General features: G+C 33.4%; 1 protein-coding gene across 2 annotated transcripts; it reads right to left on the reverse strand.

The window, feature by feature from the left end:
• Positions 1 to 2,039: 2,039 nt before the first annotated feature.
• Positions 2,040 to 60,413, reverse strand: LOC127721867 (uncharacterized). 2 transcript variants are annotated; one of them, XM_052228675.1, is made up of 7 exons: positions 60,132 to 60,413; positions 55,203 to 55,402; positions 41,551 to 41,701; positions 38,960 to 39,104; positions 35,881 to 36,450; positions 25,468 to 25,637; positions 2,040 to 16,562 (listed from the first exon to the last, which is right to left on the reverse strand). In XM_052228675.1, the coding sequence occupies exons 2-7, from the start codon at positions 55,379 to 55,381 to the stop codon at positions 4,032 to 4,034; spliced, it is 13,746 nt and encodes a 4,581-aa protein (XP_052084635.1). In that variant the 5' UTR covers positions 55,382 to 55,402; positions 60,132 to 60,413; the 3' UTR covers positions 2,040 to 4,031. The 2 variants fall into 2 exon arrangements, with proteins under 2 accessions (XP_052084635.1, XP_052084636.1); XM_052228676.1 differs by lacking the exon at positions 60,132 to 60,413 and adding an exon at positions 59,962 to 60,016.
• Positions 60,414 to 65,341: the final 4,928 nt, after the last annotated feature.

Consider the following 65,341-nt stretch of genomic DNA (forward strand, 5'->3'; position numbering starts at 1 on the left):
TTTAGATTCAGCATATCAAAGAACCCCAAGAATTCAATTTTTGCTAAAATCAAACTAAGTTTAATTTTGGACCCTTTGGACCTTAATGTAGACCAATTTAAAAAACAGGACTTAAAATTAAAAATCTAAATACACGGTTAGATTTGGATTATCAAAGAACCCCAATAATTCAATTTTTGATGAAATCAAACAAAGTTTAATTTTGGACCCTTTTGACCTCAATATGAACCAATTTGATAGCGGGGCCCACAAATAAAAAATCTAAATTCATGGTTAAGATTCAGCATATCAAAGAACCCCATATATTCAATTTTTGATGAAATCAAAAAAAGTTTAATTTTGGACCCCAACTCAGACCAACTTGAAAACTGGGCCCATAATCAAAAATCTAAACACATGTTTAGATTCAGCATATCAAAGAACCCCAAGAATTCAATTTTTGTTAAAATCAAACTAAATTTAATTTTGGACCCTTTGGACCTCAATGAAGACCAATTTAAAAAACGGGACCCAAATTAAAAATCTAAAAACACGGTTAAATTTGGCATATTAAAGAACCCCAATAATTCAATTTTTGATGAAATCAAACAAAGTGTAATTTTGGACCCTTTTGACCTCAATATGAACCAATTTGATAGCCGGGCCCACAAATAAAAAATCTAAATACATGGTTAGATTCAGCATATCAAAGAACCTCATATATTCAATTTTTGTTGAAATCAAACAAAGTTTAATTTTGGACCCCAATTTGGACCAACTTGAAAACTGGGCCCATAATCAAAAATCTAAATACATGTTTAGATTCAGCATATCAAAGAACCCCATATATTCAATTTTTGTTGAAATCAAACAAAGTTTAATTTTGGACCCCAACTTGGACAAACTTGAAAACTGGGCCCATAATCAAAAATCTAAACACATGTTTAGATTCAGCATATCAAAGAACCCCAAACATTCAATTTTTGTTAAAATCAAACTAAGTTTAATTTTGGACCCTTTGGACCTCAATGTAGACCAATTTAAAAAACAGGACCCAAAATAAAAAATCTAAATACACGGTTAGATTTGGAATATCAAAGAACCCCAATAATTCAATTTTTGATGAAATCAAACAAAGTTTAATTTTGGACCCTTTTGACCTCAATATGAACCAATTTGATAACGGGGTCCACAAATAAAAAATCTAAATACATGGTTAGATTCAGCATATCAAAGAACCCCATATATTCAATTTTTGTTGAAATCAAACAAAGTTTAATTTTGGACCCCAATTTGGACCAACTTGAAAACTGGGCCAAAAATCAAAAATCTAAATACATGTTTAGATTCAGCATATCAAAGAACCTCATATATTCAATTTTTGCTAAAATCAAACAAAGTTTAATTTTGGACCCTTTGGACCTTAATGTAGACCAATTTGAAAACTGGACCCAAAATTAAAAATCTAAATACACTGTTAGATTCGGCATAACAAATAAATAAATGTGATCAAAGATTTTACAAATCTAATGCGCCATACTGTGCAATTAAAGATTACTTCTTGAAATTTTTCAATATTTGAAATTTGAAAAAAAAATAATATTTGAAGAATAATTCTTTTTAATTTCTGAAATCTGAAATGAGAAAAAATTGACCCCCCACAATTTCTTTTTATCCCCCCCTTTTTTCCCTCAAGATATGGTCATAATCTCAATTCAAATTTCCAATGGAGTTGGCAACCATAATTACCCATTTAAATTTACCATAGTGCTAACTTAATCTATTTTATAATAGAATTAAAAATATAGTGTCAAATCTTTCATATGGATTTTTTTGTAAAAAAAAAAGATGCAACATTTGCAGATATTTTTACTGGTCTTCCTTTATAAATATGCATTTCTTTAAACATAATTTAAAAGCAGTGTAAGGGAAGTAACCAAAACGTTGTATTTGGATTACCTCCCTTACACTGTTTTAAATTATCTTTATTGTTCATTAACCATTACTTTATACATAATTTAAAAGCAGTGTAAGGGAGATAATTTCAATGATGTATTTGATTTATCTCCCTTACACTGCTTTAAATTATGTTTTGTACTAAAGTATTTGTCCATTAACCAGGACAACCTTGTTTTTCCCCCTTTTTTGCACCTAATTCCTAGACGGTTTGAGCCATAACCCCCAAAGCAAATCCTAACCATCCCTTTGTGGTATGGAAACTTGTAGTATAATTTCAGAGAGATCCATACACCGTTCCACAGTTATTGACTGGAAACTAGAAAATGCTTATTTTTGGCCCCTAATTCCTTAACTGTTGGTACCATAACCCCCAAAATCAATCCCAACCTTCCTTTTGTGGTATTTAACCTTATGGTCAAATTTCAAAAAGATCCATTCACTTAAACTAAAGTTAGAGTGCGAAAACCAATGTGTCTTCGGACGACGACGCCGGACGACGACGACGCCAACGTCATACCAATATACGACCACAAAATTTTTTTGCGGTCGTATAACAAAGGATACGGGTATCAATCCATGACACAAAATCAGTACATGCACAGCAAAAAAAAACACACAAAAAGCAAAGGAATGCGCTTTTATTGCTGTTCTTCATCTCAAAGTCACAGTGAGGCCTTCAACACAGAGCAAAAAAACTCTTGATTCTTTTAATACACACTTTCAACAAGTTGTTTCCCTTTGTCAACTGAAGATTGGTTCTAAACCAAACAAAATAGACTGCTGTCCATGAAAAGCATGATAAGTTAAAATTAATGTAATGGTGTTTTAATCAATTTATAATGAAAAATATCTATTGAATCAAATATTTTTAGTTTAACAAAAGATTAAATGCAATTAAAAGATTTGAAAAAACTTAAACATAAAAGACACATTACATACAGATAAATTTGCTGTGTCGCCACCTCTGCATTGTCAGTGAAAATTAATGTCCCTTCTAACAGCTAAGGGAAACAACTCGTACAAATGGATTTCTATTTAAAAGGTCAAGTACAGAATTGGCAAATAGACTATTAGTGATGTAAAGTTAAAAGCAAATGACTTGAAATATACCCATTTTAGTTTACAACAGTTTATGACAGACCAATTAACAACAACCATAAAAAGTATACATATGATACTGATTGGCAATCTTAACAATGAACAATATTCTTATCTTAATTTCTTTCAAAGTATTGTTGATTTACCTCCCTTTGACTTATTATCTCCCTTGTATACAAGGATAGCTTAAGGATGTTTGCTCCTCTTTTACAAAATAACAAGATTTTTAAAAGACTGTTGATAGTATAAAAAATAACAAGAATTTTAATAAGATTTTCAAAATTTGCTTTTTAAACTATATATAATTAAAATATGAATAAAAGTAGGGTTTGCGGGCAAATTTTTTATTGGCACTACATGGATAAAACTAGAGGATTCAGCAAATAAGACAAAAAATCAAAAACAAGAGTAGTGAACATCCTTAAAATCAAATTAATTCTATAATGGCCTTTACAATACTGTCTATTAATTTATGTCACAACAGCAACATGATCATGATACTTTAATTTCAGTATTTAATGCAATGATTTTGTGGTAGAATGAACTTTGTAACTTTCATTTAAAATTTAGAAAGTGAAATAATATTTTATTCAACTTTTATAGGAATTCCATTAACAAACGTTGCCTTAGGTACCCACCATTCATCTTTTGTAGGCGGTCATGGTTTTTTTTTAATAAATTGTTTGATTCTAAATTTCTTTAAAAAAAAAGTTAATTTGTTTCAGAAGAGAAGTGACAAAAATAATTTATTTTCTTAAAAAAGTTCTTGTTCCTGTATGTTTTTGAAAAAAATAGTTTCGGTTTGATTTAAGTCAAAAAGAAATTGTTCGTCTTGAGGAAAAACCCATCCTGCACAGAACATGAAAGTTCAGTGCCTTTAATTGTCACAATTTGTCAAAGATTGGGATTAATAAATTTACACATGATTAATACTGAATTTAAGGCCCTTCTAAGTTACTACCGTATGATTCAATTAAACAAAATAATAACAGTTTTCATTGATCTTGTACAATTATCTCAGCATATCCAATATCTCCTTCTTCAACAATAGCATTACTAGAAGTCAGAAAATCAACATTATATTCACCACAATTGTCAGGTAAAGCCACAATTATCTCCCCTTCATTATTTCCTTCCTGTAGAATGATTTGGTCCTGACTTGATACATCCTGAACATAGACCTGTCCATGACTGGCTGGATCTTCTGACTGTATATATATTGTTTGATAGGATACATCACCAGATTGTTCCTGAATAATAATTTGCTGCCCGTCTACAGTGGTCAACTGCTTTTGTATCATCCCACTTGCAAGGTGTGGTTGATCCGAAATTATCTGCTCATGAATTTGTAATTCATTATGACCTACATCTTGAAATGTTTCAAATACATCCATTTCAACAACATGTGGTTCGTGTGAATCAACAAAACCTGACGAATTACTAGTATCATTTCTCTTCCTATATAAATTTCCCAACTCTGTTCCTGGAGAACACACCGCTACATGCTCCCTCAAACTTTTCCTGTATTTGAACTCTTTTTTACACTTATGGCAAGGATAAAACTTTGGACCCGGAACCATTTCAGGGTGAGTTTCATCCATGTGTAAACGGAGACCAGCCAAGTGTTTAAATCGTTTATCACAACAGTGACATGCATGTTTCAAATCTGGGTCAATATATCCATGGTCTGATTTCATATGTGCCTTACATTGACTTATTAGCCAGAATGATGATGTGCAAAATTTACATTTGTGTGGCTTAAATCCTTTATGTGTGGCATAATGAGTATTTAATGCTGTTTTATAACCAAAACTTCGATCACACACTTCACATACATAAGGTCGCTCTCCTGTATGCACGACCATATGTGTTTTCAGTAGTCCTGGTCTTTTAAAGACTTTTCCACAAACATCACAAACTTTTTTCTTCCTCTCATCGAAAGTTTTAACTTTATTATGCATTTCCTCGATATGAGCGTTCATGTAACTCTGGTTAACGAGTCGACCACAATGTGGACATGCTGCCTTTTCTTTTTCACCATGTACTTTTGTCATGTGATTTTTCAAACTATATTTATTTAGCATTTTTCCACAAATTTCACATTTTTTACTTAAATTGTGAGTAACAACATGATGACGTAATGCATGCTGGTCCAAACAAACTTTTCCACAATGTTCACATACTAGTGACAGTCCATGGCTTGCTATATGTTGTTTATATGCTTTTTTATTCTTACATGTAATATTGCATTTTGCACATTTCATTGGACCAAGAAAATCATAAAAATGATTCAACATGTGAGATTCATAAGCCTTCATATTGGTGAACATTTTATCATCACAGATTTTACATGACCTTGTGCCCTCTAATTTCCAATGCACTGTCCTTTTATGAAATCTCAAACTAGAAGGCGCAGTATACGTCATTTCACACAGATTACAATTATAACCCTCTTTCTCATGTGTTGGCAAATGCTCTTTTAGTTCAGAACGACTTTCCATAATCACATCACATACAAAACAACGAAAGATTTGCTCCGACAAATCAACAACAAAATCAATATCGTGAATATCTGCAAAATGCTTCTGAAGGTCAGTCTTACAAGAAAAATTCTTATTGCAATTTAAACACTTCCTTTTATAAATTTTGTGCTTATCTTTCAAATGAGTGAATAAAGAAAGTCTTGTTTCAAAATTTTTTCCGCAAACAAAACATGTTCTTGTTTCTGTTGTTTCAACATCATCAGAATCAAGTTCCTGATCCTCATTATCTTCACCAGATTGTATATTGATAATGGCAGAATTTGATGAGTCAGATTCATTACCTGCTTGGTCCATGATCTGTTCCTCAGTCTCAGCCTCTTCCTCAATTACTTGTTCATGTTCGAGAACAAACTGGAAATAAGTTGCTTGTGTCTGATTATGTTTTACTTCTAAGTGCTGGAGAAGGAAAAATAACTTTGGAAAATTTTTACTACAAAGTCTGCAACTAAATCTGACCTGAATCTTGTGGGTTAGATTATGCTTGTCCAGTGCCATCCTGTCTTCGAAGGAAAGGTTACACTTGTGACAACGATGCAATGATACAATGTCTGATCTGCCAGAATTATCAGACGTCCTGGTCTCTTCGGACACATTTCTTCTACTGTCACTAGATGTGTTAGGATCTTTGTCTTCACTAGAATCGCTATCGTCTTGCGACATTTTTCCGCCCGTGGATCCATGTTTCTGACTTCCTCTATCCCACTGAAAATCTTCTTGAAATGATATTTTGTAGACGTCATAATTATGAGCAACATCTCCCAACATCTCTTGTTCCGAAGGTTCCAAATTAATCATTCCATTTTCAAAAAGAATTCTTTTTAATTGCCTTGCTACAGCCACATCTGAATCCTTGAAATCTCTTATATTATTACTCATGCAATTTTGAAAAAGTTCATCAAAAAAGTCCTTCTGGACCAGTAAGGCCGATTTACTGCCAACAACATACATATGTAAATCCATAAAAATGTCACATGCAACTATTATCTTTATTGTGTCCATTTTATCCTGAACACACATTGTACGATGAACTTCCGCAATGTAGCCATGATTGCGACGTACATGTCTTGTTGTTTCGTTCACATCTACATAAGATCGCCCACAAACAATACAGAATTGATATGCCTTGACATCAACATGAGGACCTGTACAAATTTCCATGCTCGGAATACGTGTTACTTGTTGTGAGTTATGGAAGTAGAACCTGGCCCAGTTACCTCTGATATCATGTTCTTTCTGTACATGTTGTAAACAGCATTTCCTTAATCTATACCAGTTTGGACATAATTTACAGTACCATTTTACTGATAATATCTGTCTCAATTCTTCAGGTTCGTCCATAGGTGCTCGAAATATATCATAAGGAATAGAATTTGTCTTAGAAGATATGATTAATATTTCCGATGTTTCTTTAACTTTTGCTTTCTTCTTTTCCTCCTTCTTTCTCCTAATAACTTTCCTTGGAGCTGTAAAAGATGAATTATTTCCTAGACTAGATTTCTCTGAAGTTCCTGTGGCAGACTGATTACTTTGATCAGTTTGACGGCTTGCAGGCTCAAATTCGTAAGGAGTGCTTTCACTAGTGGTCTGTTTATGTTTCATTCTAACATGTTGAATTACATCGATTTTTGTTAGAAATCTCATCGGACATATTAGACACTTCCAGCGAGGATCAATACTGACATTGGTGACAATTTTTGATTGCTTCTTTTCTATTGTTCCAACACTTTTGTTTACTGAATCCTCTTCTTGATCCACAATTGTAATAATCTTGTCTCTGTGACCGAGAGCAATTTGACTATAGGGCACAGTTTGACCATGACCTTTTTTATTGCTCACATCAGCATATGTTACAGACATAGCTGTATTTTGTCCTGTTTTTAGTATATCATCTGAAAGTATATGAGAATTATTAGACATTGGTTTACCCTCCATGTTGCAAATATAGTTTCTTAGTCGAGAATCAAACTGTGAAATTTCATGGACTATAGAAATGTGGCGAATAAGTTCTTTTTTAAGACGGTATTGTTCATTACAAAGAGCACAATGCCATGGTTTCAAGCTTGGCAAATCATCATCCTCCTCAAATTCTTCAATATAAGAATCTGTTTCTGTTTCCATCGTTTCCAAACCAGTCACACGAGTTTGCTTTTGAATGTCACTATGTGTAAGTTTTTGAAGGGAGACAACTAACTTTTTGTTCTCATTCAGAATTAAATTATCCAGTATATTGGTTGGCTTGGATGTTATATCAGATTGGCTCTCAGCATTCTTTATACCTTTTCCAGAATTATTCATATTCATCTGATTTCCAATTGCCTTGGTCGAAATATAAGCTTTTTGAGACAAATCTAAATTGGAAGCAAGTGTTCCTTGAGATGGCCCACTAGATGTTGCATTATTGGACATGTAAAGAGACCCTAACTTTCCCCTTCTCTGTATTTTTTCATGATCAGTTTCGTGTGACGGCTGAGTATTGGTCTCAATCTCCTCTAACAATCTATCAGCATGAGAATTGTCCAAGTTTAAAAAGTCAATCACATGATCATCACCATTTTTAGAAGCAAAACTTTTCACTTCATATAATTTTGTTGAAACATTATGACTTCCTGGTATATGGGTTTGGTTGACCAAATTTGGCATTACATCTGTTTCATTTTGAACCGAACATACTTTTGATGGGTCATCCCTTTCATGCATAATTCCACCTATTTGTGTGACAGAAATAGATGTATGTATATTTGCAGCAGAATATAATTTTGACATATCTTTATAGACAATATTTCCTTGTGTTTGTATACTGTGCATGGATGGTACATTGTTCACACCTGTCATATTTTGTGGTATATTTTCAGATGTTGCTGTAACGGAAGCCAGATCTATTCCAGTCAATGCTTTTGACTTGTTATCAATGACCAAACCAGTAGATTCTTGATAAAAATTATCTTGTGTAATTATATTGACATCGAAGATATTAGTAAAATCAAACAAATTATTGGAGCTGGATCCCTGTTCAGGTTTCACACTGCTCATTACACTAATGTCATTACTGTGCAAATTTCCAATCGTTGGTAACAGGTTTTCTATATCTTTACATGTTCCAAAAAGGTTACTGTTATCTCTATCAGATGATTGGCTAATACTTTTTCCTTTATTATACTGACTAGATGAATGGATATTTTTTCCTCCATAGCTATGATTTACTGGTTGATTATCATTACCTATGTTTTTTACCCCAAAGTTGTTGAAATTTTCTTGAGGTAACTGTTCTCTGTGAATTACTATATTTTCTCTATTTAATGGCTTCCCATCGATGCCTATCATTTTGCCTCTACTAAAACCCATCTTTCGCTGATTTGTAGGTAGACTAACATTTGCATCATGTTTACCTCTGGTTTTTTGCTGTTGACTTTTGTTTCCAATATTTTGAGCTCCACAATCGTTAACATGCTCTTTATTTGAAACCTCGCTAAAAACACCTTCATTGTTTGAACCTTTGGCATCACTTTTTTCTTGACTGCTACTTCTAAAATGTTTAGCTCCAATTGAATGAGTGGTTTCCCTACTAGATATCCCGCCACTAGATTCTGTGTTTTTCATGATATCAAACCTTTCAAGCTTTATTGTCTTAGATGGAGTTGGACCACCAACTTGCCGACAAATATTTTCATTTTGAGTCCTGTTAATTTGTGGTGTCATCTTTCTTTTCTTAGAAGGAAAAAAGAAAGGCACATTTTGTTTTTTCGGTTGGTTTTGTGGTAATTTTTCCTCCTCCTTTCTTTTCCTTTCTAGTTCCCTAGCTTTTTTACTTGTTAAATTGACAAATACTACATTTCGCCTTTTAGGAGGAGACACTGCATGAGACCCAAATACAGTTTCTAAAATACTACAAGATGGCTGTTTTTCAATTGGCGGAACTGAACAAATAATTTTTCCTTCATCACTGTCATTTTCATCAGAACAGGGATTACTTTTTTTACCTGAAACAGGTGCTGGTCTCTTAAAGGCAAAATCAGTACGTTTGTTTTCCATGTGTTTATCTTTCCGTATGTAAGTGCCATTAGGTGATAAATTTCCTTTATGTCCATAATTGCCTGACCCCACATTAGACTGATCATGGGGAGATGTGACATCATTTTCTGATTCAATATTAGACTGATCATGGGGAGTTCTTACTTTATTTTCTGATTCAACAACAACTACATCATCAGCAATGGTATGACTCCTATGTGTTTTATTTTCCCTGCTAGTGACAGCATACTGTGACAAGCTATTAACAAGTTTACAAGAATCTTCATGCATAGTCTTATGTGAGGTGGCACAAACATTCGGGTATGGCAAATCTTTTGTGGCTACATTATCAACAATACTTATAGGCTGTACATAATTGACTGTAGTCGTTTGAGGTGTTGCTAAGGAAACACCACAATCAATGCTTATCGGAAAACTATAAGGTTCAATGTCAGATTCTATTTCTAATGGCATTTGAATTTCTGTTAAAGATTCTATTATTTCCTCAGTCTCAATACTGCTTACTGGACCGCGTTTATATTGGATATTGCTACCTACCAGAGTCTGGTATCCACTGGAAACATTTACATTATTAGTATTGCTTTTATCTATCAGAGTCAGGTTTCCACTTAAGACAAGGTCATCATTAGTATTGCTTTCATTATTAGGTGACTTTTTGAATTCTAGACCTTTGCCTGTGATTGCTTTGATGTTGTCATCATGTAAGACCATACTTTCCTCTACTGTTTTCACATATTCATCGTTTAAATTAGATTTATCGTGATCTTTAACACTTTCCGGGCTTTTGGCAGTTGCTATAGAATCAAAATTTTCAAATATGTTACCATGATCTTTCCTTTGTTTTGAAATAGCTCCTGACTTTTTCTGTTTACCTTTTCCTGTTTTAGGTTTCTTCAAGACTTCATTTTTACCTGATTTCTGATCAAAATCAACAAATTTTTCATGTTTTGAATCGATTGTTTCACTTGCTATCTTTTTTGCCATTGTACTCTCTTGTTCATTTGATTTACTGATATTTTCTGCCTGAGTTGAAACTTTGCTCATTTCTGCTGATTCTGTGCCAGTTTTACCAACTTCATTTATCTGATTCAGATCGCTATCACTACTTGTAAAGGTTTTTCCATGGTTGGAAGACTTTTGAATATTTTCATGCAGATGACTTAAGTTTGTCCTTCTGCCTGCTTTTGTAGGACATTTTTTATTAGATACAGAAGATTCACTGCCTGTATCAGAAGACTGAGGGGCTTTGCTAATAGTATGACATGGACCACTTCCAGGGTTTGTTTTCCAAAAACTTCCAATGTCTTCACAAGATTCTTCAGATGAGCTGACACATGGATCATTTTTAAGATTTCCTTTCCTCATCACTTTCCCGATCATGGATTTCCTCACAGACTTTGCTTGATATTCAATGCCGTTAAAACTTGTTTTCTTCTCCAAATGTTCTGTCTTTCTTTTAGAAGAGGCCTTGCTACATTCTGATTCCTGGCCTATTTCACTGTTTGTTTGTGGGCTTGTCACTGAAGGGTAGGCAGCTGGACTATTTCCAAACCAAACATCTTCATTAGGAGATACCATTTCCTCGGGTAAATCACTGCTATCTGATAATGTGTGTAATGAACTCTTCCATTGTTTCTTAGAGCAATACCCTTTCCTACTGTCTTTTGTAAGGTGAATTTTTAAACTATCTGAGCTTAATGTTGAATCATCCTTAGTTGGTGACTTTGTTGAATGTACTTTGCGCTTCTTTCTCTTTTTCCTAGGTCGGCCACGTTTGCGAGGGACATTAACAGGTACTTCTTGTGCCTCACTATTGATGCTTTCATTTGTTTTGTCAGTTGTTTCTCCAATTGGAGACTCATGGAGAGAATTTCTGTTCATTCGTCCTGACCGAGCTGATCTTTCAACTATTTCTCGTTGTACTTCTCTAACTTTATCAATAACTCCATATCCTATGATTAGATCAGTTTGATTAAAATTTCCTTTTTGAAAGCTTTTATGTACTGGATTTATTTTACTTAATGTTTCTATTATATCAGATTCTCCACTTGAAGAAATTTTACCATCAGTGTTCATATGCTGATCAAGCCATTGGCTACTTTTTAAAATTCTATATTTTTTTGGCATGGCAAATTCCCTTTTTTCCAAATTTCCATTTTCATCACTTTCAGAGTTCTCGTTTGTTTCTAAGTCTTCAATTTGCTTTCTTCTTCCACATGTTCCAGTTCGTTCAAATATTTTTCTCCTCCAGTTCACATTACTTTTTATCTCCCTTTGATTATTATTTTTTCTCTTCTCCCTTCTTTTATCGTGTCCATTTGCAGTAATTTGTAAATTAGAAAGTTTGTCCTTTTTAAAAATTTTCATTTCTTCTAATGTTATATTTGTTTCAGTCTTTTTTGAATGGGCATGTTTTTTTGCATATCCTTTCTTTCCATGATTCGCTTTGCCTGTATCAATGGTAGCCATATTTGTATCCATGGTGACTGACTTATTCCTAGTTCCTTTATTACTGGTAATTTCCTTTTCAGAAGATATCTGATGTTTATTCATACTATGAAAATGATATGCAAATTCATCTCCAAATTTTTTTCCACATACTGCACATGTAAATATGTCAGTATCTTTTGAATCCATTTCAACTATTACACTTGAAGTATCAGTTGTCTTTATGCTTTCAACTGCTGTGTTATTGGGGATTTCTATACGGTTTAAATTTTCTGATATCCCACTGCTAAAATCTGACGTTTTATCAGTGCATGATTTTTTAGTAAATGGTGGATCATTATTTGTACTGTTAATATCTTCACTAAATCTTTCCAAATTTGGCTCTGTGGTTTGTACATTTTCAGTCATTGATATTACAGTATTGGAATCTGAATTTTCATTGTTTTTACATTTTTCTGAAACATCTGTATCATCACTTAAATCATTATCAGCAATTTCCGGTCTTTTAGTGTATATTTTGACAATTGTTCCATCTTCAGCAAATGAAATATTGTCACTAGATTCATTTTGTGTATGATCAAGTTCTTCTGTGTTTATATCACTTTCGGTATTGACATCTGAGCATTCACAGTTTCTAAGTTTGTCCGTTACTGCTAAGCTAGTCTCAGATTCATTTATAGTTACATTCTGTCCTGTGCTTTCCATTTCAATATTCACTTCATTTTCCCGACTGTCTTCAATCTGAACACTACTTTCATTTTCAGTAAATGAGGTTCTGTTCTCATTAGGCTCAATCTCATTGATGACAGGGTTGAGTTCATTTGCCTCTACCTCAGTAGCTGATACTACTTGTTCATCTAAATGTCCTAAGGATGTCAACTTTTTAAAAGCAACTGTGCTATTTTCTACTAATGCTTTTCCACTGCTATTTTCCTTTAATATTTCTATTTCGCCATTTTCATGTTCCTCACAAACTTCAATTTGAAAATTTGTTTCATTTTGGATACCTGTCAACTCTGTAACTTTATCTGAATTTTCTATGAATTCTTTTTCGCTTTGAGGCTGTTGTACATTAACATGTCCTGTAGATGATGTTGTAGGCTGACTGTCAATGTCTTTCAAGTTAATGTTGTCATTGTTGACAGTTGTGTTACTGCATTCCCCTACACCACTTTCTGAATAGCCTACTATATCCTGGTCATTTTCATATTCATCTAGTGATTTTTGTGCATCCTTTTCTACAATGGATGTTTTAGTATTGATGTCCTCTCCTAAACCTGACAGTGGAAAACTTTGTGTATTTCCTTCAATATACTGTAATGATTCATTATTTGCATTACCATGTTTACCCTCCACAGATGTGTCAACATTACTGGACTTCTTACCATGGTGTAAAAAGAGGTCAGATTCCATAGTTTCAGAGATGCATTTTAATGGATCACTGTCTTTTTCTTTTTCTTTTTCATCCATCAGCAATCCTTCACTAGATGGATCTTTATCAGATAAATAGATTGCATCATCAGATGTATTCATTACAATTATAGAACCCAATTGCCTTGTAGTATCTTCAGCTGTGATTGGTTCTCCATTAGTACCCATTTGATATCCAGTGGCATCTGCAAAAGTCTTATTGCTGCTATTAGTTATTATTTCAGTTTCCTCATTTTCGTCAGGAAACTCAGTATCAGTCGCGTCATCATCATTATTGAAACGATTTTCATTTGATAAATAATTGGTGCTCTCAACTTGTGTGACACTCTGTGCAGTTTGCAATATATCATTACCACTTGTAGTTTTTTCAAGTTTCTTTTGTTTAACTAATTTACTAGAATCATATCTTTGTGTAGGAACTTCCTTTCCATCTTTGGATACTGTAGCACTATTCGATTGGATTGATTCATCTGACAACTTCTTTGTTCCGATTAATTGTGCAGGATTTATATCATTCAAGTTACTTTCATCATAAGACTTGTGAATTTTTGTTGATTTTTCAGTTTTTTTACTACACGCCTTACCTTTTCCATTTCTAAATGGAGATTTTTCTATGTCGCATGTTTTAGCTACCTTGTCATCTTTATCTTTTACATTTCTTGTCGGAGATTTCTCAATGTCACATGTTTTAGCTACCTTGTCTCCTTTTTTTGTCATATTTGCCCTATAATGTGACCCAGTTTTGGGTACTTTAGGATCTTTAGCCGTTTTGCTCAAAGAAAGTTTACCGTTTACCATTTTATCCTTTGTAGAAGTCTTACTTTTCTTTAATTTCTTTAAATCATTTACAGACAAATCGTCACTTTCATATTTTTTATCACTACTTTCCCATCCAATTGAAGAACCTCTTTCGGAACCTGAATTGTCGTCTATTTGATCTTCAGTATCCACTGAATTTGATGAAGACCTTGAGTAGTATTCATTCAGTAGATTTTCACTTAATCGCTCTAAATAAACAACTGGTTGTAAATGCTGTAAAATATCCGTAGTCAAAACGCTCAACTCATTCATGTCCAATTCAACTTCTTGCTCCATATCTAAGTATGGAGGATCATTATTTTGCGATTCTTGTAATTCGTTTTGTCTGTCAACATTCTGAGGTGAAAGCACAGGTTTCTCTTCATCAAAATCAAAATCAGTTGAACTTACATCAAGTAGGTCGTTAGTAGTTTTTGTCGAATCTGCAGATTGTCTTTTATCTTTGGCAGATTTGTCTTTCTTTTTAATGCTCACTTTCATATTCCACGAAGACTTTCGATTTTGGACTTTAGGTGTTTTCTTCGACTTCTTTTTTTTCTTTGTTTTGCTGATATAGCTTGATATGTCAATGTCCTCTTGGACAGATTTGAAGTATTCACTCTCCTCCTCTGATTTTACTTCAGCTTCTGGTAATAAATTTGTGGCTGCAGATATATTTTTCGCATTTTCAGAAGGAATATTATTACCATTAGAAGTTTCAACATTTGTAACGGCCATTGAATCTGTGGAACGTTCTGTAGATGATACACTGGTACTCGCAGCATAAATATCATCAGGTCCCAGTAGTTTACCTAAATCAGCAAACAGGCACTTTTTGACACCAGTTGGGCTCTTTATTTTGCTTTTTCTGCTATCTATTTCTTCATCACCTTTTTTAGTTGTTTCAGTGTTTTTCACATTGACATCACTGGTTTTTTTCTTAGATGTTTTGGCAACATTCTTCTTACTACTTTTTTCTGTGTTTTTAGATTTCTTTTTTTTACTTTTTTCATTAGAACTTGTAATATTTAGATAATCATCAGATATTGTCCTAAAAGATTGAGATTTTGGCGTACTTTCACGTTCCGCTTTAGATTTACAATAATTTCTAGCCCGAACATTTTCCATAATTCTACCAATCCTGGCCAATTTTTCTGAACTATTGACGGATTTAGTTCTTCCTTCTGTAGGACTACCAAACACATTAGACAGCTCAAAAGCATTATTTGCAATATACTCATCTAATACTGGACTTTCAAACACATTCATTTTGTCTGATATATGTGTTTCTCTACTTTTTTCTGGAAGAGATTTCTGTGAATTTTCCCCATTTTGTTTTTCTTTCATCTTATTTATTATTTTCATATAACTTTCAACAGCACATTTAGATTTTTTCAAATTTTCCTGTTCTTTTTCTGGACTCATTATTAATTCACTATCTGAATTTACATTTTTTCTTCTGCTTATTTTTTCAATATCAATTCCTGGGTCACTTTTAGATTCTACCATTTGCTGCTGCAATGTCTCAATGTCGACAGAATCTGCCATTTCATTTTTACTGCTAACTTCAATATCAACTATGTCTGTTTCAGTATTACCTCTGCATAATCCATATTTTGGTATAGAAGGTAGAGTATCAACTTGATTCTGAACATTTTCTTCTACAGTGTTATTGAGGTCATCAGAATTTGTCCTTTCATCCTGATCAGTGCTTCCTTTTCTACCTCCATCTTGGTCAGTTTTCCTCTCTGCTATAACATCACTTTCTGGTTGGTCAGTTTTCCTCTCTGCCATTTCTTCAATTTCTGATTGGTCAGTATCCCTTTCTCCTGTAACATCACTTTTTGATTGGTCAGTATACCTTTCTCCTGTGACATCACTTTCTAATTGGTCAGTCTTCCTCTCTGCCATAACATCTATTTCCAATTGGTCAGTATTCCTCTCTACTGTAACATTACTTTCTGATTGGTCGATATTCCTCACACCTGTAATATCACTTTCCAATTGATCAGTTTTCCCTTCTGCTGTAACATCACTTTTTGATTGATCAGTATTATTTACTGTCGTAACATCTCGTTCTGAGTCACCTATAATACTACCTTCTCTGTCATTGGATTGTATGGTGGAATTTTCAGTTTCTACGGACTCCAAATCCTGCGCAAAAGATTTTTCAACTGAATCTGTAGGATTTGATAACCAACTGTCTTCTGTTGATTGTAAATCACCTGTTCTAGGTTCAATCCTAATCCAATTTTTATCTTGGGAACCAGATACAATCTGCAAAATAAAGTAATCTAAAAGTTAGTACTCTGTTTTCAATTTCATTGACATATTCATGTTGATTCCTTATTATTTGTCATGTTTGTTGGCTACCAATTTTTTTTAATTTTTGTTATAAGATAATCAGGAATTTAAATATTTAACAAAGTACAAATTTTTCTATCTGATTATATGCAGATTTTGGCAAAACATCCAAATATCCACGAAAATATTATTTATAGGTAAATGGAGAATATGTCCATGGGGCACAGACATAACTAGAGAACTGTAAAAGTGACGCCACCCAAATTGAACTTGATCTGTGTTTTCTGGTAATACGCATTGTGTATTAGTTTAATAACATTTGGTTGAGGTAAACTAAAGTTGAAGAACAGAAACAAAAAATTCAGCATAAGTGAAACCACCAAAATTCCAACTTGATCTGAGTTTTGTGGTAATAAGCGTGTGTATAAGTTTCATAATATTTGAATGAGGCAAACTAAAGTTAGAGAACAGAAACCAATTTCGGGACATACGGACATACAGACATATAGGATTCCTGTAGTTGTCTACATTCCTTTCCTTGTCTTTTGCGGAAAAAAGTTCGAACCACTTCCCCTTACTTTTCTATTATTAAGTCTTTGAGCCAGTCTTTACTCTTATCCCTAAATGCTATGTACATAGAAGAAGTAGCAAACTATAACCAATATTTATTGATTGATTGGTGTTTATGCCACTTTCATCACTATTGTGTTATTTCATGGCAACCTTTGGTATGCAAACTGACAATCCTAGTTAATTAAGATTAGAGTAAAGTGCACCCGCACGAGCAGGGTTCGAAACTCACAACCTTGGTGTTGACTGATTAGTGATTACAGTAGTTGAACTACTTAGACCACTCGGCCACCGAGGCCCCCTACCAATATTTAAGTCTTGGGTTTAATCTGGTGAGGGATCAAACACATAAGCTCCCAACACTAGATGCACAATGTTATACCCGAGATTACAAAGGCAGTTGTAGTTTAGAATGCCAAAGATGAATCAAACATCAAAAGCTTTAAAGTCAAATATGATCTACTCTTAATAAATTTTTATATATTTTTTAACTCACAACTTTATACATTTTTTATTGGTAGCTGATCTTATTCATTTTGTTTCCTGCATATAACTATCGAAACCATTTGTCAATTTCATTTAAGATTGAGTAAATTTATATTGAAATGAAAATCTACAACTCAAACAATAATGTGTCCATAATACACGGATGCCCCACTCGCACTATCATTTTCTATGTTCAGTGGACCGTGAAATTAGGGTCAAAACTCTAATTTGGCATTAAAATTAGAAAGATCATATCATAGGGAACATGTGTACTAAGTTTCAAGTTGATTGGACTTCAACTTCATCAAAGACTACCTTGACCAAAAACTTAAACCTGAAGAGGGACAGACAGACGAACGAACGGACGCACAGACCGAAAAACATAATGCCCCTATACTATCATAGGTGGGGCATAATAAAATTTATGAAAACATGAAAAAAATCTTGTCCTCTCCTTTTTTGTTTTATTTATTATTGCAAAAATTGTGATGAGAAAAATTCTGTAAAAATAAAAATTTTGATAGAATTTAGGTATACATCACACATTTTTGTCGATTGTCCAAAAATTTATTGTAAAAAATAACTGCACACAAACATTTCTGAATTTTCAGTTTATAGATTAGCAATATAATCATGATTCTTGTAATCTGGTAATTATAAAAAGTTAAATAAGATAAAATTGGCCCTTTAAAAAAGTGAAAGCAGGCTCTGAAAACGGAGGACAGTATATCATATTTTAATGTTTGCATTCATGATATTATTACGTATGTGTATATAAATAAGAAGATGTGGTATGAGTGCCTATGAGACAACTCTCCATCCAAGTCGCAATGTATAAAAAGTTAACAATTATAGGTCAAAGTACGGCCTTCAACACAGAGCCTTGACTCACACCGAACAGCAAGCTATAAAGGGCCTCAAAATGACTAGTGTAAAACAATTCAAACAGGAAAACCAACGGTCTAATCTATATAATAAAAGAGAAACGAGAAACATAATGTTCAATAATCAAACAAAAAATCTGTGTCCATAGAGCACTGGCTTGAACTATATTCCTCTGTTCAATGAACTGTGAAATTGGGTCAAAACCTTTATTTGGCATATAATTTTGATTGTTCAAACCATGATGAACATGTGTACCAAATTGCAAGTTGATGTGACCATTGCAAAACTACATTAACCAAGAACTTTAACCTGAGAATGTTCTAATTTTACACTATCACATTTCTATGTTTATTGACCATGAAATCAGGGCAGAAATTGTAATTTGGAACTGTAAATTCAGAAATTATTGCGAGGTTTTTATTAATGGGAATAATGTGACTGGTTGGGTATCACAATAATAAGAACTCGAATTCTGTTATCTGATACAAATACTGTAAATTCAGAAATTATTGCGTGCATTTATTATTGCGATTACACAAACATCTGCATATAGATCTATGTTTCAGTTATCAAAATGCGAGTTCTTATCATTGCGATACTCACCTGGTCGCATTATTCGCATTAATAAAAACCTCGCAATAATTTCTGCATTTACAGTACCTGAATGAATATTTCCTAAAATTGCAAAAATTAACCTTGCATTTTAGCCATTCTTTAAAAATCGAAATTATAAATGCATGCATTAAACTCATTTAAATAACTATTTTGAGGTATTAAGTTCATATAATAAAGGATTTAATTCATCAGGTCAACCCCTCCCATGGGAGATATCCCCCATAAATCTGGATAGTTTGTAGGTCTGAAAATGAATGATGAATGCGTGGACCAGAAAATAATACCCCCACTCAGTAGGCAGAGCATAATTGTATAACACTTGTAATTTGTATGTTTTAAAGAAGACCAACCAATCTGATTAGCATAAAGGCAATCATGTGACTAAAAAAATAAATTCTTCATATAACACTTCTGGATCACCTGAGTTCACTCCCAGTTTCTGGTGGTGTAGGCTGCTAAATCTTTATAAAAATAAGGAGATGTGGCCACAGACCACAATTAAATTCCCCTATTAGTTCTTTATAACGCTTTGTTTCATTAAAAAAATTGCACCTTGCATTTTTGTCAAATCTTTTGTGTGTATAATGTATAGTACTAGTCCAAAAATATATCCAAAATTCAGAAAGATTGAACCAATGACTCTTACAAATTTAGCCAATACACATCCATACCCCTATGGACAAGTCAAGAGATGTTCCGAAAACTGTAAATATCACCTTTTTGCACCTGGCCTAATCACTCTTTCCATATCAAAATCAGTTAAAATACAACATCCAAAAGATTATTTCACCTTTCTTCATTTATTTCCACCCAAAAAAAAACTAAGAAATGAGTGAGGAAGGGAAAGAAAAAAAAATAAGAAAAAATACACTCTAATTAAAAGGAACTATATTCGTGGACAACGAAAAGTGGGATCATTAATTGTGGTCTTGGGCCTATTAGGGGTCTAAAACTTGACCAATTCTAATAAAACTTGGCATGATTTAAGCTTAGTGTATTATAAAACAGTTTACAAAGTTTCAAAGCCATATGATACCAATTATAAAAAATGTGGCATTTTTTATATCTGAACTTTGGGTGCTGAATTGTGGCGTTGAATTAGAACAATTTCAACTATCAAATTTGGGCTTCTAAAAACCAAAATATATCAAAACTTACATTTTTTAATGTTTCTATGTATAAGTTATCACCTATTAAAAGCAACAGATAGCATACTTCATGTTTCAGACTTATAAAAAATGGCCAGAAGTAAATTTTATATGAGCCTGTGCCAAAAAATAGAGGTTTTCAAATGAATCTAGGCCTTATATGAAATGTAATATTTTTCACTTACCACAATTTTCTGAAGTTGTTAAGTTATAAAAACACCTTTTACATGTTATAAATGTACTTTTAATGGAAATATAAGTTTCAAATAGCATAACACATGTGAATAAAATGGTCTTCAGCAATGTCAAGCTTAAAAAAACAGGTTGTCAATTTAGGTCGTTCCCCACATTTGCATATTAAAAAGCATATAAATGATATGGTAGATAGAGATATGCTTCTTTTTGGTCAAATCTTTGTTTAGATATGATAAAACATGGAGCCTGGATGTAACATGACTGTCACTTTCAATTATATATGTAGACAGTATGATTTGATGCAAAGTTATTTACTTTACTTTTTAAAACCGGCATGAAATTTCAGCCTCAAAAGGCCAATATTTTAACCACTAGCTATCAAACAAAAGAAAATAAAGGTAGTCTGTGAAACAGACAAGGTCAAACAACCAGTAATAAGTGCTTTTGATACAGATTCAGTGAAATCTGCTAAAAGGAATTCAACTTGTATGTGCATAGAACCTCATTTTTCACTTGCTTCATACTGACCGTTAGACTAAGACCATTAAAGCAGCACATTTTGCACTCTTATTCTGTTTTTATCTACTTTTTTTTGTGTTCAGTGTTCAAAAATGAGTTAAACATCTACATTAGATACCACAAACACAAATAGAAAACCAGAAAAATCTGTCAGAGAGAAAGTAAGCATGCTACTTTTGTAAAAATATTGAAACAACTGAAAAAGTTCAATTTTGGGCATGTAGGCTGAAATGTCACTTTTTTACAAAATTTCTATCAAATAAAAGTGGAAATCATTTATTCTCATGTAGTTTGACAAATTAATACCAATAGATCATTCAGGGAAGTTGTCAAAGTACAAATTCAATATTTCCTGAATTCACCTCTTAGGCCACAGACCACAATTAAATTCCCCTATTAGTTCTTTATAACGCTTTGTTTCATTAAAAAAATTGCACCTTGCATTTTTGTCAAATCTTTTGTGTGTATAATGTATAGTACTAGTCCAAAAATATATCCAAAATTCAGAAAGATTGAACCAATGACTCTTACAAATTTAGCCAACACACATCCATACCCCTATGGACAAGTCAAGAGATGTTCCGAAAACTGTAAATATCACCTTTTTGCACCTGGCCTAATCACTCTTTCCATATCAAAATCAGTTAAAATACAACATCCAAAAGATTATTTCACCTTTCTTCTTTTATTTCCACCCAAAAAAAACTAAGAAATGAGTGAGGAAGGGAAAGAAAAAAAATTAAGAAAAAAAACACTCTAATTAAAAGGAACTATATTTCGTGGACAACGAAAAGCGGGATCATTAATTGTGGTCTTGGGCCATGTGGTATGATTGCCAATGAGACAACTATGAGGGTAGGAATGCCCTTTACGGTCAGCATCAAACAGTCATTTTTGGCTACCATTAGCGTCAAATTGGTTAAAGTTTTTTCGTGATTCGTCAAAATATCCTTATTGGAATTAGCCAGGGGTCTCAAATAATTATCCGTGAACTTTATTTTTGGAAAACATTTAACGTGATTCGTCAAAATCAATTGATTTTTTTTATCATTTTAAAGAACGTATACATTTTATTGTTATGCACCAAAAATTACCGTTAACGTCATTTGGCAAGATTTTTTACCGTTACCCGTCATGAAGGTACCCCCATTAGGACCCTCAACAATCCACCAAAGTTCAAATAAAGTGGAAGTAAGCAATTATAGGCAACCAAAGACCATCAACAATGAGAAAAACTCAAACTGTATTTAGCTTTCTGCATAGTGTTTTGTTCATGTTGTTTGTCTTTTTGTTGTTTTTGCTATTGGCCATGGTGTTTATAGATATAAGAAGATGTGGTATGAGTGCCAATGAGACAACTCTCCATCCAAGTCAAAATTTATAAAAGTAAACCATTATAGGTCACAGTACGGTCTTCAACACGGAGCCTTGGCTCACACCAAACAGTAAGCTATAAAGGGCCCCAAAAATTACTAGTGTAAAACCATTCAAACTAAAAACGAACGGTCTAATCTATATAAAAAACGAGAAAAGAGAAACACTTATGAACCACATCAACAAACGACAACTACTGAACCAGGGGTTAAAAAATCCACTAGCCCGACGCCCGGGACTAGAGAATTACGCCTCAGGCAATCAAAATTTGTAACCCAATATGCCCGACGGACTAGCAACAAAAAATTATTGACGTTTCCAAAATAGAAAGTGGAAAATCCCTTCATCACTATTCTATCTTAGCCAATCAGATTCAATTACGTCATCCGGGATTCCAAGAATTTGAACTGGTTTGTACAGGTCCTGTTGTACATATTATAAAAACAGAACAAATAACTCTGGGTGGCCCGGTATCATGTATTGATCTTAATTCTCATACTTTAAATATCGATTTCTCATACCATGGCCTGGGGTATTGTACATTGCTTATGCCGAGATTTTCAATTAACGGTACTGGAGGGGGGTATGATATATTGATAGGTATTGACCTGTTTTTTTGCGGACAGCTGTTGAGCACGAAAGCATGCAACAAAATATTTCTAAATATTTTAGTACTGGCACCCCAGGAACTTCGTCAGTTTCAAAACGAAAAACGGTAGATGAAGGGGGTAACGAAGCTAAAAATTCTTCCCCTAAAAATGACAAATACGACCAGGAAAAGCGGGGGAAAAAATTAAAAGTGTCCAGGACAGAATGATTCCCCTGGGCAAGGTCGGCTGTTGCTGATGAAAAACAGAGACGATGCTCTGTGAATATTGCCGTTATGATTATTTCTCCAAGCATGCCAATAAAAAGTCTGCTTTGTATGTGGGAACAACTATGTTAGGTTTAGCACCAACAGAATAAATAGCAGATCAACAAAAATTATTAAATACAGTGTATAATGCCGCCTTCAAAACAAGGGACACCCACTTTGTATTATGCAGCAAACTCTGATTTTAAGGCATACTCGGGCTAGCAGGTCAGTTTTGATGGACTAGCAGTTCTTCCAACAGGGCTAGTAAAATCCTGCTGCCAATAAGTCCTGAGCTAGTTAGCTGTAACAAAATTGTTTAACCCCTGCTGAACATCAGATTCCAGACTTAGGACAGGTGCAAACAAATACAGCGGGTTTAAACGTTTTAATGGTACCAAACCTTCACCCTTTTTCTGTTTGTTTTTATTGGACTTGTGATTTCTGATTGCCCCTTGGTATATATATCTTCTCACATTCTTTTGGAAAAGGAGAAGGTTCGCTAAGGGCTTATTGTGGCCTAAATTTGGAAGTACATCTGATGGAAGATTTTTGACATTTTTTAAACACTACAGTGTCTTCTTCAGTTGATTCAGTTAGTTTATGTAAAAGATTTGAACTGATTTGGTCACTAAAGATGCCTAAATTCAAACTTTAATATGAAAAATCTATCAAATATGCCACAAAACGTCACTTTTCAGATGGTTTTTGCCTAAATTTGAAGTGGCCACATTCGTGTTCAGTCTCAACCTTATATATGTTATGTATCATTATTAAATACAACATATATTTAATATCAAGACTGAACACAACTGCGGCTACTTCCATTTTAGACAAAAACAGCCTAAAAATTAGCACAAATTATAAAATTGTAAAGATTTCAATAATTTTGCATGAATTAATGATGCTAGTACCTTATGCATGTGCAGTGTAATGTCAAAAACAGCCAATACTTATGTAACTTAAGTATTCTTTTTTCAGTTAATAGCTAAAAGTTACATTTTAAACAAATTTTTGAAATGCTATATTTTGGGGCCAAAAAGGGGTCTTACCAGGCCTACTCCTTTGTGACATCTATAAAATGCACTAAGGTTAACACACCCATATGCAACTTTTAAACAGAAGCATTCATATAAAGAAAATGAACCAAGGACAGTTATTTGTTTCAGATTGTTATAGACAATTCTTTAAATTATTATCATTTTTGTTTTATAATTTGTACTCATTTCTGCTAGTTTTAGTATTTACAAATTATTTCTTTTTAATTAATCAAAAACATGATATTTTTGTTATGTATTTTTCTCCTTTGCAGATATTGACTTGCGTCCCTTTGAACGCTTTTCACAAAAACTGATATGTACTTCAATAAATTTGAATTTTCATAGAAAAATATCAATTGGCCATAAAAAATACTTCAATATGAAACTTCCACCAAATGTACTGAATCTTTTCAACAAGCATGTATACACCACTCGCGTGGTACGTACGATCATACAAAAGCTGGGGTAAATTCAAATCAATAAATGGAGAATGTCTCCCCATGGACACAGATGATGCCTCCGTTTGCATACAACATTATACAGGGACATAACTCAAGAACGATAAAAGTGAAGCTACCCAAATTTGTACTTGATCTGAGTTTTAAGGTAATAAGTATTGTGTATAGGTTTAACTTAAGTTAGAGAAAGGAAACTAAAAATTTTGCATTTTTTTCCATTTATAAAGGGGCATAACTCAAGAATAGTTAAAGTGACCCCACCTAAATTCAAACTTGATCTTTATTTTGTGGAAATAAGCATTGTGTATATGTTTCATAAAATTTGGTTGAGGCAAACTTAAGTTAGAGGAAGGAAACTAAAAATTTTGCAATTTTTCCACTTATAAAGGGGCATAACTCTAGAACGGTTAGAGTGAAGACACCAAAATTCAAACTTGATCTGTGTTTTGTGGTAATAAGCATTTTGTATAAGTTTCATAACATTTTAAATTTACGCTACGCTATGGCGGAGGCATAAAAATAAATATATTATCCCACTAATCGTGCAGGATACCTGATCAGCAAATTGTTTATTTCTCCCATCCTTTAATGCTTTTATGGCAAAGTCAATTCCATTTTCAGATAAAACTGGCCTGTAATTATCTATTACATGTTCATTTTCACAAACTACGTTTTTGTTTTCACTAACTACAGAGTATAACACTGTGAAGTATATTGCTGTGAATCAATGCTTACTGTTTTTTTAGGATTATTTTCTTTCTTTTGAGAAGTTCCCCTCTTAGAACTTTTCTCTTCTGCTTGCTTATGTCCCTTTGCTGACTTCTTTTCATATGAAGGTGATAAATCTGTATCTGATTCTTCTGTAGATACAGGTTCTGCTTCATACTGTGGTGAATCCTCATAGTCTAAAAATAAAACAACAAATACATGTATAAGTAACATCAACTGATGATAATCCCGCTATAAATATTTGGTAAACAGGAAGTTGATGAGCAATTGATGTGAAAATTTCATTACACAGTAAACCTTCAGCTATATACATGTATATACTAAATTTCAGGAAGCTCTGAAGTGTAGTTCCCAAGAAATGTGATGCAAATTTTATGGGAGAGACAGACGGACTTTGCAATTCTATTGTGAAAGTTGACAACTATATTAATTCCTTTGAAGAATCTGTACATTTTGTAATCAAGTAAATTTTGTCAAGCTGTTTTCAATAAAAAATCAAAAGGGTATGCCCTACAACCTGTACCCCCTCCCCCACCTTTAATCAGCCACTGACTATAATGACTAATCATTTCCTTCCTTCTTGTTAATTAAAATTCTCTTTATCTAATGATTTCCTAATTTAAATAATTATTTAAGAGGAATTATGGAAAAAGTCAGTACATGTATTATGAAACTGAATTGTTTGTGTAATTTTGCAAAGAGTTTTTTGGAAATTCTGATTAAGTTTGAAGCTGTTAAAAACTTTCTATTAAAAAGGGGAACAAAAAATTATATAGGGGAAATTCGCCTAATTGCAGACACTTTTTCAAATCCGGAAGTTTGGATACCGTCGAGGCCAATTGCGGACATACTGGTGGTTGCATTTGACAGGAGAGGATAGAGGGGTATCAAATGGACTATTTCCCGCGTTTTTATGTCTCCTCTCTTGATTGGTAGATTGGAAAATCTCAAAACCCGCGGAACTGCTGAGTCATGTCAATGCAGACAGGGGGAGTTAAAATACGGACACCTTGTCGTCAAATTGCAGACACTTATTTTCAAACAGTTTTTGCTATTCAAAACGCATGAATACTCTTTCGGTGCATGAGAATGGTTTTCTCACATGAACTGGTAATACATGTGGAAAGATGAGAAAAAAATAAGATTAAAAAAGTTCAGTAAATATCTTCGGCCATGCCAATTATTAAATGATATAAGATGCAGAAACTTTTTTGTACTAACAACTTCCATCATGACATTCTCTTCCAAGATACATGCATACATATATACGTGATATAGTTGTGATACCTTTCAATTTCAAATCGTATGGCATTCATTGCAATGTGTTTTAATGTCCTAATCACAAAAAAATCCATAGTCCTAGAGCATAAGACACCTCGAGGCGAGATTTTTAAATTTTGCATTTCTGATATGGAATGAGTCAAAAGGCTTTATTTTAAGAGTTGGGAAATCAAAGATTGGAAAACGCAAGGTGTGAGGGAACATGCAAAACTTTGTAAATTGGAATGTCTGAAAAAAAATATGAGAATAGGTAAAAAATGGAGACTAAAAATTTCAGGGAATTATGGAAAAAGTCAGTACATGTATTATGAATACTGACCCGTGTCACTCCTCAATGAAGGGTCCTGCTGGCCTAAGTCCAATATCTCACAGATGAAAAGTAAAAAAAAATGAAAGGGAGCTTCCCCTAATGGTACTTAATGTTGTGCAAAAATTTCTTTTAAAATCTGACAGAGCAAACTTGAGTTATCCTACGACATAGAAAGTGTAGATGGACGGATGAATAGACAGACAGAGTGATCACTATAAAAGTGCATCCGCCGAAAGTCAGCAGGCCATAATAAAGACGTAGTGGTGGAGATTGTGGTCACTCATGATGATACGCTATTGGTGTTCATTACATTTCATCAAATATATACTTTTTCTATATAATAGCCATTCTCTGACCAATAATGGCATTGGATTTTATCCTACTGGCGACACTGAGGATACCAACGTATGCAGAACATGCATACCTAGTTCTGTGCCTTAGATGAAATGTCTAAAACACAACAGGTTAACGATAGATGCAAAGGATGATTACTTACTAACATTCATTCGTCCATGCAGGTAAAAAAAACGTGAGGCATATGTCATTCACATGAGAAAATTACCGAACCAAATATGGAAGATGCAGGTGATACTGATTCACCCGAGGAGATGGATGATGACGAGGAAGAAATTACTCAAAAAATCATAGAAGAAGTAAACGAGCAACATTTGCCAGAGAAGACCCAGATTTTGAAGCTTTTTTTGTTATTTAATATTTTACATTTAAATTGTTATATGATGACTACCAAGCTTCAAGTTTATGATTATTTTATCACTAAAGAAAATTAGTTTTTGATAACCAAAGCAAATATTTAATGATTATGTGATTATATTGGCAAAAATTTGGTGATTATGCGATAAATGGTACCTCCCCATGAGGGCCCTCATTTGTTTTTTGATTTGAAACAGACGGACGGACTGACAGACAGACAACTGGATGCACAAATTAATTACTGTTGGATGCTCCCAGAAAGTCTAAAGAGGTCTTTAAAACCGATGTATTGGTTACTTTATTTCTATCATGTTTTGAAAATTTTTATTAAACTTTTCTTTTAAAAGAACATCCGTGATATCAATAAGTGCATCTGCCTCTTCCCCAGTAAGATACTAAGAATTTCCAACTCTTTACCTCTTCTACCTGATTTTCATGATTTTCTAGCAATAAACACAATGCTGCTGAATTCATTTTCCTTATCACTTTCAATAATTTCGCATAGTAGTGTTGATACATATTCATATTTTGATAAACATATCAATTTCATAAATAAATAGCCAATAACATCGTTGTCAAATAGCAACTCGTCTATGAGACATTGTTGCAATTTCATTCGGGTGATCGTTTTCAGTACATTTTATTTCATTCCATTTGCTCTTGCAAAAAGTCCTAAACATGTAGACATTCTGTAAAGAAAGAGAAATAAATTGACTTGACATCCCGGGGTTGACGTTTTCAGTTTTTGACCTAAAGAAGATGTGTGCAAGTTGCCTACTGGAGTGAAAATCAGACTTGTAAACGCATTATGCTCGTAATATGCAAAATGAAAGCAAAACAACATTATAAACCCAAATCAACATTTTATTGATATAAATGTATCGTACTAGATTCTAAGAGAGTTTTGCTTTTCCCACATCATGGTGTTGACATATGTACCTCTGCACGTGTTAGTTGTTCAAAATATCTTGTGTCCCCATTTCGGCTATCATATTATTTTCCGTGGTGAAAATGTGGAGACTTGCATTTTCCTATTTTGAAATCAAAATTTAGATAAATCAGTAAACATAATTAAAAGAAATGTTGCCTTGCATAACATACGCAATGCCTATTGCTTTTCAACACATAAATTACCATTCTAACATGAATAACTGTGTATTGAATGTGACACGCTGATTTTGGACCTTTTCGAAATTTCCCAGTTTTCAAACTTGTTGACATAATCTATTTATAGCATGCACTTTCAATCACATATGATATGAAAGTAAATCGTAAGTAATAAACATGATATCCTTATTGCAAAAAAATAGAGTTTCAATAGTAAACAAAACACCTTATATTTTATATCTATTTTATTTCAATTTTTATAATTTTATTGAAAATTGAGATATTCTTTTTCCGTCCGCATATCAGCGCTGTCCGCAATTAGACGATTTTCCCCTAGGCCTTTTCTGATATCTGCAAAATGCAATTGCTCATATTTTTTTGATAGTTTTTGATCTCTAATGTTACTGTATAGACTTTATTTATTTGTAATGCAATGTACCATATTAGTCATTAAAAAAAAGACTTACTTGAGAGTTTATAAGAAATACACCACTGCTTATTCTTTTGTTTGAAAACATATTTTAATTTCCCTGAAAATGATCTCCAATCCATATCTTAGTTTCAGTGTTCAATTTCCCTCCATAAACATATACATCAGATATGTCCAATGACAAAAAAAAAACTTAAAATTAAAATTATCACACAAAGCCACAGAACTGAAGTTTAAGACAAATGCTTAGGTTGTCACAGATGACTTCAATTTATTGATTTGATAAAAAAATAAATTTTTCAAGGATGGTTATCATTTATAAACTGTACCACTGTTCTATGCTGACATCTTTAATCCCTAATTTGAATAAATTAAGTAACAGATACTAAATATTGAATAAACACACATATGTTCAAGTTCACTTAAATTTATCTTAAATGTTTATATTGAAAGAAAAAGTATAATCAAAAGTATGTTAATTAATTAAAAATTCGTAAAGGGTTCTGCAGATTTCTGTGTCTCGCCTGTGATTGCTGCTGTCAGAAAAGTGTAATGTTGACAGTAAAAAGTAAGTACATTTATCAGTAAAATACAGAAGTAAAAAAAAATGCAAACTTTTTCTATAGATGCTATTTCTTAATCTTGAATATTCACTTCTGTACAAGTATCATAACAATACATGAAGGTTTATAAATGTTAACTGTAAAAAACTAAGTTTATGAAAAATACTGAAAATGAAAAAAAAAGTTTTTCAAAAGATTGCTTCAGTATTCATCTTCTAATCATAAAAAAGCTTCTAACAAAGATTCATAAAATTCTATGAGGATTTGACAAAGTAATTGAAATGTAGCAATCATTAAAGGGCAATAACTCCTTAAGGGGTCAATTGACAATTTGGTCATTAAAACTTATTCGTAGATCATACTTTGCTTAACATTTTTGCTGTTTACAGTTTAATCTTTATCCATAATAATATTCAAGATAATAACCAAAAACTGCAAAATTTCCTTAAAATTACCAATTTAGTGGCAGCAACCCAACAATGAAAATTTCAGGGCTGATAGAACTTGACCTAATGAACATTTGTGACCATGTCAGATTTGCTCTAAATGCTTTAGTTTTTGAGATATAAGCCAAAAACTGCATTTTACCCCTATGTTCTATTTTTAGCCATGGTGGCCATGTTTTTTGACGAAACAAATAATTAAAACACTAACTTTATTCTAGATACCCTAATGATCATTCAGCTTAAGTTTGGTTGGAATTGGTTTAGTAGTTTCTTCAGAGAAAATGTTTGAAAAAGTTTACACCAGACGACAACAACGGACGTCGACGGACGCCAAGTGATGGCAAAAGCTCACATTTCCTTTAGAAAGGTAAGCTAAAAAGTGCTTCTGTCCAAATTTCATAAAAATCCATTTATCAGTAAAATTATGAAAAATGAAAATTTTGCTCTAGATACTGTTGTTTGGTCATAAACAAGCTATTGTCCAAATTTCATATAATTCCATGAAAGTTTGACAAAACTATTGATGTCTAAAAAAAAACTTGAACCAGACTAAACCTAAAAGTTGATGATGCTGACAACAAAATCTATGATTGCTATGTCTCTCTTTCGTGACAAAAATGTTGCAGGGTCAACAAAAATTGCTATTCTAACTCCATCAGAGTATCATTTGCTTTCTTAGTTGAATACAGTGTTATACATACTGTTATCTGCAGAAAGAAAAAAAACTCTATAGAGCAGGACAATTTTGAATTTTAAATACATTGAAAACTTGTTTATCAATTGAGCTGTGTCGGATAGAAATCGACCTTATTCAAGTCCACGTATACACATACATGTTTAAGACTTTGATTGATTTTGGACCATTCAAATACGAAATAAAAGATAAATTTTGGTCTGTTTTGTAGGGTTCTTACAATATCTCAATTTTCTTACAGTTACAGACTTTCCGTTTTCAAACCAATATAGGGTAACAAATATATTGATATTCATTTGCATAAGGTCGATTTCTATCAATTTATGAAGACTGTTACTATGTTACACAAACATTATATAGTCAATAAATTGAGTGTAAAGTATCATTGTGAGGTTTTATTGTCGAAATTTTTTTTAACATTTACAACAACCTTTCATAATCATATAATGGTTGAAACAAAACGGACCAATACACATAGTAAATGCATCAGTCAGTGATATCATGTTTATTTGTTTTTATTTAAATGTCTTTTGTTGGTGACAGTGGTTCATAGGTTTTTCTCTTTTCTCCTTTTTTATATAGATTAGACCGTTGGTTTTCCTGTTTGAATGGTTTACACTAGTCATTTTGGGGCCCTTTATAGCTTGCAGTTCGGTGTGAGCCAAGGCTCCGTGTTGAAGACCGTACTTTGACCTATCATTATTCTCTACTCTTTATATTTTTGGTCCATTTTTCTCTACTCTTTATATTTTTGGTCCATTTTTCTTTGTTCTTTATATTTTAGCACCCTGTTATTCCCTATTCTTTATTTTGTTATCCATTTTTCTTTGTTCTTTATATTTTTTGCCCATTATTCTCTATTCTGTTAACCCACATCCAGACCCTCTTATAAAGACCAACAACAGGAATCACATGAATATTGTAATACATTACATTTGGTGTAGCATTCTTCTTTTTTCATTGGCTATTATTTTTTAAGCATATTGACGCTTTGTTTCTATTTAAGGGGGCTCGCGGGTATAAAACTTTATTTTTTTTTAAAATAGGATTTCGCTATATTTTCCTATAAATGAACTTTATCATATACTTAATAGAAAAATAAAATAAAAAAATGGGGTCACCGTTTATTTAAGCTCACAATCTGTCTTTGAAAGAAGCATACATTTTTGTACAGGTACTTTTTTCTGTTAAACTAATAGGAGAAATAGAGGTAATATCGAAATAAAAAAAGAACTTAATTACAGAAATCGCTTCAATTTTACAATAGTTTAGTTTGAGTACAGCTTATTTGAAAAAAATAATAAAAAAATATAGGTCACCGATGAGTTAAATAAGATATTTCAATTTTAATGCAAAAAAATGGCATTTTTGCACCAAAGGGAGATAATTTGGAGCTTTTTCAATGACATATACATTTTAAAAGTCATCTTGGGCCAAAAAAAATTGATTTTTTTGGTTGATTTTTGTACCATATGATAGAGTAACAACTAATAAAGTAATAATTAAAATTTGTAATGAAAAAAAAAATGTTTAAATTTTTGCTGAAATTTTTGTACCCTCGAGCCTCCTTAAATATATATTGACGGTCAATATTAAATATCTTGAAAAATGCTATATTTCTATTAATATATATATATTGACGGTCAATATTTAAATCTTGAAAAAATGCTATGTTTCTATTTACATATATATATTGATGGCCAATATTAAAAATCTTGAAAAATATAATGTAAAATACATGGAAAATAAAAGAAGAATGAGTCTGAGGACCCAAATGCCCCTGCTGAAGCTTGCTTATAATATATGAAAATACTTTTGGGACGGACGGAAGGACGGATGGAAAGACAGAAGGAAGGACACAGGGTTCGACATTAACTTATAGTGCCCTATTACTTTTACTTGTCCGAAAGTGATATCTACATGCCCAAACTTTTACATGCCAGGGTTGATTGTTGTGCCATGATGGCAGCAACTAGACTTGACCACTGAGATACTATGAGGCATATATGAGCCAAGGAGGGAGGGAAAAGATCAAGGAATATACGGGAATTGGATCATTTACATAGAGATACTTATTTCATAATAATTTATCTAAGAAATGCCATTTCAAAAAACCCTTCTTAATAAACTGACAACAACTGACAAATTTGTTAAAGTTTAATTTCATTTTCTCTTTCAAGCTTTTATGTTTTCCATCTTCATGATCTTAGGGAAATACACATCCGATGTCAAATTCTAAAGTTAGAACAACGAAAAATAGACCTCCCCTTTCCATTGATTGGTGGGAATAACACGTGCGTCGGAAACGCCAGAGTGGTGTCCCGATTGATAACAATAATGACGAAGCAAAGCCGCGGCCCCTTGATTGGCCAATATTTTTAAACATGATCTATTTTTGGTAAAATGGGGAATTCAGTGCGAATAAATGACGAAATATACGCATTGAAGGGGGGTTAAGACCACTTTACTCGACCGTGCGGTGTTATCATTGAGTAATCTATGGACAAAACAACAGACACTACTGATTTTGTGAAATTTTAATCATATAACAGTTTTTTTTTCACTTGCCCGATCTGACAACCAAGATGATGTTTTTACTTGTCCGAATAAGGCATTAACTTGCCCCAGGCAATCGGACAACCGTAAGTGTCGGACCCTGGGACAGATTAAAGGACAGATGGTCAAGGGTAACACTTAATGCCCCCTTTGCCTAGCGGCAGGCAAAAAAACATTACAGTCTGTTTACATATGTAATATATTAATTAAGGACTTTCACTCAGTCAATACATTATATATGGATCAGTTAGATTATAATTGAACCTTGGACTTTGTCCTCAGTCAATATAATCTAAACAGGTCCATATATAGCGTATTGACCTCATAAAAAGTCCATAATTGATAAATATTCAATCGTTAAACATAAGCAAGGAAGATATTAATCTGAGAAACAAATTTGACAATAAATAAGAAGTATAGCATTATTAATTGATATTTAATAAATATTCATTAGAAAATGTGATGAACAATATACCAATAAAAAGAATACAGAAGAAAAAGGTATCTTACTAAAATTATCATGATTTTGAGACAAAAATGTTTAGAAGTAAATAATTTACAGAACTTCATGTTGCCGTTTATGATTAGCTCCTAAGATTTAGCTTAAAGCTTTAAATTATATTTCATATTTAAAGCTCATTCAGACTTAAAATTCAATATAGGAACAAACTTCTTTTTAAACAATATTTGATGTAATGTTCATAGTTAACAATGACATTAAACCTTCATAAGCCTGGTAATGTCATGGTGGGTCACATTAATCTACCAGGTTACTGTTTTTTTTCCAATAGGCAATGAACAATGTTTATAGCTTTGTTTGGATATACTTCATAAATTTGTAGAAAGTCTTATAAACTTCAATATAAAATTTATTGAACCATACCATTATATTTTATTCAGCTGATGTAGGTGTAATAACACCAAATCTTAGTACATCAATCCGGTTTCAAAAGAAAAAGGGTCGAACAAATATTCTCTTGAATTTGACAGTTGTAAGAAATTAACCCTGCATTTTATTGCAGAAAAAAAATTCTGAGTCATAAACATATAACTTGGCTGTTTAAAAGCACACTTTTTTTATTTGGTGTTTCTATAAAAGATTTTTAAAAATTGAGATGACATGGTTACTAAAGCTTGTTAACAGGAAAATAACGTGTGAAAAGTTGATTGGTTCACTTTCTGGTGATGGTTATTATCTTATATGCAATGAAATGTTATATGAAATTTTCACCACAGTACTGGACAGGATAAAACTTTACTCATGCCAAGTGTTTCTTTAAATTCAGCACAATTTTTTGGAAATTGCAATTTAACAAAGACTAAAAGGGGAAAAACAATGGTGGTATTACTCCTGTAGTGTTAATTATTGTTTATTTCAGGGACTAAACTTAACTGTTTTCCTCCAGGGGCCAGCTGGGCCCCTAAAATATTTTTCTCAGGGGCCCAGTTGAAATTTTTGGGCCCAACTTTGTAATATTTAAATTATTGCCACCAGAAATATATCATAAGATTTGACAATACTGATTTTAGTAAATTTCCTACCAAAATTGTCTCCCTTCAATTTCAACTTCGTTTTGACCTGTTGACATTTTGACAATATGGCTATTTCTATGAATCTTAAATGCTACTCCAAATCCAAGCCATCCTCTAATAGTGTTGATCAAAAATATTATTCAATTACTTTTTTATTTGAAGATTGGATATCAAACTAGATATTTTGATATTTATTTACAAGATTTTGCATTTTGTTTTTTCATTGAAGATTTTGTAAATAGCGATTTGTGGACAAGTTATCTTCTAATACGGGCTTGTAATGACTCCCTGGACAACTGGAATGCATCCCTTTAGCGATGCAGATTGAACAGTTTAGAAGAAAACACTAAACAATAATGAAATAATTGTAGAAGATTTAAAAGAGGGATAAGAACATGTGCTTAGAGAAGGGGGTATATGTCAAATCGTGACTTGGCATTGAAAACATACTTGTCCGACTGGATTTGGGTTATTAAAATGAACTTACTGGTTATGGGAAATTCTCTCTTTAATTTTCCCGCTTTGATTAAACAAGAAGTTTTCCGTTTAGGAATAGTTTTTGTTTATATTGCGGTGGAAATGGAAGAAATGGGATTCACTGCAAAATATTTTACAGTCGAAAACAAGGATATGCTCCTTTCATCTTTTTCTGTTTTTTAAGTTCCTTCACTTATAAACTATCACTTTATAATAATCTTTTAAAAAGCTTGGTATTTTGAAACTGAGCAGCCAACATCCTTAAATCTCTTTCCAACCTACAAATTATTTTTAACTATAATAGCTCTTACCAAGTTCTTCACTAGATACATCTGACAGTTGATCAGGAAGGATGTTCGTCATTTTCTTCCTTAAATCGGATTTCCCATCAACATCTTTGAGAAAATTTTCTTGGTCATTTTCATCTACATGTATTTCTAGATAACACTCCGCATCCATATCAAATCCATCTTGGTCCTGTGCTGGCTTGTCTTTGGAATCTTGGTCCAGAGTCACATGGTTTACATTTAGATCGCCTGGAGTGTCAATCATCTGAAGTACTGAGTCTGCATCTTTTTCACTGGCACTATCATTCAATCCTGTTTTAATCTCAGTATTGTCACATCTATCTATTTCATCTTCTTTTTCTGATTCATGACATTTTTCAACATTTTCATCTGTTTCCTCATCACGTTGGCCTTGAGACTGGTTCCCTTCACTATTCTGAATAGAGTTGTCAACAGAGGATTTAGTGCTGGTAACAGATGCATTGTCTAGGCTGGTTCCTTGTATATTTTTCTTACTTGATCTGGAACCAGACATATCTAAACTCAGAGAAGTGGTTTCTTTCATTTCACTTTCTGTGCTTGTAGCTGCTTTATCTGAAACAAATAATTGTATACTTAGATATACATATCAGATTCATTGGTCAATACATATATCATAAGATTTCTCATAGACACCATGTAGATAAAGTAACGGTCATCATAGTCTAAATAGACCTTATCCCTATTTAAAAATCTGTGATACTTGACCTGAGAATATGCGTCCCTTGTATTATTGACATCATACAACTATCACTCTTTTGTGGTGACAAACATTTTCTCTTGTGAAGTAAACATTTTATGGGAACATCTGTGAGGTCCAGTGATGGTGGACAAATAGCTATAGTTGTAAGTCCTAATTTCCAGAGGGCTATAGTAGTTCAAATTCACCAACTTCAGATCGCTGTTTTTACTGAGGAAATAATCAATATAAGGCCTGAATAAAATTTAAGTTTTCATGCTTCCCTACCTATCATAAATTTTTTTCATTCTTACGGTAACACTTTTATGGACATTTTTGTTAGCACTGTCAAGGTGCAGACATTTTAGTTTAAGCACTGTTGAGTCTTTAAAATTTGCATATAAATGTAGTCTATGTAAATTTTCTGAAAAAGATGAAATTATTTTACCTACCTTCCTATATAAAATAAAGATATGTGGTATGATTGCCAATGAGATAACTAAAGAGTCCAAATGGCGTGGATGTATGCAACTACAGGTCAATGTACGGTCTTCAAAAATTTGCAAAACCCATACTGAATAGTCAGTTATAAAAGACCCTTACATGACAAAATGTGAAACAATTCAACCAAACAAATATAACGTCCTGATTTATGACAAAACATATCTAAAAACAGTTTGATTGCAGGTGATGGAAGGTGATCTCACTCTGGTTTACGACCCTGACTTTAAATAAGGGTCTGGACGGGTTTACAGAATAGAGAAAAATGAGCAACAAATATAAAGAATAGAGATTAATTAGGGGTGCAAAAGTATAAGAATAACTGAGGAAAATACAAAAATTAGTTAATACAATAAATGTACTGATTATTGAAATGAATGCTGTACAGAATAAAGAAATCATCTAGTTACAGAAAATTTTGATTATAAAATCATTTTCCTGAGAATTTTACAGAATAGGAGTTATTTTTAAAGATAAAGGCAAAACATTGAACGAATACAGAAATTATTGACCCCTTATCCAGACTTTTATATCAAGTAATGATTAAACAGAAAGATATTTCAGAGTTCAACCTTCCACAATCACTGTAAAAGAGGGACGAAAGATACCAGAGGGACAGTCAAACTCATAGATCGAAAACAAACCGACAACGCCATGGCCAAAAATAAAAACACAAACAGACAAATAATAGTACAGATGACACAACATAGAAAACTAAAGACTAAGCAACACAAACCCCACCAAAAACTGGGGGTGATCTCAGGTGCTCCGGAAGGGTAAGCAGATCCTGCTCCACATGTGGCACCCGTAGTGTTGATTATGTTATTACAAATCCGGTAAATAGGTAAGGTGACTCGGTTGTTGAGTGGCCTAAGTAGTTTAACTACTGTTTCACCAGCCTGTCAACACTGAGGTACATTCAACTCCAATTTTAATTGACTAGGATTGTCAGTTTTCCTACCAAAGTTTGGTGGTTCTCTCCAGGCACTCCTGTTCCTCCACCAATAAATACTGAGTCAAGAAATAGCCACTAGTGCTGAAAGTGGCGTAAAGCACCAATCAATCAACAATCACTGTGGAAAAAATGTTCATTGCCATGAGTGATTCTTAGGTGAGTTATCCTGTGTGTACTTGCATAAAATGTAAGAAATAGGTATTTGATTTTGTATTGTATCTATGGATTATACATGTTATATACCACAGTCCATCAAACAGGGGAGATAACTTACTAGAATAAAAACTGGTTTATCTGGTCCTGTATGGAATTAATGCACAATATAGCTACAGTAGAACTAATGCAAGGGGAGATAAATTACCTGAACAAAAAGAGAAGAACTGGTTTATCTGAATCTGTATGGAAATAATGTACTATATAGCTACAGTAGAACTTAAATGCATGGGGAGATAAATTACCTGAACAAAAAGAGAAGAACTGGTTTAACTGATCTTGTATGGAATTAATGTACTATATATCTACAGTAGAACTAATGCAAGGGGAGATAAATTACCTGAACAAAAAGAGAAGAACTGGTTTATCTGATCCTGTATGGAATTAGTGTACTAAATAGCTACAGTAGAACTAATGCAAGGGGAGATTAATTACCTGAACAAAAAGAGAAGAACTGGTTTATCTGATCTGAATGGATTTGATGTATTCTATAGCTACAGTAGAACTAACGCAAGGAAGATAAATTACCTAAACAAAAAGAAAAGAACTGGCTTATCTGATCCTGTATGGAAATAATGTTCTATATAGCTACAGTAGAACTATTGAAGGGGAGATAACTTACCTGAACAAAAAGAAAAGAACTGGTTTATCTGATCCTGTATGGAGTTAATGTACTATATAGCTACAGTAGAACTATTGAAGGGGAGATAACTTACCTGAACAAAAAGAAAAGAACTGGTTTATCTGATCCTGTATGGAGTTAATGTACTCTATAGCTACCGTAGAACCATAACAGATAACATTGTTCTTAGGTATGTCTGCTATCACTGAGTACCAGTCTACACCTTCTTGTAAAACTAACTGAAATAATAAATAAAATTATATTCAATTAACTGCTAGTCTTCAAAGTTTTGTAAAATTAACTTTAATTATCAATTCCTATTTCGTTTATTCTTTATGTTGTGTGATATTTAGTTAATTTGGGTGTATTCATTATATCTCAATTATGAGGAAATAAAGACATGAATGAATGAATGAATGAATGAATGAATAATAAAAACTTGCATTTTATAAATTTGATAGCATTTTTTGTATACAGCATTTCCAGAAATCACAAAATTGATCTTGCATGTTTTTCTGTTGTTAACAAACACAATAATTAGTGCACTCATAAATTTCAAAATTTGCAGTAATAAATGAAAATAACAAATCAATCAAAGTGTAATAAAATGATTTTAATAGAGCAAATATTTCGAATTGTGTTTGTCTGTTGGTGTTTTATGATCCATGGAAGAACTGTGATTTGTATGGTAACTTTTAAAGTAAATTTAGATAAGAAAAGATTTGCAATGCTCCTTAAAAAATGAAATTGATTCTAGATGTAAAACATTAATGTTTATTCACTAAATTCACATATATATAAAATGTTACTATTTGCTTATAATAATATTATAATAAATTCTCTCAGTCATTAGATTTCTTTAGCATGAAAAAGGACAATTAAATGAGAACAGGGATTGCAGACAACAAGGGTTAATGCTGGAAACGATAAAAACAATAGAAAATAGAACTAGAGGCTCTCAAGAGCCTGTGTCGCTCATTTGGTCTATGTGCATATTCAACAAAGGACACTCTCCTACACTGTAGACAAGAATAAAATTCATGACAAAAATCTCTGTTTTGTTGATTTTGGATTGCTGATCATTTAGTCTGTTTAGTTTCTCTCTATCTTCTTTAGTTTTTTCTCAAAACACAAAAGAGGGTAAAAAAAATCCTCATCTACTATAATTTTTAAGATATAAGGCAAAAACGCAAAAAATATTGGCAAAACTCGTCATCAAAGGCAATAACTCTAAAAGGAGTTGACTGACAATTTTGACCATGTTGAATCTTTATGTAGAACTTGTCTTGCTGATCATTTTGGCATTTTAAAGTTTTTCTCTATCTATTATAGTTTTCAAGATAATAGGCAAAAATGAAAAAAAATGGTAAAATTTGTCATTTAATTAAGGGCAATAGCTCCTATAAGAAGTTGTTTGAAAATTTTGAGAGCTCAACATTCTAAACATTTGTGCACCTGTCAGATTTCCTCTATTTATTATGGTTTTCAAAATAATACACAAAACATTTTACACCTATGTTCTATTTTTAGCCATGTTGGTCATCTTGGTTGGCAGGCGATGTCATCAGACACATTTTTTAAACTAGATACCCCAATATTAATGATGATTGTGGCCAAGTTTGTTTAAATTTGGCCGAGTAATTTTACAGAGGAGAAATTTTTTGTAATAGTTAACGATGACGGACGACGGATGCCAAGTGATGAGAAAAGCTAAATTTGAGACTATAAAACAGAAAGGGCCTATACTGACCAACAAAAACTACCAACTTTACCAGAGGGAGTTGTAACTTTAGTTTTAGCATATTTACAAAATCACTTGAACTTCAAATTTAATTAAATGTGGGGTATAAATTCATGTTTTATAAAGTCAGTTTTCATAAAATTTCACTAGTTTTGTCCTTTGAAATGCGTTCTGTACAATACTTTGCCATTCAGGATAATTGAACTGTCTTCATGAAGAAGGGTTGAGTTTTATATTTGGATATATGCATGTCCTTAGTTACAAGAGCTTAGCAGCATATTTCTGTTTAGGAATCACAAATTGTATCAAACAGTTAAAACCTTATACTGGGTACGCATATTGTTTCCTTGTGTGGACAGAAGCAAAAATAAAAATCTAAAGCACTGATGTTTATCTAATGTCAACCAATTTTATTAATTTTTTTATTCCTAATGTATTTTATATAAAGTAATAATTATTCCAACGCTTCTTATGAGCTTTACTGCTTGGATTTTCAGGAAATTTTCACTAATGATCTGAGAAGTATTTGTGGTTTCTTATGACTACTGTCAAATAAGTTTTGAAACTGCAATTTTCAATATTTCATTATTTACTTTTTAAACTTTAGTTAAGATTTATAGATGTTGATGTCACAATACTATATAATATATACAAATAGTAACTTGTGACTTAAAAAAATTTTGTTCATGTTAAACTCATGTATTCCTGAAAACTAAATTTAAACAATACTATAAAAATGTATATCGAAAACTACAAGTAGTTCATAGTTTAATGATGCAAGTTTCATGAAAAGCTGTTTGGAAATGAGTACAAAGTATTTTTCTTTTTTATTTTTATAGAATAATTTAGAAAATATTGAAATAGGAATTACTTTTGTCCACATACTGTAGAAATGATACAAAGTCTAAAAGCTTTTTTTGTATTAAATTCAAGTTTTCACAAACCTTGGTATTAATTTCTGTATTCAGGTGATCATATAACAATGGAGCATTGAGGTTTCTGACATGGACGTTTGATGAGGTTGATATAAAATTTTCTAAAGCATCTGCTGATGTTCTCTTCATACTGATAGCAACAGACAACAAATTAAAGCATCTGAAATAAACAGAAAATTGATTAAAGTTCACACATATGACCATGTACAAAAAAAAAAGATGTGATATGACTGCCAATGAGACCGATCAGAAACCAAATGTAATAGAAGTTAGAAACTAAAAACTAAACAATTTTCAAAATCATTTTTTTTTTGTATTTTGAAATATAAATTGTATAGAATGCACTGTAAACCAACAAGCAAATGGAGATGAATCAGTAATAAGAAGTAGCATTACAGAGTTGTTGTCTTAAGCATACTGCCATGAGTGTCATTACTAATTCATAAAATCAGAAAACTGAAAGAGCTTTGAAGTGTTAATAATTACATTATATGTACTGGTGTCATATGGTATTTTGACCCCCCTGAATAGTGAACCCGGGGTCAATATACCATATGGGAAATTGACCCCGGGGTCATTATACCACATGGTATATTGACCCCGGGGTCATTTTTCCCATATGGTATTTTGAACCCCACCATGGAAAATTGAACCCCCCTGTTTTAGATAAATAGTATTGCAGATTATCTAATGTACAATATGTAGGCTATGATTTTTTTCTAAATTGGAGGTCTATAGTATGGGGTTCAATATACCATGGCAGAGGGGGGTCAAAATACCATGACTAAGTAAAATTTTCAAAACAGCTTTTCCAGCATGTTAAATACATACAAACTACTTATTTGAGTATTATTACTATGTAAAGGAGTTAGAACAGCTAGAATTTTTGAAATTAGAGGACTATAGTAGGGTGTTCAATATACAATGGAAGGGGGTCAAAATACCATGGCTAAGTAAAATTTTTAAAACATCTTTCCCAGCATGTTAAAATTTTACTTAGCCATGGTATTTTGCCCCCCCCCCCCTCCTGCCATGGTATATTGAACCCCCTACTATAGACCTCTAATCTCAAAAATTCTAGCTATTCTAACTCCTTTACATAGTAATAATACTCCAATAAGAAGTTGGTATGCATTTCACAAGCTTGAAAAGATGTTTGGAAAATTTTTCTTAGCCATGGTATTTTGACCCCCTCCCCTGGCCATAGTATTGATGCATGAACCCCCCACTTTACACCTCAAATTTCACAAATCATATCTATTCAAACTATTTTACATGGTTATACATGTAATGCTCTAACTAGTATTTTGGTGTATATGAAACATGTTGAAAAAGATTATTTAGCAATTTTTCTTAGATATGAATTCTTTTTACCCCCCTCCCCCCCCCCCCCCCCTGCCATGAACCCCATTGTCTATACACCTCTTATTTCAATAAAATACTCCGCTGGGCGCAGCTTGATACGACCGCAGAAGTTGAACACTGAACAGTTGGGGCAAGTATGGACACAACATTCAAACTTGATACAGCACTGAATTTGGATTGTGATTAAATATTTGACACAGCATAGGTTTCTGACACAGAATGAATGTGGTCTAAGAACTTAAAAAAAATTAATTTACCTATTCAAACCATATTATTATTATTTGCTTTTATATATAAATCAGAAATAACCAATTTAAAATGGAAAATTTTAAAGAAAAAAAAAGGAAAAAAAAATCCCTCCCCCAAATTTTTGAACCCCCTTATGATTCATCACCCCCAAACTCAATCTCAGCCTTCTTTTTGTGGTATGGTACCTTGCAGTACAATTTCAGAGAGATCCATACACTTGAACACAAGTTATTGTCTGGAAACTAGAAAAATGCTTGTTTTTAGGCCCCTTTTTGGCCCCAAATTCCTAAACGTTTAGTGCAATTACCCCCAAACTCAAACTATTCAAATTTTAAAGTAAATTTGGATTTTATTAGATAAATACTTACCATCATAAATTCTAAATTCTGAGTGTAACCCCAATTGCGTCATAGGTCAGATGGAAAATCCCGACTAAAAATAAACGTACTCTCACTGGTCCGGACATATACCCCTGTTTGCCCATATTCTCCCATTCAATTTCCTCAAGACAGAAACGTAGGGAAAGGGGATGAAGGGGAGGTGGGTGGGACCTATAATTTATGATGGTAAGTATTTATCTAATAAAATCCAAATTTACTTTAAAATTTGAATATTTTATAGCTATAAATACGTTACCATCATAAATTCTGAGTAACAGAATCTAACGTAAAGCTGAATCCCCTGTAACAGAAGAAACAGGAGGAAAGTTCAATCTTTGTGCTGAAACTATAGGTCCAAGAGAGTATAAACTCTCGGCAAAAGTAGCCATAGATTGGAGGTAATGAGATATAAAAGAGTTCTCATTTCTCCAGAAACCTGCAGACAGTACCTCTTCTAAAGATGCACTGTTAAACAGAGCCCAGGATGTAGAGATACCCCTAACATCATGAGCTTTAACATTAAAACTATTTAAAAGTTCTGACTTAGAAGAACCATAAGCTAAAGATATGCATTTGCATATCCAAGTAGAAATAGTTTTAACAGAAAGATCTGAGATTCCTTTTTTAATAGGAATAAAGAGTCTTGAGTTAGAAACAGAACGTAAACTACTCGTTCTATCCAGATAAATAGAAAGGATTCTTACTGGACATAAAAGTACAGAAATAGAATCGCTAGGGAGTGCAGGAATCACGACTGATTCTGCACCCTTATCTGGAATCTGATTCTTTGCCAAAAAAGCAGGATCCGTTAAAAGAGTAACAGAAGATTTATCCCTGTTAAATCGAAGGCAAGCATCAGAAATAGAGAAGGCATGGATTTCACTCCTTCTCCGTCCAGAAGCCAAAGCTAAAAGAAAACAGCATTTATAGGAAAGAAACCTTAAATCTATTGTTTCTGCTGGTTCAAAAGGAGGAAGTTTTAAAAAGGATAAAACTAGTCCAAGGTCCCACTTAGGAACTAAAGTTTTTTGTCTTGGTCTTTCAAGACTAAAACTACGAACCAAAAGAGAAATATGCTCATTGTTTCCAAAATCTGGGCCACCAGAAATATGAATAGTTCTTGAAATAGCTGATCTATATCCCTTAATAGTAGAGGGACATAATCCTTTGGATTCAAAAAGAAAAACTAGAAAGTCTGCTAATTGTTGTACAGTGACTTGGAAAGGATCAATTTCCCGCTCACTACACCAATCTGAGAAGATTGACCATTTTGCATCATAGACAATGCTAGTGGAGTCTCTGACAGACTTTGTGAGATGCTTGGTTGCTCCTTCAGAAAAACCTCTCTTTCTGAGGCTAACCCTGAGAGAAGCCAGGCGTGTAGATGAAGTTTTTCTGGATTTTGATAAAGAACCTTGCCCTTGATTTGAGACAGAAGGTCTGGTCTCAGAGGTAGAACTAGAGGACAAGCACATGATAGGCGCAGAAGGTCTGGAAACCAAGACTGTTTCGGCCATGCTGGAGCAATAACTATGATCTTGCAATTTTCCCCTGCTATTTTCTGAAGTACTGGGGAGAGAAACCTGAAAGGAGGGAAGGCGTACCCGAACATTCCTTTCCAAGATAGGCTCATTGCGTCTACCGCAAAAGATTTTGGATCTGGAACCGGAGACACAAATGTTAGAAGTTTGTGATTGAGACTGGTCGCAAACAGATCTATCTGAGGTGACCCCCAATGAAGAGTCACAGCTTTGAAAACTACTTGAAGTAGTTCCCACTCCGTGTTTACTGGAGCAAGGGATCTGGATAGAGTGTCGGCTAGAATATTGAGGTGCCCCGCAATATGTCTCACCACTAGATGAACCTGGAGTTGAAAACACAGAAGGAGAATGTCTCTGGCTATCTGATAAAGAGAAGGTGAATGAGTTCCTCCCTGATTCTTGAGATAAGCTACAACTGTTGTGTTGTCCGTGGCCAGAATGACAGACTGGTTCTTTAGAGACATTTGGAAATGATTCAGTGCAAACAGAACTGCTTTCATTTCCAATACATTGATATGCTCTTCTAAAAGATCTGGATTCCAGACTCCCGAGATTGTAAGCCCCTCCAGATATGCTCCCCAACCGAGGGTGGAGGCATCTGTGAATAATGTTAGACTGGGAACTTGAGGGGACAGACATAGGCCCCTCATTACATTTTCCCGTACTAACCACCATTGAAGGTGTGGAAATAAAGGCTGAGTGATTGGAATCAATGCTTCCCATTCTTGTGAAGCTGGAATCCATAACTTGTGCAGATAAAACTGAAGCGGACGAATGTGAAGTCGTCCCAATGGAATTACATCTGCCAGTGAGTTCAATAGACCCAGAAGTTGCAAGAATTGACGTGCTGTGACTGATTGAACCGTCAGGAATAAATGTATTTTCTGACATAGTTTTGTAAATTTTTCCTCTGGTGGGAGGACTAGGCCTACACTGGTTAGGAAATGTTCTCCCAGGAAAACAAAGTCTTGAGAAGGAATTATCTCTGACTTTTTCCAAGAGATTAGGAAGCCTAGGGACAGAAAACAATTGATGACCAAATCTGTCTGAACCCTCAATTTGATTGGGCAAAATTCCTTGAGAAGGGAATCGTCCAGGTAGGAATGAATCTGAATAGACAGGGAATGTAGGTGAGCTATAGCTGCCTGCATGATTTTGGTAAAAGCCAAAGGGGCTGTAGACAGGCCAAAAGGGAGAGCCTTGAACTGGAAAACTTTGTTGTTCCAAACGAAGCGAAGGTATTTCCTGTAAGTATGGGAAATGGGAATGTGGAAATAAGCATCTGAAAGATCCAGAGAAGTAGTCCACATTCCTGGAAGGATTGAAGCCCTGATTGATCTGTTGGTTTCCATTTTGAAATGGGGAACAATAAGAAAGTTGTTCAGAATAGATAGGTCTATGACCGGCCTCATTCCTCCAGTCTTCTTTGGAACCAGAAAAAGACGGGAATAAAATCCCGGAGACAGAGTTAAGAGCGACACCTCCTCTATTGCAGATTTTTGTAACATTGTGTCCACTTCTACTGATAGAAGTTGATACTTGACTGGGTCTTGAGTATGAGACAAACTTATCGGAACTGCAGACAGAGGAGGTGGGTTCTTGAACTGAAGTGTTAATCCCCCTCGAATTATTGACAGCACATAACAGTCTGAGGTAATTTTCTTCCACTGATTTAGGAAAAAACTTAACCTCCCCCCTACTGGTATTGATTTTTGAGGAACTTGTTGTAAATTTTCCCCTGGGGAAGCTGTCAATAACGTACGAGGGGGCAAGAACCTAGGTACTAGACCCAGGTTTCTTGGGACCCTTAAAACCACCAGAAGGCTTACCTGAGCTTTTTCCGGAGTTATTGGGTTTGTTCTGCGGTTTGCCGTAGTTATTCTTCCTTTTCTTAGCAGAAGAAGGAGGACCACCTGAAGCAGAAGTACTAGTAGAACTAGATGTAGCATTAACCGACCTCTTGCCATTAGTAACTTGTACACTAACTTTAACTGGAGGAGGGTTTTTGCTGAGTTCCTCTTGAACCCGCTGTAAGGGTAAACCAAACATCTTGTTAGTAAGTGGAGATTTCAGTAAAGAATCTTTCAAAGGCTCAGCAACAGAAATGTTTTCAAGAAACTCTGCTCTTTTAGATAGGGTGAAATTAGCAATAGAACCCATTAAAAGCAACTGAGATGAACCTAGAGCTTTATCCAGTTGAAGTAAGAAGGATCGTACTTCTGCTGGAACAACCGAATCTTCGCTGTTAAGCAAATGTCCGGTTGCAGCTAGAAAATGTTCGGCTGTGCCAAGAACTTGAGAAGCACTACGAAGGAGATTCTCAGTCTTTGACCAAACAGGTTGAGTGAGACGAAGACCATCTACTGGCTTTTTTCCCAATAAAGATGACATAGATTTGTCACAACTGGGAACAAGTCTACCCAGTGAAGAATCGAAGATATCAAAATCCTTGTACTTAACCTGATCAGAAAAGGATGACATTCCAAATCCAGAGATATTGTTATTAGCAACCTTTTCACTAGCAGAATTAGCGATACCTTCATTAATAAATTGTAAAGCAAATGCCATATGGCCAGATTCAGGAAAAGAATTGTGAGAAGTCACAGTATCCTGAGAAATACCACAGGAAGCTTCAAAAGTTGAAGAAGGTTTCTTCGGCTTGGAAGGAGAGGCAAAAGGGATATGTGCTTCATCCCTCATCAAGGTATACACCTTATCCCTAAGATCCTTCAAGGATGGAGGATCCTCAGTCTCCTTGGTGGGAGGTTGTTGAGCTGACTTAGAAGAAGGCTCAGGGGCCGTCTTCGATACCTTGGGAGAAGAAGAACTTTCAACATCCTCATCAGTGAGGAAAGCCCTTTCATGACTCCCAGGGGAAACAGAAAGCTCGTCATCCTCCCTCTCATCACATTCTACAGACTTAGCTGGAGAAGGTTGATGAGAAGAAACTCTATTCTCCAGTAGAGACATACGACTGGATAGAGTACTAAATTCAGCCTTGAAAGACTCACCAAAGTCCAAAAGCAACTTCTGAAAACCATCCAAAGATGATGCATGATCAGAACCCTGAGTACCATGAGAAGAGCTAGAAGATTGAGCTCGAGAGTCAGGTACGGTGGTAGAAGGAGCTACTGCAGGAGTCAAAGATACTGCTACGGGTGGAGCAGGAGCTAAAGGTGGTGCAGTAGCTACCCCAGAAGGGGGACCATAGAAATTGTCCCTATAAGGCCAAAAACCAGGTTGGTTTGGCATAAACCCACCATAAGGGTAAGACTGTGGCCAAGGTGGCTGAGACCATGAGGGTAAAGGTTGTGTGCCCGTGTTGGGAAGCATATACCCACAATAGGATAATGGGGGTCTAGAACCTGGCAAGTTCAAGCCCATAGCTGTACCTGGGACAGAACTAATAGTACCCGATGAATTAACAGGCCTAGATAAAGTATGAGTCACCGAAGTTGATGTAGGTACCCCCCCAAAATGCATGGCCGAACCTTGTGAAAGGGTCGGATAGGTAGCATTACCAGACACCGTTGTCGAAACTCCGGTCATTGTACTGGTAGTTTGGGGGGGACTTAAAGGTAGTGACCCATCTAAGAGATAGTCCGAACCAGGAATATTTACATACGGACTATTCAAATTAAAGTCCATAATAAAATTTACTTTAGTCAAAAAAACACAAATAATTTGTTTAGAAATTCAAGCTAAACAAGGGAATAAATTTCCAATAATATACACAATATGAAAAGCAATTAAGCTATTCAAAAACTTTACAAACAACTAAACACTTCTCTGTTGAATCTGTATATATTTGCACGTGTGACCGATGTCGCAGATGGAAATTGAATGGGAGAATATGGGCAAACAGGGGTATATGTCCGGACCAGTGAGAGTACGTTTATTTTTAGTCGGGATTTTCCATCTGACCTATGACGCAATTGGGGTTACACTCAGAATTTAGAATTTATGATGGTAACGTATTTATAGCTATAAAACCAGCTTTTCCTTTGTGATATGGAACCTTGTAGTACAATTTCATAAAGATCCATACACTTACACTCTATTTGTCCTGAAACTAGAAAAATGCTTGATTTTTGCCCCTTTTTGGCCTCTTATTCCTAAAATTTGGAGGCAATTACCCCTAAATTCAATCCCAGCCTTCCCTTTGTGGTATGGTACCTTGCAGTACAATTTCAGAGAGATCCATACACTTGAACACAAGTTATTGTCTGGAAACTAGAAAAATGCTTATTTTTGGCCCCTTATTCCTAAATGTTTTAAGCAATTACCCCTAAACTCAATTCAAACTTTCCCTTTGTGATATGGAACCTTGTAGAACAATTTCAGAAGGATCCATACACTTACACACAAGTTATTGTCATGAAACTAGAAAAATGCTTGTTTTTTGCCCCTTTTTTGGCCCCTATTCCTAAAATTTTGAGGCAATTACCCCCAAAATCAATCTCAGCATTCCCTTTGTGATATGGAACCTTGTGGTACAATGTCAAAGAGATCCATACACTAACACACAAGTTATGTCTGGAAGTTACAAAAATGCTTATTTTTGGCCCCTTTTTCCTTAACTGTTGGTACCATAACCCCCAAAATCAATCCCAACCTTTCTTTTGTGGTATTGAACCTTATGGTAAAATTTCAAAGAGATCCATTCACTTAAACTAAAGTTAGAGTGCGAAAACCAATGTGTCTTCGGACGAAGACGACGACACCAACGTCATACCAATATACGACCGCAAAATTTTTTTTTGCGGTCGTATAAAAATCCAATTATTTCAAATCACTTTTCAAAGTTTTAATACTCTAATTAATATATGGTTCATGTAAATCATATCTTAAAGATGTTTTTACAATTTTACTGAGCTGTGGTAATTTGACCCCCTCCCCTTTTTTACCATGGTAAATTTAACTCCCTTTATATGTTAGGATTTCAAATAATCAAAGCATTCAAGGAACATGGTCTAGTCATAATACTTCAATAAGTATTTTGAATGAAATTTTGTTGGTAAAGTCTTCAGCATGTTCAGAGCACTTATACCAAGCCATGGTATTTTTTTTTCCTACCATGGAAAATTTACCTCCCATTTTTGTATGTCTGATTTTCAATCTATAATAATCTTTAAAATAATGTATAATGTTCTAATAATTATCTAGAAGGGAAAAAACAGGGGGGTTCGATTTACCCCCATTTTCCATACAGGGGGGGGGGGGGTCAATTTTCCATGGGGTTCAAAATACCAAATGACACCGGTATGTTTTATAAGAATCCTTATTTGTTATTGGAAGAGACCAATTGTCAGAAAGTCTAAAATCAAATTTTAATACCCAATAAAATGCAACATTCATGACTGCACATTCTTCTATTAATGTCACAAAAATGGAAAGGAAACAAAGAAAAACTTGATATAGCTTGTTATTTCATGTTTGTAGCATAAAAATATAATTGTAATAATTGAATGCTTCTAGTAATTTTGTAGGGTTGTAAAAGTGTTGAATGTGTACTCATTTTCAGTATGTAGCACTTCCATGCATTATACCAAATGGGCTTCCATCAACACTTTTACACCCCAATAAAATTACAAATAGAAGAATTCAAGTCTTAAATACATATAATTATTGCAAGACAATGATTCACTGCTGAGCTGCAGGCCAGATATGAAGTCATTCTGCTTAGTGGAGAAATGTGTGACAAAAAAATTAAGTTCATTCAGCCTTTTGGAAAATACAAATATCAACATACAGTAAAAATGTACCTGACAAATCTGAAAAGTGCTCAAACATTACAACTCATCACTTTCAAGTTGCCTATCAAGTATGAAGTCATTCTGTTCCATAATACCTGACAAAAGTGTGACAAAAATATTTTTCTGACAAATGAACCAAGTTTTTTCTCGTTGTTGAAGGTCATACAGTTAGTTGCCTATAATTGCTTTAACATCCACTTCAATTGAACTTTGATAGATAGTAATGTCTCATTGGCAATCATACATGTACCACATCTCCTTATCTTTATAAAGCATTAGGAATGGACAAGGTGAATGTAGTATAGCCCCACTTTTAGAGTGGAAGTTATAATTATTATCATCATACTTTTAAGTATCTAACTGGGTAAACATTTATTTATCATATCTAAGTGAAAAAAATTATCCATCTTTCCAGAATCAGTTTAAGAATATGATCAAAACAGCTCATTCAGTTATGTATTTTTTCAGCCCTTTTTAAAGATTTCACTGCCTTACTCCACAATCCACATGCAGTTGCAGAATATTTTTTTGAAATAGCTAGCGTACATTTAACACGTTTTTCTGTATTTTCCTTAAAAAATCATAACACAGGCATGGATTCAGCCATTTTGAAAAGGGGGGGGGGGGGGGGGGCCAAACTTCGGAACACCATAAAACACATTCACATTATTTAAAAAAAAACAACAGACAAACAAAAAAGGGGTGTTCCAACAACATGAACACTCCACCCCCCCCCCCCTCCACCCCCCACCCCATCCCCTGAATCCCTGAATCAGCTAATGTAACACATATTTTAAGGTACTGGTAGATAAAAAAGAAGGTCCAATCCAAAAATAATATTGTTAACAATTTCAAAGAATTATATTACTAACGAATACATCCATGATATTTTTAATCTAATATTTCCGTAAAGAAGAAGTGAAGTTGAAGTGGTATATATTTATACATTCATCAGGAAGTTATTACCAATTTTATCGTTCTGTTTAAGTAAATTTATGATTGAAAAATAATACAAGTAGAAGCTGAAATTGATCTGTATACTAAATACTAGAGGTAAACCAGTGTTGTCAGGAATCTCCCCTAGGCCTTATAACATCATGGTACCATTGGTACTATAGATCTTTTACAATGGTTCAATCTGAATAGATTTTATTATAGATTTATTATTAATGTGGTGCTATCATCTTTGCTATTTCAAATTCCCATGATGCTATTGGAAAATTCTAAGGAGAAAACTTGGTACATTTAAAGCCTTCTAACAGAAACTTTACAGATAAGAGCACTTTCTTTCAAAAATATTTTTTATATGCAGTTTTTAATATCTACAGTCTTTTGTAACTCAATGCAATCAAGGTAATCTATAACTTGAAAATGATTTCTTCCTACATTTGATGCTGTGAACTGTAAACAAACTCACAAAATAGATGTATAAACCCCAATATCTATACTCATACATTGAGAGAAGTTCTGTCTTGAGATAAATAAATATTTACTGTACTGTTAATTTACTGTCAAATTGACTGTACTGTTGATTTGCTGTCTCATTGACTGTACTGTTAATTTGCTGTCTCCTTGACTCAAGTTGACTGTACTGTTAATTTGCTTTGACTGTACCGTTAATTACTGTAGTACTGTACTGTTAATTTTCTGTCTCATTTTTTTTAATTTTCTGTCTAAACATCTGTACTTTTAGTTTGAAGTCTCATTGACTGTACTGTCAATTTGTTGTTTCATAGGCTATACTGTTAATTTGCTAACTGACTGTACTGTTAATTTTCTGTTTCTTTCACTGTACTGTTGATTTTCTATCTCATTTTTGTTGTTATTTTCTGTCTTTTTGAACATACTGTTAATTTGAGGTCTAACTTTTTGTTGTTAAGTAGCTGTCTCATTGACTGTACTTGTCATTTGCTGTCTGACCAAACTGGTAATTTTCTGTTTCATTTTTCTTGTTAATTTGCTGTCTTAATAACTGTAGGTGAATTTACTGTCTAAATGACTGTACTGTGAATTTGCTGACTTATTGACTGTACTTTTAATTTGCTATCATATTGACTGTACTGTTAATTTGCTGTCTAGTTGATTGTACTGTTAATTTGAAGTCTCTTTGGCTGTACTGTTATTTTGTTGTCTCCTTGACTTTACAGTTAATTTGCTGTTTCATTGACCATACTTTAATTTACTGTCGGGCTGTACTTTTAATTTTCTGTCTCTTTGACTGAACTGTTAATTTTCTGTCTCTTTGACTGAACAGTTAAATTTCTGTCTCTTTGACTGAACTGTTAAATTTCTGTCTCTTTGACTGAACTGTTAATTTTCTGTCTCTTTGATTGTACTCGTCTTAATGTTGTTAATTTGCAGTTTTATAGACTGTAGTGATAATTTGATGTCTATTTTTTTGTTTTTAATGTGCTGTCTTATTGAATTTCCATTGTCTATACAGAAAAATTTTCCCTACTGAATAGGGAAGTTATATTATGACTGTGAAATGAAACCTTTCAAAAAAATCTTAGTTTTGGTTGAAATTATCAATTTCACACTTCAAAGCACAACATTCTTAAGTGTTCCTATCGGTTTGTACATTTAAAGTCATTAAATATGTTTGAAAGTACTTCAAACAGGAAGTAAAAATATCCAGACCTTGACATTACTTATCTGTCATAAAAGTCCTTTTAAAAGATTTAAATAAAAAACTGTTGGTCACATAAAATAACATGTTTTTAAATATCTGTTTAACTCTTCATAAGATCTCAAATAAAACTTTGGAGGCAGGAAACTAGATACTGTAAATTCAGAAATTATTGTGTGCATTTATTTTTACGAATTTTGAAGAATGGACTGAAATACAAGATAAATTATTGCGATTTTGAGAAAATCTGCATACAGTTATATGGACCAATATCAGAATGCGAGTTTTTATTATTGCGATACTCATTCAGTTGCATTACTCGCATTAATAAAAACATCGCAATAATTTCTGAATTTACAGTATATTAATATTACATCATGTATACCAGAATCTGCATTTTATAATCAGTCATAAAGATTTCATTGGAATTTGTTTTTTCCCAATACATGTCTCTTCATCAAAGAAAAAAAATTCTGATCCCCAATTTGATGGAAAAAAAATGTTGTGGTCAAGCAGATCACAAAAAAAATTGTTCTGAATCCAGATTTTCCCCATACCTTATAGTGTTAAATTTTGAAAAAAATAATTTGATTGATAGCGTTGAAAATTTTTTTTAAATGTTCTTTGCGCGAAAAAATTTTTCTGACTCAGACAAAAAAACCATACCCCCCCCTCTTGAAGTTAAATGGTACTCCCTAAAGATGAGGAGATTTGAAATGATTGCCATTGAGACATTACTATCCACCAAACACCAAATGACAAGGACAGAAAACCTATATGACCTTCAGCATTGAGCTGTAACCTATAATAGGCCCTGTAGGCATGACAAAATGTGAAACTATTCAGAAGAGAAAACAACATCCTGCTTTATGCTAAAAACAATAACTGAAAAACATATATATGCAGACAACAACCAATGACAATCACTGAATAACAGGTAACTGGTTTAGAGAGACAGGAACATAAGAAATGTGGCAGGACTAAACATGTTTGTGAAAGATCAACCCTTCAACTAACACATTTCCTTATTAGTCCCCTACCAACGAAGTCGAAGGGGACTTTAGGTTTGCACTCTGTCTGTCTGTCCAGCAAATCAGTTTTCCACGCTTTTTTTCTTCGTGCTTTAAGATATTGATTTGATATTTGGTATATTGTTTTATCTTGACAAGTTACAGATTAAGCTTGAATTTTGTTCCGGTCTGATGATTTTGTGCAGAGTTATGGTCCTTGGAAAATTCACTTAAATAATCAGTTTTCCACACACTTTTTTTTGTCATTTTTGAAGTTATTGACTTGATATTTGTTTATATATATAGTTTACACCATGACAAGTTATAGATCAAGTTAGCATTTTGTTCCAGTACAATGAATTTTTAACCAGTAGGGGACTATGTATTGCCATGCAATACTCTGAGAATGCTTGTCTCTATATTAAATGAAACAGGATGATTGCTGTTGAGTAAATATTCTGGGATACCAATTTTCATAGATTTCCTGGGTGTAGCTGTTCTACCCACAAATTTAAAAAGTGTATCTACCCCTGTAGGTGTAAATTTTCTATAGTCTTGTATGCAGACTTGGACAAAATCACGAAATCTAGTATCCATTAAAATACATTTTCTCCTCAATCCATGAAAATTGATACCCATGAAAATAAATCATTCCACAGTATTAACTAATACTTCACAGATTTATCGTGCAATATCCATTAACAATTTGAAAAATTCAAAAATAATCCTACCTTTCACACAGTCCAGCCTCAGTGTTATTCTTATCATCTATTCTATTCTGGAAGAGTTCATTCAGCCCCTCTCTCACTGTTGCACTGACTGGTGCCCCTGTGACGGTAGCCACTTGCTGGTCTAGAGCATACCAAGCTGCCCCTTCTACAGCAGTGCCACAGTTTACACACTCCTTCATCCTGTTATCTAATCATCTTGTCTACAAGAAAAAAGTAACCCTAACAAAGATGTTTAACCTTGTCACATTCCAAGACAGGAGCCTGTAGTTCAGTGGTTGTCGTTGGTTCATGTCTATCATATTTGTTTTTTGTTAATTATTTTGTCATAAATTCTAAAGGCCGTTGGTTTTCTTGTTTGAAATGTTTCACATTTTTCATGTGGGGGACATTTATAACCGACTAAACGATTGGACCTTTCTCATTGTTGAAGGCCATATGGTTGCCTATAATTGCTTACCGGTACATCTACTTCATTTGAACTCTGGTGGATAGTTGTCTCATTGACAATCATACCACATCTTATTTTTATATAGGGTATGACCTGAGAATCACTGACCTCCATTAGAAAATCTGACAATCTGAGTCAGTCACAAAAGTATGACAAAAATACCAACTCCAAGGTAAATTCAAAAAGGGGTATCCATAAAAACTGACAAAATATAACATTATCAACCAACAGAACCAGTAGAAAACAACTGTTATATTCCTGACTTGGTACAGGTGGTATTTTCTGATGAAAATGGTTGGTTAAACCTGGTTTTATAGTTAGCTAAACCTCCCACTTGTATGACATTTAAAAATGGAGTCTAAACCACCTTAACATCATGACTTCTTGTTGACAATTTGTCATGGGAGAATCTTTTCTTCCGTGATTTTAAAGTAATTCTGTAGTATGTATCTTTAGGTTGTCATACGTATGTCTGTATGTTGAATAATTTTGAAGTTAGAATTATTTTATGAAATTATATGTTCATTAAAAAATATTATTTCACTTAGAGAATTTGATGTTTTTCCAGTTAGTCAGTTTAGTATTTATTGTTTTGTAAAGAGAATCATGACACGTACAGGAAGGTACTAGTCATCAAATTGAATGCTTGTGCCATTAAGTTTTTAATGTTTATACTTAAATGGATTATTTTTTAAATAAGAAGAGCAGGTTTTCAAGGAGATTTAATTTCTATGTCAAAAACAACCCTTCAGAGGAGATTTTTTTTTTAAATCTGCAAAAAAAAATATTTGGATGCCCCTACTGATAACTTGTCTCTTGGTGGTTTTATTCTGTCCTTTCAACAAGGTTCAGAAATTTGGTGTTGATGGATTATCTTCTGTGAATCTCACTAAACATGTCAAAATTTATACACATATCATGGTGTACTGGCAATAAAGGGGATACCTATTACATTTTCTTGATTTTCACTTATTATTAAATTTTATTTCTCATCAGGCTTGAGCATATTTATTTCCAAAATCACCACCAGAAAATGATTTATCATATGATTGTCCCCTAAGAGCTTGACATACATGTTTAGTACAGACATTAGGCCTCAGAACACGGTTATTTTGTAGAGCATTTCTTTATAACAATTAATGCAAATTAATAAAAATTTCACCTGCACTTTCTCAACAAGATTTTTAGAGTACAACTTTAGGACAAATCATATCAAAAATATAGAAAAATTCATAAGTTCTTACTCCAAATATAGACAATTTGATGTTAAGGGGTTTGTATTCATCCACGAATTATCCATATCATCCTTTATTCATAGGGATGTCATGGATGTTTCAATATATTAACAGTTTCATGTTTTGCTTCATTTTATTTCAACAGACAATTACTGGTACTACATGCAATTAATTCTTTTCATTATTAATCCTGGTCCATAAAATATCCATTAACTTAAACATGTTAACAGATATTTACCTCCTTAAGGGCAAAAGTTGTGTTAGATATAAGAAGATGTGGTATGAGTGCCAATGAGACAACTCTCCACCCATTGTGTTAGTTTACTTTTAAACTTTACCATTGAAGACTAACCCAAGCATTTCAATATTGATTTTAATTTACTCATAATAGTTAAAATAAAGGGAAAATATGCAATTCATTACAATTGTCACAGCTTTGATATTGATTTCAATTAGTAAATTAATACATGTTTACTATTTTACATTATAATTTTTCCAACACATACAGCAAAAATACGAAAGCGTAAATGTTAAATTTAAATAAACGAGTCATTATTGAGAAGAAATTTAAACAACCATGACCAAAATGTCAGGTAGATTTATTCATGACGCTATCCATATTTATTGAAGCATAAATTTGAATTAATAAATGCCATTTACAATAAAAATATTTATGCTTTAAATTGAAGATCACCCAATGGTCTATAATTAATTGTTATATATATAATAACAAATTGATTAGTACTTCTGTAAGGACACTTAATACAACAAATACTTTTTTTCAAGTAATACACTGTTCACACTAGTGACTATATTTGTAGAAAACACAAACTATAGCTTGTGATCCTTGCTCACTGCTCACCAGTAGAGCCAAGAGGAACACAACAACATGTACTGTAAATTCAGAAATTATTGCGATGTTTTATTATTGCGAAAAATGTGACAGGGTTATAATCGCAATAATTTAAACTCTCATTTTGAAATTTTTATATGAATTAAACAGGATTTTTCTCAATATCGCATTTTAGTCTAAAATGACAAAATTGCAATAATAAATGCACGCAATAATTTCTGAATTTACAGTATTCATTAATTAGATGTTAGAATGATGCATTGAGAGATAGGATTATTTCTTGACATGGCAGGAAATATCTATATAGCCAAGTTTAATTGAAATTCTTTTTTTAAATTCATAAAAAATGCAAATTCCAGTTATTATATAGCAATAATAGTCCAAACATTACTTATTTACATCATGAATTAACAGTTTAATTAACAATCCAATCAATATATTCATTCTTCATATAACACACACATGCACAGTATATTCAGTTCTGTTTGACACTGAAAAGTAGTTGCATGGATTGAATTACGTCTGGCCTTACTGACTCGAAGAGGAGGTTGGGCCAGGATCCTAGGCTACAAAAATTAAAGGGCAATAATTGTGTTCCCAGACAACTAGTCTGTTGTTGGACTCAATGATGACCATATATGTATGTAGTGTTGTTGGGTTGTTGTTTCATCAATCCATACTCCATATTTTCCTTTATTCATAGGAATGTGTCAATATATTACTTTATTAATTAGTAGTCTTCATGATTAACCAGTAGTCTGAAGCCCGAGGCTTCTAAACTTCCTAGTGGGCCTCTGAAAATTAGTCCTCAGGCCTAAAAAACTTAAACAAAAAATTCTGAAAAATGGGATGTGGGCCTGTGGTCCAAAAAGTTTACTGTGAAGACTAATATATTCTGGTGATTTGAAAGTTTCAGTAATCACCTATTTGAGTGATTTTGGTGTTTCCTAAGATCTTCAAAAGCTAATTTCATTAATTTTCCATATAAGATGACATTTTTTTTGTAATTTTCCTATATAGATCAATTAACCCTTTCTCTTGTTATTATCAATCAATTTCATCTGTCCGCTTGGGCAGTAAGTTAGTGCACTAAAGCCTTAAAAGGTACCCTTGGGAATTTTTCTGTTATCAAATATTCATTAACTACTCTTACAATCAAACAAAGGTCAACAATTTTAAATAACCTGATTGGTCTTCTTTACACTTAGAATGTTCAACTTCAAGGTTATATCCTGATCTACAAATTATCCCAGTTTATGTATATTTGAAATAAACTGTAAAAGCTGATAGGCGTATCCAGCAAAAGATAATTTCTGCATACATATATTTGTTTTTTAAAATGAAATCCTTGTCTTTTAACCAATAAAAAAATCAAGCTTGTGGTAAAAATATCAAGAAAATGTTATGAACACTTATTGAAGTACGTGTTTACATTTTTACTTCTCAAATTCCTTGTTTCAGTGATTTTAAGAAGTCTGCATGTGTCTGATTTTGTAAAAAAAAAATAATTTTTCAATGCCTAAATCACTTTAAAAAAGGTGATTCTGAAATCACTGTAAGAAGTACCCCTGCTATTTTTTATTATTGGAATCATGATGCTGTCACATTTTCAGATTACTACATTGTACTAAAAGCATCGCAATAATTTCTAAATTTACAGTTTTTAATTGTTTTCATTTTTAATCCCTCTCCATAGAATTTCAGTTAATATTAACCAGATGTTTACTTCCTTAAGGGCAAACAAAATCGTGATAGTGTACTTTAATTTAAACATAACCATTGAAGAATAGCCCAGCCATTTCCGTATTGATTTCAATTTACAAATCATAGTGAAATTAAAGGAAAAATATGTAATTGTCAAAGCTTTGATATTGATTTTAATTAGTAAATTTATACACGCTATAACTATTTTACGTTTTAATTTTTCCAACACATACTATAACAAAAATACTAAAGCGTAAATGTAAAATTCAAATAAACGAGACATTATTGAGAAGAAATTTAAGCAACCATGACCAATATGTCGGGTAGATTTATTCATGACGCTATACATATTTATTGAAGCATAAATTAAAGTTAATGAATGCCATTTGCAATTAGGATCTTTATGTATTTTAAATTCAAGATCATCCAATGGGCTTATAATAAATCGTTACATATATAATATCATGATAAGTATTTCTGTTAGAACAAATTAATAAAATAAGTAAAGTACATGTTTACCTGTATTGCATCTACCTGAATTGAATTAGAAAGGTAAGGTAGTTTCTACATGGTAGGTATTCTGATTCAACCGAGTTTATAAACATAAACAAGTCGCCTCCTGTATACATGCGTATAGTTTTGAGCTGTGACAAGCTGAGTCAAATATCAGAAAGACTTAACTGACTTACCTTACACAAGTTTCGACTTTTTAAACATCTTTAAAATTGTTGCAATCGGTTATAAACTTAGACAGAAGAACCTGCCCAGTCTAACATGGTGGTCTAATATAAAACCTATAACGGAAAAGAAGTGATTTTCCGGATAATGTATCATACATTTTTAGTGGACGGTAACATCAGAAGCATTTGATCAAAGTCTAGACATAGATCTCTCTGATTAGATATTAAAAAGAAACTTGAGACAGTAACACAATCAAATAACTTCAAATAATGGAAATTGTCACTTCGACACGCCGCATTAAAATTTTACTTAAAAATAACAGCAAAAGTAACCCTTAATTAAGGTTTTATCACTGATTATCAATAAAGGAGGCTAGGATGAAATTTGAAAAAAAGGCAGGCCTGACAGGAGTTTTGAGTTAAAAAAAAAAAGGCAGGATGAATAATTTTGCCAAAAAAAGGCAGGATGACAATTTATGTAAAAATAGTCAGGATAAACTAATAAAAAAAAAGGCAGGACCAAATAGAGTGAAAAATAAAAAGGTAGGACAGAGATTACAACTAAAAATAAAATGCAGGACAAACATTTTCATCCTAGCCCCCCCCCTCCCCGGAAATATTGTAAACGGTATAATCTGTATGTGCCTGTCGTCGTAATTTCAAATCACTATATTAATTACCAGATGCAATTAAAAAAAAAAAGAAAATCTACAAGACATATTTAAGAACTGAAACATAACAAATATATGGTATGGGTCTGTCGTCGTCTTCATAATCTGGGATTGCTTTTGTGTATGCATGGTAATATGTTTTAGCTAGCGTTTATTATATGCACGGGAATTATTACACAAGGATTCCTGATCTTGATTAAAGTAAATAAAATATTGACAAATACCACACGGACAAAATAAAAAAAAACATGATACCTCATCTTGTGTGTGTTTATGTGACTTTTGGGGTTTTTTCCAAGTGGTGTATGTAATCTTTTTAGAAAATTGTTTTGTTCGGTATAATAAAACACTTAATGACTAGTTATGAGTGTAATAGCAAGTTTGTTGTCCCTTTGATACTAACATTTGCCCTCGGCTTCGCCTCGAGCAATAGCTGGTATCTCAGGGACAACAAACTTGCTATTATCCCCATAACCAGTCAATAGGTGTATAATACTATACTATAACGTTATAGTAGTCTCAGGGAGGAAAGATTAAAAATGACACTCCGTAAATTTTATCACGGGACACCATCACGAATTGGTTGATCTATACGATGTGTCTGTGTCTAAACTAACTAACGACATTTTTACCACGTCTTAGATTGTGGTTTACCATCTACGTCTGTCTGCTAAGTACCGAACGTGACCTATTCCTGAATATGACTATTTTGCCGAATGTGAATTCGCATTGCTATATGACGTGTCTCGGTATCTATACATCCAACAATCATGTATTTAGTTATGAGTACGGTTCAATATTGTGTTATGGCTTATCGTTTGTGGTTTGAATTCTGTATTTTCGGTACATTTCGTGTCTTATTTGTCAGTATAGTCGAGTTTATTTTCATTTTCCAAAGATAAAGTATCGTGTTAGTCCAAATAATTATGACGTCGTCACATCATTATTTTAAAATAGCCTTTCAAAGCCGTCATAATAATAATAATTATTTGGACTAGTATTGTGAAAATAATTGTGAATTTTTGGATCTCGTTCCATATAATTTTATGAATTTCTAGATTATATATGATCATATATACATCACAAAAATACGTCACTTTTTGTGGCGTTGATCCATTCATGTGACGCAGTTTGTGGTGTCCTGTGGTGTCGTTAATTCATGGGAAATTTCCGTTTTTTTTTTTCTGTGGTTTACATGTTGTAATGTACTATTATATTATTTATTTATGCATTTCTCTGTGCTGTGTGTTCTTGCGTTTGTTTGTACTGTATTCCTGTCACGTAGTGTTGTCATTTTAGCGATATATTTTTAACATTGCCATATAAGCGGGAGGTTTGGCTAGCCATAAAACCAGGTTCAACCCACCATTTTTCTTAAAATGTCCTGTACCAAGTCAGGAATATGGCAGTTGTTATCAAATAGTCCGTTCTATGTATGTTTGCTGTTGTTTTTATTGCAGTTCAGTGTTTCTGTTGTTCCGTTGTTTTCCTCTTAATTATAGTTGATGTGTTTCCCTCGGTTTTTGTTTGTAACCCGGATTTGTTTTCTCTTAATCGATTTATGACTTTTGAACAGCGGTATACTACTGCTGCTTTTTTATACTTTGTCAAATTGTAGTATCTATTGTTATATGTTAAAAAATATAATAAAAATCATATAACTAAATTCTTCCATAGATACAAAGATTGGTTTGCAGGTTGTACCTGTAGAAAACTTATTTCAAACGCAAAAGAACATCCTAATTTTTACGGGAATGTTGTTTACCGAGCCCGGAAATTTAGATACGATTCGGGTAAACTTATCAATCCTTTATATAAACTTATTCTAAAAGGTTACCAATGCAACACTGTGATGAGATCTTTGGATATTGTTTTTATTAGTATAAATATATTGACTTTGTTATCAGTAGATTAAAATCATACTGAATATTATTGTATATACATATGCACATTCACGGTACTACAATATGTCGATACCTATATCTTGGCATTACACAATGTCATGTTTTTCTCTGACTGTTAATGACGTCTTTACACTAAATCCAGTTATTATTTGTTATTGGCTTTGTCAGTAACTACGAGTACTCTCTGGTCTTTACGTAGTGTCTTTTTTGTTGTGGGATGTATAGATACGCTAGCGCTGCCACGTCCGGTCTGTGTTTTCGTTATATGTTTTCTACTTTGTATCGATCTGGTGAGTATAAAGCCCTTCTAAGCTGATTTTTATAGTTTATTCTTATGTTGTACTGTTAAACAACTGTTTCGGGTTAGGGGAGGGTTTTGGCGCCAGCAAACTAGTTTAACCCCGCCACATTCTGTATGTGCTTGTCCCAAGCCAGGATCCTGTATAGTTCAGTGGTTGTCGTTAATGGTTCATGTATGTCATATTTGTGTTTTGCAAATTGTTTTGTTATAAATAAGGCCGTTAGTTTTATCAATTGAATTGTTTCAGATTTCATGTCGGGGCCTTTTATAGCCGACTATGCGTTATGGGGTTTTCTCATTGTTGAAGGCCGTATGGTTGAGGTCATGGTTGCCTATAATTGCTTACATCCACTTCATTTCAACTTTGGTGAATAGTTGTCTCATTGGCAATCATACCACATCTCCTTATGATAAATGAAAGAATTTTGAAATAGTATGAGAAGATGGCCTTGATAAAATGCTTTCAGAATATCAAAAGAAAAACATTGGAAATAAAAATAAACAATAGGGTTTTTATGAACACTGCAAGTCGAAAATTGACATCACTGAAGATATTGAAAATGCATTCAAATCAAAGAAGGAGGGGATGTGAACCCCCGCTTTCATAATTTCTGGGTCCGACACTGGTAATGGAACTTTAAGGTAAATGTATCAGAAAATGCCACATAAGTCTAAAAAAGGTTGCCACGGTTGATCAGGGGCGTAATTACCCGGAGGCACGGCAGCATGTGCATCCACGTCGTTTTCACATAAAAAAAAAAAAAAAAAAAAAAAAAAAAACTGAGAGAGAGAGAGAGAGAGAGTGAGGGAACATATATGAATTGGTCTTTCTATGTATGCATTTTAAAAACTACACAAAGAATAAAAGCAAGAGGAATACACATGCAGCGGAATTTTTAATCCTGTAAGACATGTATGTGTACGATAAATACATACAACTGGTGTAAACTTGGGGGAACTTTTTATATTACGGGCATTGTTTAGAAAATACCAGCTACATAGTTGTTGGTACCACAACCATACCGTATACTCGCTTTGAGTGTAAAAAAAAACATAATCCCTCGGCTAGGGTTAACAAAAAAACTTGAAAATTATTATTTTCCGCTTCGCCCCAAAGCACACATCTTACTAGAATGAAGACTCTTAAACTCGTATCGATCCGGGAATAATGACTGTAACCTTGTGAACTAGTTCAATATTGACTAAGAATGGAGGTCTTGACAACACGAATAGTTCATTTTCACATCACGTCAACGTATCTCGTCCTGTGTGCATGTAATATTTGCTACCGAACATTAATAACCATTCAATCAATCAAGAGTTTCCGTATACTAGTAGATGAGAAGTTGGAACTGTTATTATAAAAAAAAAGTACACATTTTCCAGTACATGTTTTACGTTTTTATTTATTTTACAAAAAAAATCTTTTATATAGATTCGATAATTCGAAGTCGTTTCTATATGGGCCGGCTATACGAATGGTTGATTGTAAAACCATTTAAATAAATTGTTAATTCTAACTCGTTTTACTGGACTATTAGGTCATTCAATTTTAAAAAGAACTGTCTGTCCGAGTAGGACACTAAACTACTGATTCTTCAGTGTTCGAAAGATACACCAAACTTTTATTACACGTATCTTCACTGTTATCATCTAGATATTGCCATACAACTGGTCGAATGCATATGCATTTGTTAATTAGCTGGCTAATTAAAAACGCAGATCATGAAAAAGATCGTGATCAAAGTACCATTTACTCTGAAAAAGTTCATTAATTTCAACTTCGAATATTCCTAACTACGTAAAATTCGAAATTCCCATCTCTCTCTTGTAGAGTTTACCCACAAAATTTTTAAACATCTAAATACATATGTTAAGCAAAATATATGAGAATGTGTCCACCAAGTATTTGGTATCCATGATGTTTTGCTAACAGAAACTCCACATATAGTATTGTGTTTATGTTTATTGTTTGTTTTTTTTTAAATCTACTTTGCTCAATACAAATACTAGCATATGGAACAAATCTCCGTGATTCTAAAAGCTTTCACGTACAAAAAACGCAAGCGACAATGTTAAGTCTTCATTCGATTCGAAGTTAAACAAATAGTTGACCAAAAAACCACAACAAAAATGTCCAAGTTTTATTTCGGTTGTGATTGTTTTGAAACGCTATATATGTGGAGCTTCCGGGGGGCTTCGCCCCCCTGGCCCCCCTACCAGGGCTTTGCCCTGGACCTACTGGGGGCCTTAGGCAGCCCCCAGACCCCTCGCCCTACAGTTTGTGATTCCACTTCATTAAGAAGGTAGCTACGCCCCTGTTGATAGTTGCTTTACTTAACG

Source organism: Mytilus californianus, unplaced genomic scaffold, assembly GCF_021869535.1.
Source record: "Mytilus californianus isolate M0D057914Y unplaced genomic scaffold, xbMytCali1.0.p SCAF_12, whole genome shotgun sequence".
NCBI classification, from domain to species: Eukaryota; Metazoa; Mollusca; class Bivalvia; order Mytilida; family Mytilidae; genus Mytilus; species Mytilus californianus.

Excerpts from the sequence above, each read along its gene's own strand:
- LOC127721867 (XM_052228675.1), bottom strand. The coding sequence starts at position 55,381 with ATGAAGGAGTGTGTAAACTGTGGCACTGCTGTAGAAGGGGCAGCTTGG. Across the intron at positions 41,702-55,202 it reads GAGGCTGGACTGTGTGAAAG|ATGCTTTAATTTGTTGTCTG; the intron begins GTAGGATTATTT and ends TGTTTATTTCAG. Across the intron at positions 16,563-25,467 it reads AAAATAATCCTAAAAAAACA|ATTGTATCTGGTTCCCAAGA; the intron begins GTAAGCATTGAT and ends TTTATTTTGCAG.